This window comes from Brassica napus, chromosome A10 (assembly GCF_020379485.1).
Source record: "Brassica napus cultivar Da-Ae chromosome A10, Da-Ae, whole genome shotgun sequence".
Lineage (NCBI taxonomy): Eukaryota > Viridiplantae > Streptophyta > Magnoliopsida > Brassicales > Brassicaceae > Brassica > Brassica napus.
The window spans coordinates 5,083,027-5,143,974 of record NC_063443.1 but is presented as its reverse complement, the minus strand read 5'-3'; the positions used below and the strand labels follow the sequence as shown (position 1 = coordinate 5,143,974).

The following is a 60,948-nucleotide window of genomic DNA, read 5'->3' as shown; positions in this document are numbered from 1 at the left end:
CACGAATGGAGGTCCAACAGGTTTTGGGTATCACCACAATAGGAGGAATGTGAACTTACCTAGGAATCCCTGAAAGTTTGGGTGGATCAAAGACTCAAATTTTTGGTTTTCTGCATGAAAGAGTAAATAATAAAGTTAATAATTGGACAATTCGGTTTATTACAAAGGGGGGAAAGGAAGTTTTAATTAAATCGGTGGCATCACCTATGCCAACTCATGTGATGTCTTGTTTTCGTTTACCCAAAACGGTTACCAAGAAACTAACGAGTGTGGTTTCTCATTTTTGGTGGAGTGGCAGTGGAAATAAGAAAGGGCTACACTGGTTTTCGTGGGACAAAATGTGCATAGATAAGAAGGAGGGTGGCATTGGCTTTAGAGATATTCAAAACTTCAATACAGCTTTATTAGCTAAACAGTTATGGAGGCTAATTGACAAACCTGAATCTCTCTTTGCAAAGGTTTTTAAAGGACGTTATTATAGGAAATCAGATCCAATGGATCCTATACGTTCATATTCTCCCTCTTATGGGTGGAGAAGTATTACTTCAGCTAGATCTCTGGTTAAAAAAAGGCTAATCAAAAGAGTGGGAACAGGTTCAAGCATCTCAGTATGGAATGATCCCTGGATCCCCGCTCAACGCCCGAGGTCAGCAATTCAAAAACTTCAGAATCAATATTTGAATCCATTACTTAAAGCGGAGGATTTAATTAATCCAGTAGATCTCTCTTGGAATCTAGAATTACTCAATGCATATGTTCACAAGGATGATGTAAGTATTATACGGAGTTTAGCTATTAGCCGAAATCCAAAACCGGACTCATATGGATGGTTGTTTACGGATCATGGCAGATATACTGTTAAATCGGGATACCGGACGGAAATTCTATATCCTGATTTAGGATCTCGACACAGTGATATGGGCCCCAATGTTAAACCTTTGTTAGCTCATGCGTGGAAACTTCAATGCTCGCCAAAATTACAACATTTTGTGTGGCAAATAATCTCTGGTAGTCTACCAGTTACAAAGAACCTTCGTTTCCGAGGGATCAAATGTGATTTACAATGTCATATATGTGGTGTAGAAGAAGAATCGATTAATCATGTGCTTTTTGAATGTCCCATTGCGCGCCAAACATGGGCTTTATCTAATATTCCTTCACGTCCGGGAGTTTTCCCTACCCAATCTCTTTTTACCAATATGGATTATTTATTTTGGCGGTTACCAAAGGAACCAGATTTAACATATTTCCCATGGATATTGTGGTATATTTGGAAAAACCGTAATGCTAAGATTTTTAATAATAAAATTGGAAGTCCTCCTCAATTTCTTCGGACTGCGGAGATAGAAGGCACTTTATGGGCTGAGGCACAGATTAAAGAGGGTATAAACAGGGGGTCTTCTTTTGGTGGGAGTCCTAATTTACAAGGGGTAAACCGATGTTATGTTGATGGTGCATGGAAGGAACAAGATCCTTTTACAGGGCAAGGATGGTTCTACAGAAACGAAAGATCCACTGATACTATGATGGGTGCAATGTCTATTCGCAGGAGTCTATCACCTTTACACGCAGAATGTGAAGCTTTGATATGGGCGATGGAGTGCATGAAGACCCTATATATCTCAGAGGTGGTGTTTGCAACAGACTGCTCACAGTTGGTGAAGATGGTGTCTACTCCAACAGAATGGCCGGCGTTCACTACTCACATGGAAGAGTTTCTACGATGTAAGGAATACTTCTCTACTTTCACTATCCAGCATATTCCAAGGGCACAAAACACGATGGCGGATAAGCTAGCACGAGGTGCTAGGACTCAGCCTTCTGCTATGGTTTATGTTGACTCCGTTCCTCCGAGATGGTTCTCGGCTCAGGAATCTACTTAGTTTAGCTTTGCTTCTTTGTTGAAAAAAAAAAAAGACTATTTATTTCCCTACAAAACTGTTAAGCTAATCACACATCTTTATTATCCAATTATTCAATTCCAATTTTAAAATTTGGTTTATTCATTTTAATAGCTCATTTTTTATCTGTTTAAGGGGGTGTTAGTGGGACTTAAATTTCTATAGAGTTTGTTGATTTTAAAAGTTGAGAGATTTGTTAAATTTGGAAAGAGATGTAGAGAATTTTGTATATTGTGAAAATCTATGAAAATAAAGTAATGTAATGATTCTAAGAATTCAAGGTAAACATGTAGTATTCTCAAAATCTTAATTTGTGAGTTAAAATGATAAGAATTCAACTCCCAATAACATTTACTTTAATAGATTTGTAGAATCATTAAAATCTAAACTTTTTGAATAACAAATGATTTTGTATAGAGTTATAGAATCATCAAACCAATAACAATAGATTTCAATGAGAATATGAGAATCTATAAACCAATAACACTAGACTTAGAAATTCTAAGATTCATTATAAATCTCATCCCCACTAACACCCCCTAAATATATATACAAGTTGATTGATTTTTGATTCTAGTAGTTTTACATGTGAAAGAAGGAGTTTATTTATATGAATGATATCCTGGACATAACCGAAAACCAAAAACTGGACCAAAACAAAACTGAAAACACATATCTGAAACTGAATTTAAGTTCACAAATAACCGAACCGAGCAGTTTCTATATTTCTAAAACAAAACAAAGAACAAAACTGATTGAAAATTAAATGAATACCAGAATATCTAAAATACAGTATATATATCTAAAAATATTAATAATTAATATTTTTAAAATCCTCTATATATTATTTGAGAAGCATTATCACTTCTTTTTGTAGCCACGCATCACTAGGATGATTCTTACAATCATTAGAGAAATATGTCGGTCCATATTTATATAATAAGCTATATTTTAAACTAACAATAAATTCGTCATTAATGTATTTTATTATTTCTATATATAAAATTTACAGAATTGCCTAATGTGGCTAAAATATATATGACAATTAATGATTTTGAATAATAAAGATTTGATAAAGTTTAGTGTATCTTCTATCATATTTGTTTAATATTAAACTATTAAATAAATTAAACAACCACAATAACCATATAATAAAAATTTAGATTTTTCTGTATATGTTATAAATTACTAAAACTGTTAAAAGTCTCACATTCAAATTTTGTGATCCATGGTTTAAAACTTTATTCATGTCAAAATACAAATGATTACAAAATTATATAAATAAAAATTCTAATTTAATTAATTATTAAAATTAATATATATATATATATATATATATTATTTTAAATTAAACAATAAACCATATAAAATACATAAATATTTTAGTTTCAAAATTTACTTTGAACAATTTTTTTTGATAAAAGTTTTGAATGAACATTGAAGAATTATTTTTAAAAAAATTATAAGTTACTAAAACTATTAATCCCACAATGAAAATTTTGTTATCAGTAATTTAATTTTTTTTCTATAAAAGATACAAATGGTCAAAAAAACTATATGAGTATAAATCAACATTTAATAGACATTAATATTAAACATATACTAATAAAATTGATTACATATCCTATCAAATATTCATATCCTATCAAAACTATATGAGTAGAAATCATCATTTAATATGTATGTTAGTATCATTTAAATTTAATTACATATCCTATCAAATATAAGAAAAAATATTTTTTGGATTAATAAAATTGATTTATATGTTCGCACCAATTTAATTATATATTTAATAGTTACTGATTTTTAATTATTTAATATATATTTACTATTTCATAATATGTAAATATATTTAATACATAAACTATATTTTATATATAATATTCATTCCGCGCAAGGCACAGATCTTAACCTAATACTACTTATAAACTGAAACACCCAAACCACCCCCCCCCCCCCCCCCCCCCCCCCCCCCCCCCCCAAATACACTAATATTTTTATCCAAATTATTTAAAATTATTTGAACTACCTGAAATAACCAAATAACTCAAATGGTTTTTATTCAAAATATTTAAACTTATCATAATTAAAATTTAATCTAAAAACTGGAAAAAAACTGATTGTTTTTATTTAAACTATTCAAAATTAACCGAAAAAACTTAAACTGAGTTAGAACTAAATTGGAACTGAAATTTTATGAGATATTAGCTAGTTCTTAACATTATTATCAGAACCGAATCAAAAACCAAAATAATGAATTAGAACCGAACTGAATTTCATAAATAACCAAATAATTCTTATATCTAAATCACCCAAAGAATCAAACTGAAGTGAAAACCGTGTAAAGGCTAGTACGTTTATTAAAAGTTAACTTGTTGTTATATCTTGGATAGTCGGTATTAGGATAATTATGACGACATCAACGAGTCATAATGAAAAAGAAAGAACGAATCATCTTCTAATCAGATACGCGTTTCTATAGTAATTTAGTTAATTATTAGTAATTTAGCTAATCAGATACGCGTTTCTTATCTCTGTTTTTCGTACCTGTTTCCGTCGAAGTCAAAATAATTTTTTTTTGTTTTAGAAAGGAAATTCTGGAAAAAGACAGTTACACAAAGAATATTTACACACTGTCTATCGCCAACAAATAAAACAAAACGTCTATTTCTCTCTCCTCTCTTTCGCTGAGAATGGCAACACAAGGGGTCGGTCAGCCTTCGACCAAGAAACGAAGCTTCCTCCTTCGTGATATCTTCAAAATTTGCCGATCAATCTCAAGCGTTTTGCCTCGTGAGAAGCCTAATCATAAACACGAACAAAAGCTCCACACCGAATCCAAACGCCACGAAGATCACAAATCCAACGTCACTAACCAGCCAAACGCCTTCAATTTCCAGGTAATGATATTACAAGACAAAACTTGTTCGAAGTTTATGGAGTTCAATGGTTCGAGGAAATTACTATTATTAACATATGGTAAATATTTTCTCAGGAAGCCAAGGCTACTAAGGTGGAAGGTGCGAGTCTTTGCAAGGTTCCTAGCTATAATAGACTCGACAGCGTGGGACACAAGAAGCCATTATCTTTATCAAGAAGTTATAGCCACAACACGGCCACAGCCGCGGTCAGAAAGAGTTCATCATGTATAGGGATGAGCAAAAGCAGCAGCAACAGAACGGATTCAGCTGGTTTTATGTCTTCACTTAGGAGATCCACGACCACATCGCCTAGGAGCTTTGCAAACCCAATATTGTACTCGACCTCATCCGAAAAAGTGGCTAAACCTCAACCAACAGAGAAGACACTAAGCTGCACGCTCGAGGAGCTATGCAACGGATGCACTAAGAAGATCAAGATCAAGAGAGATTTGACTACAACCTCAGGGTTTGTTTCTCTTTTTTTTTACCAAAAACTCAACGTTTGGAACAAGAAGAGTAACTAAGCTTTAATTTTGTTGTGAAGGCAACTGAGCGAGGAGGAAGAGACGGTGGAAATAAAGGTGAAACCAGGATGGAAAGGAGGAACCAAAGTGACATTCGAAGGAAAAGGAAACGAAGCAATGGGGAGTTGTGTACCGGCGGATTTGACATTCGTGATAGTCGAGGAAGAGCACGAGGTGTTTAAAAGAAAATGTGACGACCTAGAAATGGTGGTGGAAGTCTCTCTTCTCGAAGCTTTGACGGGGTTTGAACTCTGTGTCGCTTTACCTGATGGCGACAACATGAGTTTGAAGATTGAAGATGTTATTCACCCCGGATATGTTACAGTCATTCATGGCAAAGGGATGCCAAAACCAAAAGATAAAGGGAAGACGAGAGGAGATTTGAGAGTTCTGTTTCGGGCTAAGTTCCCGGAACAGCTTACAGATGCTCAAAGAGCAGAGATTCAGAGCATTCTTCATAATGATTCTTGATCCTGTTTCTTTCTATCTTATTTATTTTTTCTTTCTTTTCTAAGGGACCTTTTAGGACATGGTTAATTATAGATTAAGAATCCAAAGACTCTTCATTTATTTTCTTTTGTAAAAACAAAGTTGAAATGAAGAAAAACCGGATTTCCATAATCAATTCTCAAATCTCTTATTCATCAGCATACATATATATATATATACATCTTTAACAACCTAAGTTCGGGTACGAAGAAAGTAAGCTTTCCTCTAGAGTATATATCTCAAATGGTTTATTCATCAACATACATATATCTTTAACAACCAAATACATATATCTATATAACTCATTGTCGTCATCCTTTTAAGATAAACCTAAAAGGACTTTGAATGTGTCCACTAGATTGCTATTGACAAGTGCCTTTAACAGTCTAAGCATTTTTCTAGAGTATGGTGGATACCTGATGGCTGAATCACCTAAAAAGCTTTTGAAGAGAACAGATTTCTTGTGACTGAATGCATCAAATGAGTAAGAACCAATTCCACTTTCACCGACTCCTCCGAATGGCAATGTGGGAAGTGTAAACTGGACATATCAAATATATTCAGATGATGATAAAGCTTTAAATAGTAACTAGATTTTGACCCGTGCAACCGCACGGGTGTTTGTTTTCACTTTTCTATACATAAATTATTGTTTTAGAAAATAAGTGGTATATATTTTTAATGTTAATCATATACTTAAATATTTATATAACTATTTCAAATATAATAATTTTATAATTTACATGTTATAATTAATTAATTGTTTAAACCTTACGTATTTGACACTTCTTATTATATATTTATCTCATTGTATTTGTAAATTAATATATTCATGAGAAAATATATTTAAAAAATATTTTGTATTTAATTTATGCTAAATTCTGACCCGTATTTCAAAACTGGATTTCTTTTTACCAATATTTTTATGCTTATTTATTTTAGATAATTTATTATTGTATATATAAAAGTGTAAGATATGTTAATTTTTAGACATGTATTATATAGTTTGTTAATTTTAAGTCGTTCTATCATCATATTATATTTTAAATAAATAATTTATATTTATGAAAATAAAATTTATAAATTTATCAATTGAATATAATTTTATCATATTTATTTTAGTATAATAATTATATTTTAACATGATCATGACTATAAAAGTAGATAAAATAGGATATAATTTATTTATTTTTATTTCTAAACGATAACTTAAAATACATTAAGTTATTGTTTAAATATTACACAGATTTATTAGAAATTTTAAAATATAATATATAAATATATATTATATTTAAAAATATATATATTATGATTAAAGTAGTTACATATATTTTATATTATTAACTTTAAAGAAATACATGTTAATTTTTATACATGTATTATATAGTTTGATAATGTTAACCCATCTTACCAACATATTAGATTTTATTTTTGAACATAAATATTTTATAATTACGAAAATAAAATATATAAATATATAAATTTAATACAATTTTATTATATTTAGCTCAATATAATAATTTTAATTTAATATAATTGATTATGATTATATAATAACTAAAATGTTATAGATTTTTTTATTTTTCATTTTATATAACTGAATATATTAATGTATAATAATATTTTAAACTAATTTTGAAATTAGTGAAAATATTTAAATATAATTTCAAAAATGAAGATCTTATAAAAATATTTTTAAACAGATTTGTTAGAATTTTAAAATAAATATATTTATATTTAAAATGAAAAGATATCAAAAGATACTATGATTAAAATATTTTAAAAATTATATTTATTATTAATCTGAATTAAAATATAGTATGAATTCAGAATTTCTATGAATAGGTCCATTAGGTCCATTTTTAAAAAAATCTCACATAAATCAAGGTTGTGACTTCTGTTTTAATATATAAGATGATAAAACTGCTTATAAGTGAGATATATATATATGACTAGTGTATCTTACATGAACAGCTGTGTCGTTGACTACTATGCTTCCAGTAGAAACTGTCTTGGTAAAACTCTCTTTCAGGCTGTGGTTTTTTGGTAAACAAATACGCAGCAAGTGGCTTGGGTCGAGAATGAATCACGTGAAAACACTCTTCCAGGTTGTTGAGCTGAGCAGAATAAATGTGATCATTAGATATGCCTTTCAAAGCATAATCTGCCAAGGTATGTTGTTAATGTAATGAGTTACACCAACTAGAACACACAGTAACACATAGATAATTCTTTCCAAAAAATACGATTAGAATAATCTTTTTAAAAGCTCATACAAGTTTTTTTTAAAAGCAATTTTTTAAGCAAACTTAAGATAAACATTGACTTGTTGACTAGTCTCACTCATTCACAAACTTGTAACAGTCTACGAACCTCTCAAGCTCTTAGCCCCTAGACGCTTTGCTTCTCTTTATTCAGACTTGCAAATCTTACTATTGCTAAAAGCTCTCTCTGTGTGTTAAACCGGCAACACAGTGCCAAGACACCTCTTTATACTTTTAGAGGAAAACCCTAGACCTAATGATCTACCCAATGGAAACTTTCCATATTAAGCCATCCTTCCTAATCTCTAAGATGGATTGTTTCTTCTTCAATACTTCCTTTTTACTGACTTCTTAGTAAATCTTCCTTTAATACTCTTTCACCGACTCGTGCAGTCCTTGTATCCTCGTCTGATGTCGTAGTTCATGTCGCACTTTATGAACTACTAAAGCTCCGTCTTGACCATACATCTTCATATGTCACACATGAAATCCAAATTGATGAATCAGTCTGTATTGAATGGCAAGTGGTTCCTACCATGAGGATTGGCAGGAGAGGGCCAAATATTTATTCACTCATGATCAAAGAATCTAATGGCACGTCAAGCAAGATTGTTGGAGAAATATTCCTGATTGATGAGACAAAAAGATTAGCATAAGGGAGAGATGATCTGAATGATGAGAATAAGAGAGAGGAACTCACAGGTTATCTCTGTTCTTTTGACCTCCATAGATGATTTTATCAGAAACTTCCTTCTCCTCTAACATCTTAGACAGGCGATCAAACTGATTCAAGTTTACAATACGTGACATATCTTTGGACTCCCTAGATTTGTTCCCATAAAATGCCTCCAATTCTTGCTTCAGGGCATCAATCTTGAGAAGAGAAAAGAGAGAGTCTAAACACAGAGGTGCATCAAGGATGTATCTTAAGTTCTTAAGCTTACCACTTTTGGAGCATATTCTTTTGTCGTCAGGATATAGTCTGGAGAAATGCACACCTGTCCATTGTTGCAGCCCCATTTACCTGATATTATACGCCTGACAGTAATCTTTATAGATAAAAAGAACAATATGTATTTGGGAAGTTACATCCTCGAAACAAATAAAACTAATTGCGCACTGTAATGCCACTAGGAAAAGGAGAGTATTTCTTGACATCCAAATTGGTATCTGAGTCTATGACAACAAGAGATTTTCCCCCAAGCTCCAGAGAAACCGGGGTGAGATGCTTCACAGCTGCCGTCATTATGATACGCCCAATTCTCGAACTACCTAACCAAGCAAGAGTGGAACCTTTAGTGTTTTGAATACATTCCTAGAAATGTGTTTGTTAATATGAACCTGTGTAGAATATTTTGTTCCACTTCTGCTCAAGCAGCAGAGTTGTTTCAGTAACAGCCCCTTCTACAACTCTCACTGCACAAGGGTCTAGATACTGTTCCAGTAACTTTGCGAGCAGAGAAGAAGAAGCTGGAGCCAGTTCTGATGCCTTTAACACAACAGTATTCCCAGCAGAAATCGCACCAATAACAGCATCAATAGACAACACTTGCAAGAAACAAGAAGTAGTCAAATGTCGTTTGAAGGCATACAAAGCTATAGGGAAAACTTAAATCAGTCAGGGGTTGCTTAAACATACTAAAAGGATAATTTCAAGCCGAGATTACAAGGACCAGTCCGAGAGGTTCTGACACAATTTTGGCTGATGCAGGAAACGTTGTTAGTGTTGGAATAAGTCTGAAAGAAAAGGAAACTTGAGTTACAAGTTAGAGACCTAATCCTACCGAGTTATGGTTTAAAAGATTAGGAAATATTCAAATATGTTAAACCTAATGACTTTAGTAAACTTTGAGTTATATATAAGGAGATGCAAGTATGTTGCATAACTTATGAGTTTTGGTGATTGTGTGAGAGCTTTAGTTTTGAGTGATTTTCTAAAGCATTGAGAGATTAATAAGAGAGCAAATTCTTATTATGATTGTTTGAGTTCTATACGTTCAGATTCTACATGTGGTATCAGAGCTTCTAGGATTCGATCCGTTTGAAGCAAGGCAAGGAAACAATGGGAGATATAATACCGTATTCGTTAAAAGCCAAGGAGGCGAAATCATCTTCAATCAGCTGTCCTATGCTAAACTCAACCAACTATACTGTGTGGGCAATAAGGATAAAGATCATACTTAAGGTGCATAAAGTATGAGAGGTTGTCGAAGAAGAATCCACTGATGGAGAGAAGAACAATGTCGCGATTGCAATTTCTTCGAAGTCAGCCGCTCTAGGGGAAACCATTGAAGAAAAAAAGTTGGTCAAGAAGTTTCTCTCAAGTCTCCCTCGAAGAAAATATATACATATTGTGGCCTCGTTGGAGCAAGTTCTTGATCTAAAGACTACGACCTTCGAGGATATTATTGGACGTCTGAAGGCATATGAAGAACGTGTTACTTTGGATGAAGAAGAAGAAACAAAAGATACTCAGAAGCTTATGTATGCAAACTCGGATTCTCAATCTGCCTCTTCAAATCACGACTCCAATGGAAACTTTCGTGGTAGGGGACATGAACGAAGCTATTATAACAGAGGCAGAGGGAGAGGACGTTACAATGATCGATACTATAGTGAAATTGATCTGTCAAAAATCACTTGTTTCCGCTGCGACAAAAATGGTCATTACGCATCCACCTGTCCAGATCGTTTACTTAAGCTACAAGAGACCATAAAGGCTAAGGAGAAAGAGGCCGACACAACAGAGGCAGAAGAGCTCATGATGCATGAGGTTGTGTAATTAAATGAGAAGAATGTCAGACCCCGAGATTTTGAGAAAAACAATGAAAACGTTTGGTACTTAGATAATGGCGCAAGTAATCACATGACTGGGAGTCGAAGCTTTTTCAAGACCCTAAACGAGTCAATCACAGGAAGGGTACGGTTTGGAGATGACTCGTGTATCGACATAAAGGGAAAAGGCTCGATCTTGTTCTGTAGCAGAGATGGATCGAAGAAAATTCTAGCTGATGTTTACTATATACCGGACTTAAAGTCAAATGTCATCAGCCTTGGGCAGGCTACAGAAGCTGGTTGTGATGTTAGAATGAAAGATGACTATCTTACGCTCAAAGACAAAGATGGGAAGCTACTTGCCAAAGCTAAAAGGTCAAGAAATCGGTTATACAAAGTTCTTATGGACATCATTGATCCAGTTTGCCTGCAAGCTGCAACTTTAAGTGATTCGGCTAAGTGGCATTCGCGTCTTGGACACATAGGAAGAGATTCCATGAAGAAGATGATCAAGAATGAGCTAGTAATTGGGATACCAGACATAGAAGTAGATAAAGACACATGCTCCTCATGTATGCTTGGAAAGCAAGCAAGACAATCATTCACACAAGCGACCACTTATAGAGCAGAGAAGATACTTGAGTTAATACACGGCGACTTATGCGGTCCCATCACGCCCCAAACTCCATCCTCTAAGAGATATATCTTCGTGCTCATAGATGATTGCTCTCGCTATATGTGGTCAATATTTCTTAGAGAAAAAGGAGAAGCGTTTGAGAAGTTCAAAACATTTAAAGCCATGGTGGAGAAGGAAACCAGAGCTTCTATCAAGACGTTCATGACAGATCGTGGTGGAGAGTTTACCCCAAGTGAGTTTCTAGCATTTTGTGAAGCATCTGGTATTGCCAGGCACTTAACGGCTCCCTACTCCCCGCAGCAAAATGGAGTGGTGGAGAGATGCAACAAAACTCTAATGGGAATGACAAGGAGCATATCAAGAGGTATGGAGTGTCCAAACTATTTATGGGGAGAAGCTGTGCGACACTCCACATATTTGATCAATCGAGTTGCAACACGAGTCCTTGAAAACAAAACTCCGTATGAGGCACTAAAAGAAAAAAAACCCCTCTGTTGAGCACATTCGAGTATTTGGCTGCATCAGTTATGCGAAGGTAGTCACACCAAATCTCAAGAAACTTGATAATCGATCTCGTATGCTTGTGCACCTCGGCACAGAACGAGGATCAAAGGCCTACAGGCTGTATGATCCAACAACTCGCAAGATTGTTGTAAGCAGGGATGTTATTTTTGATGAGAACAAAATGTGGAACTGGAGAAACAACTCTAAAGATAGTGGAGGAACATTCAATGTCGCCTATGGAACGTTTGGAAACAGAGGAATCAATGATGATGATGTCAGAAGATCAGAAACAAGCGGAGGAAGCAACAAAGCAATAGTTACACATGATGATACTGCAGAGACTCGAGACAGTGAAGAAGAACATGATGAAGTTGAAGAAGATAACGAGGAAGACACGCTACGAAGATCCACACGGGAGAGAAAGAAACCGGCTTACTTAGATGATTACATTCTCTTGGCTGAACTTGATGGTGAGCGTCTTCTTCTAAGCTTGAATGATGAACCTTGGGATTATGAAGAAGCAAAGGATCAAGAGGTATGGTGTGATGCTTGTGATGATGAAATCGCTTCGATAATCAAGAACAAAACGTGGGAGCTGGTTGATCTTCCTATAGGAGCAAAAGCCATTGGTTTAAAGTGGGTCTTTAAGGTCAAAAGGAACTCTGATGGGAGCATAAATAAGTTCAAAGCTAAGCTGGTGGCAAAAGGTTATATACAGAGGCATGGGATTGATTTCGATGAGGTCTTTGCTCCGGTAGCTCGATATTGAGACAGTAAGGTTCCTTGTTGCGTTAGCAGCCTCAAAGGGATGAGAAATACACCATCTAGATGTAAAAACAGCCTTCTTACATGGAGATTTGAAAGAGGAAGTGTTCGTTTGCCAACCAGAATGGTATGTGATCAAAGGGCAAGAAAATAAAGTATACAAACTAAAGAAAGCTCTGTATGGTCTACGACAGGCTCCACGGGCTTGGAATGACAAACTTAATAAGGTACTTGGAAGCTTGGGTTTTGTTAAATGCTCAAAGGAGCCAGCTGTGTATCGCAAGATAGAGAAAGTGGATGATCTCTTAGTGGCTGTGTATGTGGACGACCTGTTAGTCACAGGCTCAAGTCTTGAGCTTATAACTAAGTTTAAGAAAGGAATGGCAGAGAACTTTGAGATGAGTGACTTAGGAAAGCTTACTTATTATCTTGGGATTGAAGTGGTTCAACATCAAGGAGGAATCACACTGAGACAAGAGAAATATGCTATGAGAATCTTATCTGAATCGGGGCTGAAGGATTGCAATGCAGTTCATATCCCAATGGACCCGAGATTGAAGTTATCTAAGGCGCAGGAAGAAGCAAGTGTGAATGAAAAGGAATATAGAAGGAACATAGGTTGTCTCAGATACTTGTTGCACACTCGACCTGACCTTTCTTTTGTGGTAGGCGTCCTCAGCAGATACATGCAATCTCCGAAGGTATCTCATGAAGCAGCGTTGAAGGTTGTGTTGCGGTACTTGCAGGGAACGTTATCATATGGTCTTAGTTTCAGTCGAGCAAGTAATGCGAAAGTGGAAGGATACAGCGACAGTTCTCATAATGTGGATGAGGATGATGGTAGAAGCACATCAGGGAACGTTTTCTACTTTGCAAACAGTCCAATCACTTGGAGTTCACATAAACAAGAGACAGTGGCGCTATCCTCTTGCGAGGCCAAGTTCACGGCGGCGACTGATGCAGCTAAGCAAGCTATTTGGCTTCAAGACCTTTTGGAGGAGATCACAGGGACTGAGAGCAAGAAGGTGTCAATCATGATTGACAATAAATCAGCCATAGCCTTGACAAAGAATCCTGTATTTCACGGCCGCAGCAAACACATTCATCGTCGTTATCACTTTATTCGAGAATGTATTGACAAAGGGATGATTGAAGTGCATCATGTAGCCGGAGTCTTGCAAAGAGCTGATATACTAACCAAACCTCTGGGAAGAACAAAGTTTAAGGAAATGAGAGATCTCATAGGAGTGAAAGATGTGTTGAAACCCGACTTCAAGCTTAAGGGGGAGAATGTTAGAATAAGCTTCAAAGAAAAGAAAACTTGAATTACAAGTTAGAGACCTAATCCTACCGAGTTATGGTTTAAAGGATTAGGAAATATTCAAATATGTTAAACCTAATGAGTTTAGGAAACTTTGAGTTATATATAAGGAGATGCAAGTATGTTGCATAACTTATGAGTTTTGGTGATTGTGTGAGAGCTTTAGTTTTGAGTGATTTTCTAAAGCATTGAGAGATTAATAAGAGAGCAAATTCTTATTAAGATTGTTTGAGTTCTATACGTTCAGATTCTACAGTTAGAGACGTCTTTGCCTGAGATTTAAATAAAAACAGAATAATGGTTACTAAATTTGACAACAAACTCTGCATTAGGTTGTATCTAAAAGCACACCTTATCTGGTGCCATCCAGACTTTTAGCTGCTTAAGAGCTAACTTGATCGAGTATCTCAATAGAGCTACCTGCATAATTACGTAACCATCATAATCAAATAACTACTGGGTTGAATGGTTTTTGTACTCATTATTAGTAATCAGAATATAATCAAACTCACAGCTTGTACACCAAAAGAGCTTAATGACCAGATTACATATTGTTCATACCAAACCTTAAACACAATGCCTAAGAAATAAACGAATAAAAAAGCTACCAAACTAAGTGGCAACTTATGTTGGTAACACTAAATGTGAAAGGTCCATTTTCGAAAGCTCAGTTTTGTTGTTCATTGGGATGTAACGAGGGCACACGGAACAAACGTCCAAAGATACGTGGAATCCCAATAAAATACAGGTTGGTTGGCAAATTAAATGTCTACGGTTCATTGAACATAAAAATTACAAAAATTAATGAGAAAATTACTAGAATGTTATAGAAAAGTTAGTTTATTACTAGAATGTTATATCTCTTTTGAAAATTACTAGAATGTTATATATCTTTTAAAAATTATTAGAGTGTTTTGTTACCCCTAGTAAATGACAATAAGGGCCTTTGGTTAGTTTTTTTTAATTGAAATTATTTTTAAACATTAAATCCACATTACTAATTAAGTATCCACATAATCAATAGAGAACAATCAACCATCTCTTTAATTACATAACGTTGAAAAAAAAACACAATAACACATCACAACTTCGTCGAAGAACTAATAACCACATCTTCCCTGAAATCGTCATCGACATTGTGTTTACTACCTCTTCCTCGAACTAACTCTCTGTCTTGTCTTCTCCGATATCGTCTTCCCTGAAATCGTTGTGTCCAATCGTTTTTACGAAATATTTTTTGCTGCAATCATCCGAAATCCTCTTCTCTGCTGCGTTTTTCGAGTTTGTGGCTGAGTTTTAATTTATTTTGTGGCTGAGTTACTTTTCTTTTAGGGCTGGTTTATATATGCAGTTGTGGCTGAGTTACTTCTCGCCAATTTCCGAAAACCTTGTTATAAGAAGTGTGCATTCCGAGGAGAAAAGACAAATACATTCCAAAAACACCCAGATCGGCAATTGTGGGATGTATTTAATTAAGTTTGTTTGTGATTTCATACCCATATATGGATAATCTATTTTTTTTTTCAGATCTGAGTGAAAGAGAAATTTGAACAAAAAAAAAATAAAGGAGACAAAAAAAAGTGACAGATTCAGCAGAGACGACACATAGGAGTTCATTGAAGCTTGGATACATGGATGAATACCAGAATGGTGCAGAAAACATGTATTTTTGGTTGTCTATGTAAAAAACATAACTCACCCATGTATTGTGTGTTTGATTTATGCTATGTTTACACTATTCAGCCGTGTCGTTTATATATCACAGCCGTATCATTTACATAACTCAGCCATACCTCAAACATACCTTAAAATCAGAAAATGTTTAGATAACTCAGCCGTATCGTTTATAAAAATCAGCAATACCTCAAACATACCCTCGAATCGGAAAACTGAATTCAAGTACTTTAAGAAGTTATATTGAAGATCATCTTATCAATATCAAGTGAATATAAATCAACTGAATGTGTATAGTTTCTTGAATTTCAAGTTGAGACTTTAACTTAATCTTGAGATATATGTTCTCTTACAATCACTTATACAATTCTTACTTACAAGACTCTAACTTTAATCTTTTCTTAAATATAAACCTCAAACCATAAACTATAGAATTATAAAGTTATAAAAATTTAAAGTTTATCTTTGAACATTAAATCCAATATTTTTATTATTATTTAAAGTTTAATATTTAGGTTTTAAGTTTAGATTTATAGCTTAAAGTTAAACTCAAATTTTAATCATTTAAAAAAATAATCTTTAATTTAAAGTTCCATTTTAAATTTTGATTTAAACCCGTAACAACATTTTATAAATTTAACCAATTTTTAAAAAAAAATTTGAAAAGAACTAAAATTACAAATTATATTGCTTTTTTCATGACCATTGATTGATTTTAGTCTAAGGGCTCAATATTTTCGATATAAAATTATAATATTTTATAACGTTTTAAAATTTAAACTACAAATATTAAATATAAAATTATAAAGTTAAATATTTCAAAACATGATCTCAAACCATATCTATTTCGAACCTTTAACCCTAAACCCTGAACCACATACTTTGACATGTACCATAAAACATTAAAGGGCTTTTTGCAGAATTGACCTACAACTTAAAGTCAAACACAAAACTAACCTTCCTTTTTTTTAAAAATTGGTTTTGCCCTATTCACCCCACAAGTTCATATAATTTACGAAAATGCCATCAATTTTTTTTTTCTTTTCGAAAATGACATTTTTACTCTCTCACCCTCATCATCTTCAAGTAATTACAAGATTGCCATTGTCATCAATACCACAACAACCATGAACAACCAATTTGAAGCTCTTAATGCTCCCAAAATCGATTTACCCTTCTTATTTTTCCATTCTTGTGAACTAAACACAACATATCTCTCACTTTCTCTCCACAATGAGCTAAAAAAACCCAAGATTTTGATTCTAAAATTTTTATGGTTCATAGAGTCATAGAAGCTAACGATTATGGGTAGGTTACTTTCGTTTGTGATTCTGTGTGCTTGGAGAAGTCTTATGTATGCAAAGGAACTTATCTCACCAATTTAAGTTATGACATCAAGTTTTTTTCCAGATCTGTTCGTCAGACGACTTAGTGTGTGAATGGGAAGGCAGGATAAAAGCAGATCATATGCATCTGCCTTTTCTCTGTAATTTATTGCCAATCACCTTTTTTATAACAATGTAAATAGCAGGACAGGAGAACTACACATATCCAATTTTTTTTGTCCTTTTCTGCTAAAAAGCAGTTGTCCTGCAGTTTACTCCACTTTTGTAGCTGTTCAACTATTTTTATTTTTCTTACCATTACGTGATTTTTTCTAAATTAACTTAATTGAAACTCTTTAATTAAATAACACCAACTATTAAAAATATATTCACTCTCGCACACTCCACGTTGAAGCTGTTTGTCACATCCTCTCTTATAATATGTGTCAATCAAAATGATAAAAGGGATCTTTTTTTTTTAAAGGGATCCATTTCTCATCTTTATATGTTCGTATTTAATATATGTATGTATTAAATTAGAATAAAAAGTATATATATATGAGAATACTTATTTAAGAAAAAATATACAATAAATATTAATAAAATATATTTCATTAATTAAAAATTAATATGATTTTGTATTAGTCAACTAAAGTAATAAATCTAATTTTTATAGATGTAGTTTTACCTTATATATAATAATTATTCTAATAAATATATTCATAAACTATACATATATAGATTTGGTTTCTTTCACTTTATTCATATAAATATAGTTCACAAAGTTTGACATTAAAAATTGTAAATACATAATATGATAAAATTGTTATAACATACTTAATAATATAATTTTCTCTAATTTGTTAATGGTTATCTCACACTAATATTATTTGTGTCGTTTTTAATTTATAGATATTATGTCTAATAACCGACAAACACCCAATATTTTCCGATATTGTTTATATTTGTTTATACATTATGTATTTTAGTGTAATTTTATTATTTAAATATATATTATATATTTTTGAATTGTTTTGTCATTCATAACTATAATAAATTACTTCATATGCTTTGATATTTACTTGATCTACTTTGATATGTATCTCTCACGCATCATTCGCTTAATATAAATCTCTCCTGCATGATCTGCATCTCTCCTGCATGATCCGCTTGATTTGCACTTGTTCTGCTTGATCTGCACTGCTTGAACTGTTTTTACCATTCGAAGCCTTACTTGGGAAGTCGTCTGGCTGTAGACGACTTATCTGGAAGTCGTCTGGTCAACGCAGAGGTTATTTTTGCAATTGACTTTGAAATCTGTAACCTGAGACGATTGAAAGTTAAGTCGTCTGTTTTTGTTTGGTTTCAAAAAAATTTCCAAAGAACCTAGACGACTTACATTTCAGTCGTCATAGGTTAGTTTTGCATTTGACTGGATAATTTCAGAACTTTGACTTCCCCAGACGACTTACATTTCAGTCGTCTGGCGAAAATTAAAATAATAATATTTTTTTAAAAGTAAACGACTTACAATTAAGTAGTCATATGTTAGTTTTGCAATTGAAAAAAAAAACTTCAAGATTTAATTATACACAGACGACTTATAATTCAGTCGTCCACGAGACGACTTACTTGTAAGTCGTCCAGGATTTTTTTCCAAGATTCTGGTCAAACCTCGTAAATCCTGGACGACTTACATTTCAGTCGTCTCGTGGACGACTGAATTATAAGTCGTCTGTTCTTGAAGTTTTTTTTTCAATTGCAAAACTAACCTATGACGACTTAACTGTAAGTCGTCTATTTTTTAAAAATATTATTATTTTAATTTTCACTAGACGACTGAAATGTAAGTCGTCCAGAAAAGTAAAACTTCTGAAATAATCCAGTCAAATGCAAACCTAACCTATGACGACTGAAATGTAAGTCGTCTAGCTTTTTTGGAGTTTTTATTTAACCAAACAATAGTAGACGACTTATTTTTCAGTCATCCGAAATAACATATTTCAAAGTCAATTGCAAAAATAACCTCTGCGTTGACCAGACGACGTATAGTTTAGTCGTCTGGACAACTTAGATTGAAGTCGTCCGCGTCTTCTCCGCTAGTTTTTAAGTCTTCTACGTTAGTTTTTGAATAACTTGTATTTTTAAGAGTGATAAGTAACTTCAAGATATGTAAAACTCATATTTACAAAATATGTTCTCTCCCTTAGTTTTACTAAATTTGACTAAGTTTTTCAACGCAAACTTATAAAAAATATGATATGCTTTGACTAGTTACTATTGTTTGTTTCCATCTCTTAAGTATTATTGTTATAGACAATAATGATGACTATTGTTATGAGTTGGAAAAAGGGTTAAAATGCTTCTTAAAATGTTGTATCAATATGAAGCTACCAACATTCTTGTTTATTAAGATGAGAAAAAGGCCATTGGAGTTTATTATTGCATATGAGAGATCCAAAGATAAGAAAAAGGCTACTGAAGTCTATTATTTCATTGATTTGTAAATGTATAAACACATTGTTAGCATATTTAATACATCTTGGAAAACATTATTACTGATTTTACAAAAAATTCACAACTAAAAGAGTAGACATGCAATTCACAAAACAGACTACAAACAAAACTATTATAGATCATTCCTCTATAAAGACAAGCTTGGACTCCACTTGATATGGAAGAAAACTTTGTCAGAAGACTTCCAGGAAGTCCAGACGACTTTTAAGAAGTCCAGACGACTTCCAGGAAGTTCAGACGACTTTGTCAGAAGACTTTTAGGAAGTTCAGACGACTTCCAGACGACTTTACAGGAAGTCCAGACGACTTTTAGGAAGTCCAGACGACTTCCAGGAAGTCCAGACAACTTTGTCAGAATACTTCCAAGAAGTCCAGACGACTTCCAGACGACTAACAGGTAAGTCGTCCCAGAAGTCTTCCAGATCTGAAAAACCTGCATATTAAATCCAGATCTGAAAACCTGCATATCCAAAAACGTTCAAATGGCTTAAAAACAGAAAAAAATGAGTGGAAGATTAGATAAATTTACCTTTATAGAACACACAAAAATACATATCTAAAAATAATAGATTTACCTTTAAATTAGTGGAAGATGAGTACCATCTAATTAAAAACCTGCAAAAAAGATAGATTAGTAAGAAAGACATGAGACAAAACTGAAAAATTCATATAAAATTTGGTGTTTTCATGTCAAAGAGATTAAAGTGGGTTTGGAGGGTTTTAGTTTGGGAAAAAAGTAAGAACTTTATACAATAAGAAGTTACCAAATGAAGAAAAATCAGACATAAGAACTTACCAAAACGCTCAGATCTATTATGAAAGGGAGACTTCGTCAGAAGACTTCCTGGAAGTCCAGATGACTTCCTGGAAGTCCAGATGACTTCCTGGAAGTCCAGACGACTTCCTGGAAGTCCAGACGACTTCCTGGAAGTCCAGACGACTTCCTGGAAGTCCAGACGACTTCCTGGAAGTCCAGACGACTTCCTGGAAGTCCAGACGACTTCCAAGAAGTCCAGACGACTTCCAGACGACTAACAGGTAAGTCGTCTCAGAAGTCTTCCAGATCTGAAAAACATGCATATCAAATCCAGATCTGAAAAACCTGCATATCCAAAAACGTTCAAATGACTTAAAAATAGAAAAAAATAGTAGAAGATTAGATAAATCTACATTTATAGAACACACAAAAATACATATCTAAAATTAATAGATCTACCTTTAAATTAGTGGAAGGTGAGTACCATTTGATTAAAAACCTGCAAAAGAGATAGATTAGTAAGAAATACATGAGATAAAACTGAAAAATTCATATAAAGTTTGGTGTTTTCAAATCAAAGAGATTAGAGGGAGGTTGGAGAGTTTTAGAATGATGAACATTACTTTTTTGTTGCAGCCATTTGAGAGGAGGAGAGAGAATGTGTAATTTTTTTCTTTATATAGGGAGACAAAAAATCCAATTAGGTTAAATATTTTTGACTCAGACGACTTCGTGGACGACTTACATTTCAGTCGTCTGGTGAAGAAATTAAAACAGACGACTTACATGTAAGTCGTCCAGAAGAGTTTAATATTTTAGCGGGAAATTAAATATTTTTAGCGGGAAACTAAAATAGAAGACTTTCCAGACGACTTACAAGTAAGTCGTCTGGTTTAAATTATTTAAGCGGGAAAATAATTTTTTTAAAAAATTTTAGGCGGGAATATTTGGACGACTTACATGTAAGTCGTCTGTTTTAATTTCTTCACCAGACGACTGAAATGTAAGTCGTCTAGACCCTAAACATAACCCCTAAACTAGCTTTTATATGTCCGGTAAATGATCTGGTTAGGTTAAAACGTACATTGGTAAAATTAAAGGTTCGGTACGATGTGGACGACTGAAATATACGTCGTCCGAGTAAATTATTCAACAGACGACTGAAATATAAGTCATCCACACCCTAAACATAACCCCTAAACTTAATTATCTAATTAAACACTTCATAAAATCAAATCAAACTTGGAAAGTGTTTACTATACACAGAAATAAACACATATAGGTGAAAACTAATTTTTGAAAAAAACATTTTAATTTTCCAAAATCTAACCCTAACAATACATACAATACTACAACATATGTTTGCCAAATTCCTAAACCAAAGAATATCATGATTCACTACTTTCACTCATCTATCTTCAAAACAAATCAATTTTATCATATCTTAATTTATATCACTTAAAACTGTTTATAATTACTTGATTTTTATTTTTCACGCATCAAAATATTTTTTTACAAGATTTATAAATTATTTTTAAAATAAACTGGTACCAGACGACTTACACTTCAGTCGTCCAGACGACTTGCAACATCTCAGACGACTCAGACGATTTACTGGGGCTATATTCGTAAAAATGGCTTCTGTTTTTTTGTTTGGTCACAAGGGGCTGAGCTGTAATTTCACTAGGCTTTTAAGTTAGTTTTGCATTTGATTCAAGTTTGGGTATAGGTTTGGGGTTAAAATCAAGTTGTGGGTTAGTTTTGGCAAAAACCCCAACATTAAACTTCAAACTTTTTTAAAAAATTAATTAATCATCTACCCTAAATTCTAACTACAAATGTTAAAACTCTAATATTTTTGTTATTTAAAAATATAATCTTAAATCTTAAATCGAACCCAAAACACTATATACCAAACCCTAAACTCACTCGGTTATATACCTAAACTTTAAACTTCATATTTAAACCACACATAAAAAAAATCAACATATAATCATAAAATCCAAGTTTTAAAATTTAAAGCTTTATAAAAAATACACTTTAATATAAAATATAATTTTAACCATCAAAATTAAAACATTAACCATTGATTGTTTTAATCTAAGGGCTACAAATCCATCTAGTGGTTATCTTCTAACTTCTTTCTCATTGGTTAGATTTTTTAGTACAAAGATTACAATTCTTGACCATTGATTAGTTTTGATCTAATGGTTTAAAATACATTTTTTCGTCACTCTCTCTCTTCTATTTGACGTCTCCTTCTCCTCTTCTATTTCTTTCGGGAGTTCTTTACAGTTCCAGATCTTCTTCATCTCACTCACTTTCTGTCTTCTAAACAAGAGAGATTCATACATTATCATTCATTTCTTATGCCTTAGTATATTTGGTTTGTAAATCTTAGAAGTGAGAAAAGAAGAAACGTCAAAGAAGAAAAGAAGATTGTCGGCAAAGAAGAGAAAGTGTCGAAGAAGACTGGTCTTCGCCATCATCACGGATATTGAGCTTGTCTCCATCTATACTTGCCGACGTCGTCCTTGTTTCAGTTTCTCAGATCCATTTTTGCCGGTCTCCATCTTCACCGTAGTCGCCACTACCACCCCTTCTCACCACACTGGTCACCTCTCTCTCTCTTTCAATCTCTCTCGCTCTTTCTCTGTGTTTTGAATTTGTTCTTGTTACTAGAAGGTAGATAAGGTAGAGGAGCTTGATGGTGGAGGAGATAACAAAACTGTTGTGTGGCTTGAAGACGTCGGAGCTCTCATGGTAACGGGACTGCGGTGGCAAAGGAAGAAGACAATAATGACCTCCCGGCTCTCGTGATATGGAAGAAACACATGGCGGTTTACTTAGGTTTAGATTTTGTCGACACGGCTGCAAGCTTTTTTGTTTTTAGGTTTTAGATTAGGGTTGGTTTATAATTAAACTCAGCCGTAACGTATGCATAACTCAGCTGTAAGTGTACATAATTCAGCCGTAACGTATCTGAATGGTATAAGCCAGTCGTAACGTTCCTATAACTCAGCAGTTAAGTGAAATATGTTTCACGACGTTTCGTATTTTTGGCGGAAAAAAATATTTTGGACGGGAAAAAATCATTCCTTCAACTCTGAACATAATATTTAAACTTTAATATTTTCTTAAATTTGAACCTCAAACCCTAAACTATAGAACTATAAAGTTATAAAAATTATAAAGTTTATCTTTTGAACACAATATTAAAATTTTAATCTTTTCTTAAATTTGAACCTCAAACCCAAAACTATAGAACTATGAAGTTATAAGAATTATAAACTCAGTCGTAACCTATGCATAACTCAGCTGTAAAGTATGCATAACTCAGCCGTAAAATATCTGAATGGTATAAGTCAGTCGTAACGTATCTGAATAGTATAAGTCAGCTGTTAAGAGTAATATGTTTCGCGACGTTTCATATTTTGGGCAAGAAAAAAGTATTTTGGGCGGGAAAAATCATTCCTTCAACTCTGAACACAATATTTAAACTTTAATATTTTTTTAAGTTTGAACCTCAAACCCTAAACTATAGAACTATAAAGTTATAAGATTATAAAATTTATCTTTTGAACACAATATTAAAACTTTAATCTTTTCTTAAATTTGAACCTCAAACCCAAAACTATAGAACTATAAAGTTATAAAAATTATAAACTTAGTCCTAACGTATGCATAACTCAGCCGTAATTTGATTATAACTTAGCCATAACGTATGCATAACTCAGCTGTAAAGTATGCATAACTCAGCCGTAACATATCTGAATGGTAAAAGCCAGCTGTAACATCCCTAAAACTCAGCCGTCAAGTGTAATTTGTTTCGCGACGTTTCGTATTTTGGGCGGGAACAAAATATTTTGGGCGGGAACAAACTCATTCCTTCAACTCTGAACACAATATTTAAACTTTAATATTTTCTTAAATTTGAACCTCAAACCCTAAACTATAGAACTATAAAGTTATAAAAATTATAAAGTTTTTCTTTTTAACACAATATTAAAATTTTAATCTTTTCTTAAATTTGAACCTCAAACCCAAAACTATAGAACTATAAAGTTATAAAAATTATAAACTCAGCCGTAACCGCATAACTCTGCTGTAAAGTATGCATAACTCAGCCGTAACGTATCTGAATGGTATAAGTCAGCCGTAACGTATCTCAATGGTATAAGTCAGCCGTAACGTTCCTATAACTCAGCTGTTAAGAGTAATATGTTTCGCGACGTTTCGTATTTTGGGCGGGAAAAAAATATTTTGGGCGGGAAAAAATCATTCCTTCAACTCTGAACGCAATATTTAAACTTTAATATTTTCTTAAGTTTGAACCTCAAACCCTAAACTATAGAACTATAAAGTTATAAAAATTATAAAAATTATCTTTTGAACACAATATTAAAACTTTAATCTTTTCTTAAATTTGAACCTCAAACCCAAAACTATAGAACTATAAAGTTATAAAAATTATAAACTCAGTCGTAACGTATGCATAACTCAGCCGTAATTTGATTATAACTTAGCCGTAACGTATGCATAACTCAGCTGTAAAGTATGCATAACTCAGCTGTAAGGTATCTGAATGGTAAAAACCAGCTGTAACATTCCTAAAACTCAGCCGTCAAGTGTAATTGTTTCGCGACGTTTCGTATTTTGGACGGGAACAAAATATTTTGGGTGGGAACAAACTCATTCCTTCTACTCTGAACACAATATTAAAACTTTAATCTTTTCTAAAATTTGAACCTCAAACCCTAAACTATAGAATTATAAAGTTATAAAAATTATAAAGTTAATCATTTGAAAACAATATTAAAACTTTAATATTTTCTTAAATTTGAACTTCAAGCCCTAAAACTATAAAGTGATAAAAATTATAAACTCAGCTGTAATGTATGAACCGTAACGTAAGGATAATTCAGCCCTAACGTATATATTGGAGACTTAATGTATGAACTAAAGTTATCATATTCAGATAACGCACCATCTGAGTCATCAAACATATAAACTTAGCTTTCAAATTCATCATCTTCTTCATCTTCTCTCATTTTCTTATTTTTTTTGTTCAACTCTCCTCTTTTCTTACAATTTACGGGACTTAACTTCTTCATCTCTCTCTTTGAATCTTTTTCTTCTGCAAGACGACGAATCCAATGAGAGAGGGAGCAGAAGGATATAGGACCGTCATATATGAAACTGGAGGAGGGAGCAGCAGGATATAGGACCGTCATATAATCAAAAAAAAAATCTATGTTTTTAGATCCAGTTGCAGAAACAAAAATTACCGGAACAATAAGATCTCAGAGAAAGATAAAGAATAAGTTCAAGAAGATAGATAAAGAAGATGAAAAATAACATAGACCCTTATTTTATTGTTGTAACATTAGTGATGACATGGCAAATCCGAATTGATGACATGGCGGATAACATGGAAAATCGGTTAGTCAGCCGCCAAACAAATATATAACTCAACCTAAATAAATTAGCCCTCATGTATAATATAAGTCAGCCGAAACGTGGATACTATTTCAGTAATTAATCTTTTGCTAATAAATCAGCTGTAATTAGGATGAAAAATCTTAAGTCAGTCGTATCGTCAAATAAATCAGCCGTCAAACAAATGATATTCTAGTAATTAATCTTTCGCTAATAAGTCAGCCGTAAATAAGTTGAGTTTTCTATTAATCCATCCAATGACGGCTGATTAAATATAACTCAGCCGTAACAAAATCTCATAAGTCGGCCGTAAATTCAATAACTCAGCCAATCGATGTTCATTAACTCAGCCGTAGAAACATAACTCAGCCGTGTCTTAACTACAACTCAGCCAAATTTTCCAGAAATCAAACCGTCGATGTATAAGTCAGCCGTAACTTGTGTACGTAAGTCAGTCGTTATCCCATAAATCAGCCAGATTTCTGTAAATCAGCTGTAACTAACGGCTAATTTATGTTCTTAAGTCAGCCATTTTCTCTTAAGTCAGCCGCATTGTTTAATTCAGCCGCAACGTAGCAATAACTCAGCCGTAACGACGTATATAGCTCTTTACCGCTGACTTAATGAAAACACGGAACCGAATTCCTACGTGGCGCCGGATTTTTGATTACGTGGCATAAAAAAGTAATGGCATTTTTGTAAATACGTTTTTTCTCATAACGTAAAAAAAGGGCACGCTTGGTATTTAAAAAATGTCAGTAATAAAAAAAAGATTTGTATGGTTCTAATCAATTGTCCTAAAATATTGTATATTTTAGTAAACTTCCCAAAATTAATTGCATATTGGTTTAATCGGACCCTTTTTATATTTATATTTTTAGGACTGGTTCCCACAAAGTTTACTTGCGGTCGTCAGATACTATGAAGAAAAAGTTGTCATTAAAGTCTCTACTTACGCAGTGGTTGGACAAGTGTCGAACCAGAACATCATGGTCACACAACTAGGTGATAAAACATAAATGACACCGCCCAAAAATAGAAGACTAGGCTTATCGAACTTACAGAGCCATGAAGACTCGTAAAAACTAGATTCAAATGATTGATGAAGACTTGAATAATCGATTTGAAAACTAACTAAGTAGGAGCATAAAAGAGGATATTATAAAGGGGACAAAAGGGTTTCACCACATCATAAAGGGGACAAAAGGGTTTCACCTCATAGACAGAATACTCGGGTTCAGGTTTGCCTAGATCGTCGTGGACAGCGGAGACGATCTCAGGCTCGTGTTTGTCGCAAATTACAAGAAATTTTTTAAGCTGAGTGACTCTCCACTCGTAACCACAGTTACTCCGGCATCAAAGTGTAACACCAGTATTTTCCGAAATAATTTAAATAAATAATAAGTTTGAAATCTTCATTTATTATTTCTCAAAAGTCAACTCCAAAGTCATAAATCCAAATAATATAATAAATCCCGAAAATATCAATAAAATCATAAAAACCGCAAGTCTGAAATGAAAGAAATAAAACTCCCAAAGCACCAATCCGATAGCAATCGCTTATGCTCGTTACTCTCACCTGAAAGGGGAAAGAAAAAGGGGGTGAGTAACATGGGAGTTACTTCGTGAGGTATGAAATGCTAAACCACAAACCACTGACTCAGTACATAGCACTACGACTATGTAAGCCTAGCTCTAGAATGAAACAAACACGGTGTCTAATACACCACATAAAACATCAAATGCGCTGATAGTGCATAACTAGATCACACGCCCCGCATTCTCCTTATATGAATATAAAGATATAACTCTATGTGCCGCTAGTACAAGAGTTCATCCTTGTATCCCGCAATCACCTATGCGCCCCTGGTACAAACGTCTTTGTACCCCGCAATCCCCATACAATGCGCCGCTAGCATAGACGTCTATATGTCCGGCAATTTCCATACAATGCGACACTAACACAAACGTCTCTATGTCCCGCAATCTCCACACAATGCGCCGTTAGCACAACATCTTTGTGCCACGCAATCTCATAACAGACTTATGTATACATATATAAATAACAGTTCTTAATTCATTCAGTTCAGTCAACCGTTGAATCCTCTATTATCCTATTTCCGATTTAACAATCAATAGTAATAATAAACAAACAAAACTCTCAAACAGACTCAATTCACAGAGACGGATCATGTTTCGAAACTAAACTTTCCATAATAGTAGTACTAAACTAGCTCGGGATATAATGGGATAGCCTTCACCTTAGCAATAAGGGAGAACCAGTAACTAATCCAACAATAAACAAGATGACTTGATCAGCAAAGAAGCTAGGATTTCACCATGGATCTCGAACTCACAACAATGGCACACCAGATCGGAAAATAACACACGTGAAAGGAGACATAAATATCATATAATAGATCTAAGGTTTAATTATGAAACTTGCAGTACAAGAAATTAATATAATCTCTTTTAACCTTCACGGCTTGAAATCGTAGTGGCGGATCTCGGCCCCAAAAGTGCATGCCCCTCTCCGGTGACTCACGGTTGAGGATCACTGCTTGTCAGACTGAAACGGCTCCGGTCGTGGTGCTTGGTGGTGTTGATGCGTGCCGGTGGCGTCAAGATGCGATAGCTCCAGCTCGTACATCTCTTCTCCACGGTGACAACGGATCTCTAGTAACACGAGCCACTCCTCCGGTGAAGGCGCTGGCTCCAGTGGCATGGCTCACGGTGGTTGATGGTGAAGGACATGGCTCCAATGGTGACGATGGTGGATGCGTCACGTCTTCTCGGTCATCAAACACACAGACACATGAATAACATGGGGGAGAAGAAGAGAATGGCACAAGAGATGAGCAACAAAGATGGGGGGAAGATGAAGGAACGGATGGGTCATGGCATGGCTTCGAAGAGCACGCCCATCTTCTACATACGGCGCATGACTTTTAGGTTTAGAAGAAGAAATACGCTTTAATTATATGGATACACGGTTTGGTTCACAAGGTTGAAATAATTAATTAGACCAAAAATAAATCAAGTTGATTTAGAGAAATTTAATTAATGGACATAAAGAAACCAAAACCCGAATTTAAGAATTCGGATCGTTACACGAAGTTTCGACGAAGCTCTGTCACCAAATTTTTACCATCCGTTAAGACTTTTACCATTGCAGAACAATGTAGACGCTTACGTAAGCAAACACCAAGATGGAGAAAGAGACAGAGAAAGAGAGAGAAAGAGAAGAAGAACAAATATTGAGTTTGGATCCGGAAAAGAGCTGACTTGATAATGTGAATAAACCGGTGCGGGATGGCCCAATGGTGACCCAGTGGTGATTACTTGACGCACTGACCACCGGGACATTCACATTTTCTCTCTTGGAAAAGGGGCAACCTACTACTTTTTTTTTGATAATGTGAATAAACCGGTGCGGGATGGCCCAGTGGTGATTACTTGACGCACTGGTCACCGGGACATTCACATTCTCTCTCCTGGAAAAGGGGTGATACGCCTTAAAAGGATCACTCGACCGGATTTGGAAAAGATATGAACTCCAAGAGGAGATATGATGGAATGAGGGGTCGCACAAAGGTTGCAGAGTGGCCTTTGATATTCCCGAACCAGATTGTTGCCGGATGTGACTCACCGGTCCAACAAAGAGGCGATCTTGAACCGTTGCTTGATATGACTCACAAGACCAACGGACAAAGGCGTTTGCTTGGAGCTAACCACACCAAGAAAACTAGAAAAGTTCTAAACAAAGAACAAAGAGTAAAGACTCAAAAAGTTGAAAGAAAATGGAATGATTTTATTGATAGAAGTGTTTGCATATTTATTGTAGAAAAAACACATGAAAAGTATTAATGATAGATCTAGATCTAGATCTGGATATGAAAATTAAAGACAAAGTAGAAAATATCTTGAGATCCAGATCTGGCCATAAATGTCTAACGTCCAGGTTCGTCTGAACCAAGTGGTTCCTTCGCGGTAAGGAGCAGGACGGACAGCGCGTTCTGGACAGTCGGGGTGATCGGATGGGTCAGGACGGACGGTCTGATCAGCACAATCCAAAGGTAAATTATGATCAGCATGGACGGAATGATCAGATGGAATGACACTGGCTGTAGGACTGGCATGTTCCAACATGAGAACCTCGGTTTCGTCGAGCTGGTAAACAAGAACGCCACCTTGGGACGTGTCCATGAACCAAACAGGACGGTGCTCGATCCAGGGCGTATCATACTCTCCCTCTTCAAAAGGATTTGTCCTCAAATCCATTTTACCTGAATCAAAAGAAAATGAATCAGACACAAAGAATTTTAAAAACAAGTAAAATTCATTAAAGGATAAATTTGGAGAGAAACTTCCTTGGAGTTTTGAAGTTGTTTTCATCAAATAATTCCAAGTCCTTTGGCGTCCATCATTTCTTGCTCTCCTTGGGAAATGATCATGCTTATCCTGTTCATTCAAAACAAAGTGCTTTTGGTTTGGACAGGAAATTGACTGAGGAAACACCTTTGGTTTGTTGAGGATCGGTTTTGGCTCAGGCCGCTTCTTTCTTAGGCCTGAATCTCCTTTACAAGTCTGGTACTCGCTGATAGATGGGCTGGAGAACCTCCAGTTCGGAAAATTCATAACTCCTTCTTCCGTGAAGCTTTTCAAGTGATTCCAAGCCTCAGTGAATCCTTTGTGAGTTGGATTTCCAGGTAAATTGGATTCATGACAAAACACCTTCTGAATGTTGATATATTCGTTTTGTACTGAACCCCTGTCGCTGGCATCTCCAAGGTAGCCGGTTTGGACAACAAAGCTTCTCCAAATCTCAGGCTGTTGGGCACGGTCAATGCTTTCATTTCTCAGAGGCTGAACCTGTCTTTCCTGGATACTCAAAACAAACACTAAAAGACCAGGATCAAATGTGCAAGACAAATACTTGTTCAAATCAAAAATCAAGATAGCTCTTACAAGAACAAGTAGCACACATTTCAGCTTGTCAAGATGCACATCAAAGTAGACATTACAGACCAGAATATTATCAAGATATGCAACAATAGTATTCATTTTCAAGTCGTGCATATCTTGCTCAACATCTGAACACACAAGCTTAAGTTCAGATTGAGAATCAACTATCAAAGACTCAAGATGTTTTTCAAAGAAAGTGTTGTAAACCACAATATCATCAAGGCTCAAAACAACACAATTATCAAGGATTGATCTCAGAAAATGCCATGTTTTATTAGTTTCAGAACTCAAGAGATCAGGATGCAAAACAGAATCACAAAAATCAGTTTCAGTTTCAAGTGATTTCTGTTCCAGCATCTTTTTAATCAAGAAATCGTCCGAGGCACAAGAGGATGCAATCAAATTATCAGTGATCATTGCATGCATAGAAGAACTCAGATCAAAGCCATTCTCTTTGAAAACAAACGAATCAAAAGATTTTCTAGCACAAAAATCAGTTTGTTTCAAATCAAGCTCAAGAGATTTTTCAAAACGATCAAAGCCTTTGCTATGCTTTAAGAATTGATCAAAAATCAAAATAAATTCAGACTTGATGCCATTGCCTTTTTGAAAACATTTTTGATAAAAAAGTTTCTCAGATTTAAACAATTTAAAAGAATTAATCATGTTTTCAAAAATAGATTTTGAAACACAAAAATCTTTCATCTTGTCAAGACCAAAACAAATCAAATCATGAGAGTCGATCTTTACAAACATATTAGGCAGAGAATTAATCAAATTAGGTTTCTCACAGTGCTCTTGAAGATCAGGAGTCAAAGGGGCAGGAGTTGTGCCGGGATCAAAACATAGATGGCTCTCCTTAACGATGGAGGTGATGCTTGTTGCTTCTTCATCAAAGACTGAGCCAGGTTCGTCCTCCTCATCAAAGATAGGACCTAAATCCTCGTCCATGGGGTTTCTAGTGTCAAGACGTGGTCCTTGATGTGGATAGTTTAGTGGCGCTTCCTCAAAAACCTGTTGAGACAAAACAAGACTACTCGGATGCTCCGGTTGCAAAACGGTTAGTTCTACAATAGTCTGTTCATTATCATTCATAAACTCAGATTCAAGTGAAGGAAAATCACAGTTTTTCTCACAAATCATCAAGCTTTCAATTGGTTCTTCATCATATTCATCAAAGGTAGGTAAAGAATCTGAAAAATCTTTCAACTCCTCAACATGGGTTTCAGGTTTACCTTTGGATTTCTTACTGATGAAAAAGGATGGCTCAGCTACAAGTGAACTTGTGGATGTGCTCTTCTTATGGCTCTTGCTGATGTCTTTTAGGGCTTTCATCATTCCCTTCTCAAAGTTGTCACAGATTTCTTGGACATCAAACTGAAGTAATCGCCTTTTTGGATCAGCCACATCTCTGGTCGTTTTGATAGGATCCTTGCACCTTATGTCTAGCCGTTCCTGCACACTAACAAACTCATCAAAATTCTTCAAAGAATATTTAAATGGAGATTGAGAGACAGTTTGTCGTGGGGATTTCTCCTTGCTACTTTTCCTTTGAAGACCAAACATCAAAACCTGAAAATCTCAACACAAAAGTTAGGAAATAAAACCTCACACTCTCAAGTGTTTAATCTCACACACTCAAGTGTTTCTCTCAGATTTTATGGTAATCACACAAGCTTCTTCTCAATGTTCTAAGAGATCTAATCAAGGAATTCCAAGGGACAAACTTCAAGCAAACAAGGGATTTTTTTTTTTTTTTGTAAAGAGAGAAAGATAAGAGATTTAGCTTTTGGAATCCGTTTTAACCACCTCAAAGGCTGGATTTCTCCTCAGCCAGCAGGCTTTTTCTTCCACCACCAATCCACAAATCAAACTTGAAACTCTTTTTCTTTTTTTCTTTAAATCGTAGATCTTTTTTTTTTTAATGGATGGTAATGAGGGGCCCGGAATCAAGATAGATAGAAGAAGATTTTGTTTTTCTTTTTTTATGAAGAAAATGGTAGATGAGAAAGATGAAATGGAAAGAGATACCGGAAGAGTGGCTCTGATACCACTTTGATACGCCTTAAAAGGATCACTCGACCGGATTTGGAAAAGATATGAACTCCAAGAGGAGATATGATGGAATGAGGGGTCGCACAAAGGTTGCAGAGTGGCCTTTGATATTCCCGAACCAGATTGTTGCCGGATGTGACTCACCGGTCCAACAAAGAGGCGATCTTGAACCGTTGCTTGATATGACTCACAAGACCAACGGACAAGGGCGTTTGCTTGGAGCTAACCACACCAAGAAAACTAGAAAAGTTCTAAACAAAGAACAAAGAGTAAAGACTCAAAAAGTTGAAAGAAAATGGAATGATTTTATTGATAGAAGTGTTTGCATATTTATTGTAGAAAAAACACATGAAAAGTATTAATGATAGATCTAGATGTAGATCTGGATCTTGATCTGAAAATTAAAGACAAAGTAGAAAATATCTTGAGATCCAGATCTGGCCAAAAATGTCTAACGTCCAGGTTCGTCTGAACCAAGTGGTTCCTTCGCGGTAAGGAGCAGGACGGACGAGGCGCGTTCTGGACAGTCGGGGTGATCGGATGGGTCAGGACGGACAGTCTGATCAGCACAATCCAAAGGGAAATTATGATCAGCATGGACGGAATGATCAGATGGAATGACACGGGCTGTAGGACTGGCATGTTCCAACATGAGAACCTCGGTTTCGTCGAGCTGGTAAACAAGAACGCCACCTTGGGACGTGTCCATGAACCAAACAGGACGGTGCTCGATCCAGGGCGTATCAAGGGGCAACCCACTACCTTTTTCACGTTTGCTCATGTTAAAGAAGAGACAAGTCTCTTACTTTTGTCTTTATGTGAGTGTTCTTAAAACTGGACCGACCCGATAGTTGGACAAGGTTCAACCATGAACCACACATTCTAGATTCCATATTGGATTTAATAACCAGTTTGATCATAAACCAATCTCATAACCAAATTAAATTTCAAAGTTATTGATTTGGATAAAAACTATTAAAACTATCAAAAATTCCATAAACCTACCATTTGACAAATATATTAATTTATATTTATAATTTTATGTTTGATATTTTATTTATATTTTAATTATATACCATATTTATTAACATTAATACTTAATTTTTATATTAAAGTTATATTGAATCAGGTTACTAAACAAAGTGTGACCTGGTCGATTCATATTGAATCGTGACCTATAGGGTTCAGTTTCTGGTCTGGTTTCAAAAACATTACTTTAAGTCCGACTGTTTCTCTTTTTTTTTTCTTTAATAAAACATGCCTTTCAGTATTTATTTTATGCCATATTAAGAACATTTATACATAATTTTTTAAAATTTGATAAAAGAAGAAAGGTATACATTTTTTTTTACATCAATTTTGTCAGTCAAACAAGATAAGGTCTAGAAAGTCACACCAGAATAGAAACCAACATAAAAAGATCCATATGAAGATTGAACAGATTTAGTTAATTAATCAGCAAATGTGTTTTTCGCCCGAGGTATGTAAGTAATCTTGAATGATTGCAATCTTCTTTGTCGCTTTTTAAACTCCTTCAGCTCAAACAAGAATCTTGGCCACGCTTGCGGTTCTTCGATCACTGAGATCATTGTAACGCCCTCGGTCATGCATAGGACCAGACGGATATATTATGGACAAACATAGTCAAGATTCAGGACGAACCATTGATCTGGGTACTCCATAGGCGTAATCATTAGGTCGAATGACAAGCTTGGGTAGTTTATTTTGACCTAAACAAAGTTCCCGTTTAACTCAGTGTAGTGTAGTCAGCTTGTACCAGCTAGCTGACCAGCTCGATCAGCTTGACGACCATCTCGGCCAGCTCGATCAGCTGCGGTGATTGGGTTAGGTAATGACAGTAGTGGGTTGATAAAATTGGTTATATCTGATATGAAAGAAACACGAGATAAAATGTATTATTAGATGAGAAGAAATGGTATATTACAATTGATCAAATTGATCATTTATACGGAGTTAAAAAGAGAAACTTACTGTGCACGCATAATGAAGGTGGGATTAACATAATTTTCGTTCACACGATTTTTGTTAAATTTTAATACATACATTTGGATGGAGCAGATATTATAGACTTTCATAACAATCTTCCTCGGAGACTAGTGTTACTATCATTTCTTGTTTAACGCGTTTGTTGCCTCATAAACATTATTTCCAAGAAAACTCAGTGGAAAAAACCCATAGTAGGTAAAAAGAGTACAACCATGTATCATTCCCCTGGAATGAACATTATGTCATCTCATAGATTATTTTGATGACACATTCCAAGGTATAAGTGATTTTACGAATAGGTCGACTGCATTATTACATGATCAAACAGACTTTACTTCAGTTGATTTATTCTTCTCGAGATTTTGAATATATGAGAAGAACTTTCGAAATATATGTTTGGTTTCGTTTGAGCAATGCATGCTACATTATCTTTATATAAAATTGTTGGGATGTATCTTCATTGATCTCATTGTTTTATTGGATATGTCAATTTATTGACCTCAACCATAAAACATTTTCTGCTGGCTTCATTGAGTGTCTACTTCTGAAAACGCCAAGATATGGTGGTACCTCCAATTGTGAAAACATATCATGTTTATGACCGAGCCTTTAGTTGATCTGATAAGTATCTTGCATCTGGGAAATCTATCATTTGACATTTTAAATTTTATATACTAAAACCCGCTCGTCACGCGAACGACAACCAAATAAAATATAAAAACCTGATTAATCTTAAAAACACTGAAATAATAAATATATGATGCATCAATATGGGTATTGGATATAACCAAGAAATAGCTGCCATATTATACTAAATATCCATTGTAGGGGCTCGCTTAGTTTTTGGTAGGCTTAATGTGACATGAGTTTTGAAGAGGAACGAAGAAGCGGCTCTTGAACAACAAACAGACGTAGTTATTGCACTTCTTGTTCATCTTCATAACGATCTCACAACATTCCTTGTCCACTTCAAAATCCTTCTCTGTCTGGCTCGTGGATATCTGCTGAAAACATTTTTGTGTTGTCTTTGATTCATCTATTGTAAAACACGTTTTCATTTCAACTGATTGGAATAAAACTACTGACTCGAACGGCAGTAGAGGAGACATGCCAGGGATGTTAGGGATCCTCGGGAGTTGTAGGAATATTAGGTATCCTTGGAATGTTAGGGATCAATGGAAGGAACAGAATGTTAGGAATCCTAGGAATGTTAGGGATCTTTGGAAGGACCGAAATGTTAGGAATCCTTGGAATATTTGGAATCTTCGGAATGTTAGGAATATCTGAAATACTTAGAAGGCTTGGAATGTTAGGAATCCTCAGGATGTTTGGTATTTCTGAGATGCCATGTAATCCTGGGATGTTAGGAAGCCCATAAACAATATTGGGGTCAATGAGGATCTCTCGGGGTTTGAGACAGAAGAGGGAGCCCGATTAACCTTTTTGATGTTTCCGCCGAAGGCAGAGCCTTTTTGATGGATTTGGGCTGCTACTAGTTGCGAGGGGATAGGCGATGATTTTTCAGATAATGCTACGGTTGAAATAGAGAGAGATCTGACACTTGGCAGAGCAACAAGAAGTATTGTGACTAAAATTAAGCTCCTCGTGAATGATTAGGGATATGTGAAATGTTACTCGAGTGTAAATGAATTAATTTGTGAGGAGCTATTTTTTATAGATGGCCTTTACAAATTATAAAGCACCATGACCATTATCTATTTAAACAAATTTTGGCAATTATAGTAATGGCTTTTACATTTGGCTAAATATCTGGTCATGAAAATTATATGATATGTGAATTCCCAAGTATATGTATGCATTTTTTTAAGAATAACAATGCAGTCTCTACCCCCACCAAACGTCAACAACATTCATTTTGTCTTTAATTCCTTTGTCTCCATCTTCATTATCAGACCCTCTTGCAGTTGTTTCTCAAGCATCACCTGATGAAATTGGTTACAACGTTGTGTCTACAAACTCTGATAGTTTTGATATGGCACAAAGATCTCGTGGAGGCAGGGGTGAAGCCAGATATTTTTTTTGACCGGGAGCAAAACAAATAATATAGATTAAATGTTAAATAGAAATATTGAATAAAATAGCATAGGAGGACATTGAACTCTGATTCTTAGAAATATTGAAGGGTGCACCATAATCAAATTAACTACTTCCAACTTACATGTTCAATGTAAAAAATTGGATATCTAAAATATAGTGGGTGCATGTGCACTTTTAGTCAGTGGCGAATCCACTATAGACAATGGGCTGTCATATGACATTCCTTAAATCCCTATAAATAAGTTGTTACGTGTAAATTTTACGAAAAGTCTTTAGCATTTATGGTAAAGCCCATATCTTGACCTCCCATAAATTTGAGTTCAATCTCACCTTGACACCTAATTTTTTGTAATAAAAATTTTGACACCCCATACAATAATTCTTGGATTCGCCACTGCTCTTACTCCTCCACCTAGCTTTGCCCCTGCGTAGAGGTCGTTGCCTAAAACCATCTCAGAAGCTAAAGGATATGTGGTGGTTCAAATTAGAGGGAATGGAGGGTGTGGAAGATGTACCGCTTTACAGGATGGTCGATCCCACTAGGACTTCAAATTCTAAGAGTCCTTCTGATTTTTTTTTTCTATTTTATGTTTTGCTTTTAAATAAATGTGGCACTTTGCTCTGGAATTTTTTTAACTTCTTGTTGTGAACATTCTGGCATAATTTTACAAAAAAAAAACATTATGGCATAGCCATTATCTTGTAACTTTTCTAGTATTTAATAACAAACCTTTTGTCAAAAAAAAAAAAACAAAAAACAGGGCATGATTTCTTGTTTATGACTAGTTTTTTTTTGGCAGAAAACTCTATGGGGATGTAAATATTTGTTCTAAAATTGCAAAATAGCAATATATTTTTCTTCGGATTTCAAATAACTACTGGACTGATAATAAAGTTTAAAATGTAATAATGATAAAAATTTAAAATGTAACTAACAATACTGTTTGTTAATTTATAGTACAATTAGGGTTTGGCCCGCCCTACAGCCGAGTTAATATCCAAAAAGAATATTACATAATATATATAATCAATTTTAATGAATATTTTAAAATGTTTATCTTAATTTAATTTAAATTGTTCTCACTTTTCACTGTGTATATTTTATTATTTTTATCATAATATTAAAAGGAATATTATATGATAACTATTTTCTAGTGAGAAAATAGTATATATATAACTACTGCCGTTCAAATATTTCAAATTACAATTATAATACAAAAATTACAATAATTTATATAATTCAAATACCTAAAGTTCTAATTATATATATTGCTAATAAATATTTGATACGTTTTTCTTTTCATTTATAAAAAGAAATATGCATTGTAAACATGTGTTGATATTTTGCATAATGGTATATGATTAAGGGACAATGGGTGTAATATACCCAACGAAGACCTTAATTGGCCAAATGCCTATAGTCGTACATAACCCAAAAAAGTAACTTTTTGACATTGTGCGGATGAAAATACCCTCATTTTATCGAGAACAGATTGGTGGTAGTACGAGGCATGTGTCAGACTGCAGAGATGGACGGCGGGGCAGGCGATGGACTGTTGGAAAAACAAGTGAAGATCAAATCGAGATTACGTTACTGATAAGATATTCAGTAGCAGCTAATATGTTGTGTTACATATCCAATATTTATTAACGGTTAACTTTGTTGTTGCCAAACGTTACCTAACTTACAAAGCGTGTAACTATAGAATTTATCGGGTACACAATATGTTAGCTGAAACTAATTTGTGGTCAAATTATAATTAGTGCAATGCGTAACCTCTAAGGCATAGTAGGTTATATCATCTAACATGTATGGGATAACATATCAAAAGATGTATAAATAAAAATTGTACTAGACGCTAACGACAAAAAATACACCATGTACTTTGATAGTTTGCATAAAGTGATGTAAATATATTTATGTCTACTTCAGTTTTTAGATGTCTAAATATATGTGTATTTCGTTGGAGTATTGAAAGTTACTATACAATGTTAATTGTTATATAAAATGTTAGCATATAAATGTTTCGGTAAATGATAACAATAACAAGTATCGTTAAATATAGAGTTTAAACATATGAGTCATACGTAGTTGAAAGTAGAATGCTAACTGTTAATATTAGAAGTTATAAATTATATTAACGTCTAAAATTACTAATTAATTACTCCCTCTGTTCTTGAAAGAAGGATTTTCTAGAGTATTCACGTATCTTAAGAATATAATAAATGTTTACAATTGAATTTATTATTTATTTTACTATAAATTTTTCAATAAATATCAACCAATAGTATTTAACCAATTTAAATATTTTCAATTAATGTTTCTTAAAAGTATACGACTTTTCAACATTAACTACTAAAAGTACCTTCAAATTTTAGAAAATCAATCATTTTGGAACAAAAAATAAATCTAGAAAATCCTACTTTCGGGAACGGAGGGAGTATAACATTAGTATGTAAATGGTATTGTAATCAGTACATCTGTTCAAATTTACTGATAAAAAAGTATTAGAGACAAAATTTTATAGTTAATGATTATCTATATTATCAAAAAATACAAAAAAGGTTAGAGGCAAAATTTTATAAATAAAAATTTCGCTTAAACAAATACATAAACTGCAAAAAAAAATTCTGAATAACAACCAATCCGATAAAACTTGGTTCCTCTACATAAAGACTTCATTGTCAATCTTCTTTCACAATCTTTCAGACGTCACCAATTACGGTTCCGGAAAATTATGAAACACCTAAAAAAACGTGTACCAGATAACAAAAATGTATAAGATAGCAACTTATTAATCCATACCATGTATCAACTCATTTGTCAGCTAACAAACTAAGTATCAAAATGACGGCTCATCACCGGCGTCGAACATCTGAGGCGGTTGTTGGAGTTCGTCCATCAGAAATGATAGAACCAAAATGACATTTTGTTAGATTGGGGAATTAGGGTTCCTACAAGAGGTATAATCGATCGAAAAATGAAATTTTAAAATTAAAGAGGAATTGGAATATAAAAGGAGTTGTAGTGGTTGATGAAGTGAGAATAAATGAGACTCTTCAGAATCATTTCACGCTCTTATGTTTGGAAATCTGAAAAGGTACAAGCCACCATATTGTCCAATGGGTGAAAGGAGCCTCCTGACACACAACTACACGCGACACCAGGTCTACTAGTCGTAGGAGTGAGAAGCTGTGAGGGGTAAAATTGTCCAAGATAAATGAGTAACAAGAATCAGGGTATATGGCAAGATATGATGGTGTTTGGGTGCAGTAGCGCCAATCTCTGTATGATTAATTCTATCGTCACTTCCCATACCCCAACGGTCTCAATTGGTGTGTAAGGACTACAATATGGTGCTGGACTCTTTTGCTGTCTCAGTGATTGATATAAAGAACACAATTAGCTTGATTACAACAAAATGTTTGTCTACTTTATTGATATGATTTTGAATCTTAACCTGCGTCGATCCAATCCACAGAGAGCTTGAAACTTGACGGAGAAACTTCTAGCCAGCTTACTTGATTTGCTTGCTTCTTTCCAAATGAACACTGAATCCAGCACCAGAGCTCCTCAGCTGAAGCTGATACACCATTTTGTATTGTTTTCTAAATAATATATAATGATCATATTCAATTTTTTTGCTTAGTTATTAATATCTATTTAATGTGATTTTATAATTATAAGACCAATTGTTTAGGTAGTATCTTAAAAAATTTTGTATCAAAAATATGAAGATATATTAATTTAACTATCTTTTTGCATCATTGATTTAAAAAGTATGAAAAGTAAAGTTTATATATGCATGAATAATATATTAATCTACTGCGATTCAAATAAGAGTAATTGGCGTAGATACACCCAGAAACCCATGTAATTTATCATATAACCTTGTTTCTTTTTAATATTTTTAATGACTATAATACCCTTATCTATATCTCTCTCTCTTCTCCCTTTTATGTGTTCTAAGCTCTTTATCTCTCGTACAAATTCTTCAAATCATCTTCTAATTCAACACAAATCTTTATTTTTTTATTCTGATTCTTTTGACACTCATAATGCTAATCTTATTATCTCACCCCAATTCCAATGTTTTCAATTTTGAATCACAATCAACTTTTAGATAATATATACGTTAGTAGGTATTTTATTACTTACCTGCTATTATTTAGATTTTAATGGATTATTAATCGATAGATGAAGTGTTAGCTGTTACAAATAGATTTGGAGCTATTTAATAGATAAATAATTAATTGTTAATAGTTTCATTAACTGATATATGATTTGTTAGTCGACACATTTGTTTGATACATAGATTGTTAGATGATACTGAAATTATTAGCGGATATGTTAGTTGGTATGTAGATTGTTACCTGCTATGTAAATATTTAGCTGATAATTTTAGAGTTACTTGTTTTCGACAAAGCATAAGGGTATTTTCGTCCGCACAGTGTCAAAAGGTTACTTCTTTTTGGGTTATCCATAATTATGGGCATTCAGCAAATTTAAACCTTAATTGGAGATATTCCACACATTGTCTCTTCAAATAAAGTCACTTTAGAAAAGAAGAAATGAGAAACAATTTAATTATGAAAATAAAAGATGCAAATGAGTGGTTGAGTTGAAATGCCCAGCGCGTACTCGTCAACGCAACGCGTGTGTTGTGTTTTCGCTTTCTTCTTTATTGTGATATGGGTGTTGGGAAAAGAGATCGCTGTCAGAGTATTACGATGTGCTAGGCGTTAGCCCACCGCTACGGAGGCTCAGATTAAGAAAGGTTCTACATCAAGGTATTTTATTCTTTCATATCGGATCTGTGATTCTATGATTATAGAGTTTTGTTTTGAGAGCAATGAGTTGATGAATTTTACGGGGTAAAACTCACATATTTATAGTTAAATATTTGAAACAATGGAAGAAATGAGAACATGCATTGGTGTAAACTTGAGGTTTAATGACAATGTTTGAATGCAGTCGTTTTCTGTAACGGTGCTAATTTATAAGGAAAGAACTCTAATCGATTAGCAAGAGATGACAGCTTCAAACTGAGATTTTTCGGACTTAATCTTCGTCCGTGATATCGTCGGATCTTCCTAGGCAGTTGGCTGAAGAGGAGCTGTTATGCAGCGGTGATTCTCTACATTGTATTCTAATAGAAAGCCAAAAAAAATATCCCTAAGTCATGCTTAAATCAACAAAGCCCAAAACACATATACTACACAATCGACAAAGCCCAAAACATACATACCATGAATAATGTGTTTAATGGCAGGAGAGAATATGTTGACGTGGCAAAATCTCTTTCATCTGAAAACGCTGACGTGGCGTGTCTCGTGAAGAGAAATTGCTCCTTTGTATATAGATAGATTAATATACGAACTTACTGCGTTGTGTACTATTATATTTTATACTTAAAACTTTATATTCTTGTAAAAATGTTAAATAAATATTATAAAACTGAAAAAGATAACTGATTTTATGAAAGAGATAGATAAAATAATTAATGGATAAGGTAAAAAAAGCATTAGTATTTAGATATTAGTGTTAATTCTGAAAGAAAATTTTAACAAAAGCTCCAACTTACTATAGCTAAATTTCGTCATTAATTTTCATCGTGAAGCCCATATTTTTCTCGTAGTGTATATAAATGAGCAAGATAATCATTGAGATTTTATTTGAACAATACTTGGGTTCACCCCTATGGTGAATGGTCAAATTCACCTCAGCTTTTATAACCAACCAAATTGCCATATAAGATTAGTTAAAAAAAGCAATAAAATTAAAAAAAAAAACGGCTGAAAAAAAACACCGAAGTTAACGCCGTCTACAAAACCCGAAATTCTAAAAATCTAAAATCTAAACCCTAAACCTCAAATCCTAAACTCTAAATCCTAAATTCTAAACCCTAATTTCTAAACCTAAAACCAAAAACTCTAAACCATAAACCCTAAATCCTAAACTCTAAACCTAAAATTCTAAATTCTAAACCCAAAATCCAAGACCATAAACCTAAACCATCAACCCTAAACTCTAAACCTTAAATCATAAACCCTAAACCCAAAACTCTAAACCATAAACCCAAACTTTGATCAAGTAATGAGTTTAGGGATTAATTTAGGGTTGTGTTTTGGAGGTTTAGGATTTAGAATTTAGGGTTAGAGTTTTGGGTTTAGGGTTTAGGATTTTGGGTTTAGAGTTTAGAGTTTAGGATTTTGAGTTTAGAGTTTAGGGTTTCGGTTTAAGGTTTAGGATTTGGGGTTTAGGGTTTGTTGGGGTCAAAATCGGTCACGACGGAATCAATGTCTGAAAATCCGTAAAAATCAGCATAAACGTTTTTGCGTAAAGTAATCTTCGTAAAGATATCTTTACGAAGAGCCTTGCAGTAAAAATCTCGTCCAAATCTCAATCGAACCACTAAATACCGATTGTCCGAAGGCAACGGACATGTATCCAAATCGGCCGCGGACAAGCTCGAGTATGGAAATCAGACCGCGGACAAGCCAAGCTCGATCGATATGCGGCGACCAAGCATGCACACAGCTCGGTCGCTACATAGCGATCGAGCTCGAGCCAAGCTCGGTCGCTACGTAGCGACCGAGCCCGAGCCAAGCTCGGTCGCTACGTAGCGATCGAGCCCGAGCCAAGCTCGGTCGCTACGTAGTGACCGGGCCCGAGCCAAGCTCGGTCGCTACGTATCGACCGAGCGTCCGTCTCGCTCGGTCGCTACGTAGCGACCAAGCATCCGTCTCGCTTGGTCGCTACGTAGCGACCGAGCCCGAGCCAAGCTCGGTCGTTACGTAGCGACCGAGCGTCCGTCTCGCTCGGTCGCTACGTAGCGACCGAGCCCGAGCCAAGCTCGGTCGCTACGTAGCGACCGGGCCTGAGCCAAGCTCGGTCGCTACGTAGCGACCGAGCGTCCGTCTCGCTCGGTCGCTACGTAGCGATCGGGCTCGAGCCAAAGTTCGGTCGCTGCGTAGCGACCGAGCTCTTTCGAACATCGGTATGACACCAGTCCATGCATTCTCGTCAAACCTTCAAATACTATCTCCCGAAGACCGTAGCAAGCTCAGTCTATCCTTTCCGCTATTCTAAATCATCGATCAAACTTCGCGGATTAGAAACCGCGGAAAGTTCTTTCTTTGTCGAAAGAAATCGTAGTAAACTCTTCGAGTCGGAAGACGGCCCAAAGGGACCTAAAACACGACTCGAGGCCCATCCTGCGATTTCTTAACCAAAGGCCCGTAAACCACAGCCCGGTTTACGCTTGGTCCACAAGGAAGGATAAATGTCAAGTTTCCGCGGATAAATACGGAAGTTTTGAAGATAATTGTGAAAATCGGGAAAAATGGAATATCTCCATTTTTACGCTATGACGGCTTAAGGGCAGAAGAGTAAAAGCGTAAACCGACCTTGGAGCTAGTATATAAGGAGTCCTAGGCGAGGAGCATGGGGGGATTTTGGAGATTCGGAATTCTTTGCACTTAGAAACTTTAGGCTTATTCTCGACAAGTTCGGTTTCTATGACTGGCACTCGATTACTAGACGAACTCGCCTAGGCAGTTCGATCTCTTGTCCAGCTCTATCAATTGAACTACGTTTGGCTTGATTCTCGAAAGGGGTACGTAGGCAGCCTTTAACAAGGTTCAGTCCGAAATCAATCAAAAACCTTTTTTTTATCTATTTCGTCTTTCGTTATCGAGCTGCGACTCAACTAGGTTTGAGCTATTTGGCCGCTAGAACTAAGTAACTCGCTGACAGCCTTTGCGGCCAAAGCTTTCATGATCTCTTGTAATGATCGCAACGCTCTTACGCGGAATCGAAATAAGATCAATTGTTTTCTCTAAACTCGTTTGTTATCTTTTCATAATTTTCGCATATATTTGGTCACTTGTCGTTGGCTCCCGCAGAGATCCGGGACCTCTGGGAAATTAGGGTTTTCCTAGTTTCCTTATTTAAACGGAAATCGACAGTGCGAATTTCGGTTCCCACAGTTTGGCGCTAGAAGGAGGGGGGGTAACGGATTACTCTTACTCATGGCCACAAAACGCTTGATCGAAACGATGTCTGGATATATGAAAGACAAACTCGCAGCACTGACTGCTCCTATGGCCAACGCTTACGCAAACGCCGTAGTTTTCAACAAAATCGAAAACTTAGTCGCGACCTTCCGCCACAGGAAGAGCACTAAAACAAGCTCGCGATTTCTCCCTGTAAACACGAAGGGAAACGATAAATCTTATCAAAACCCTGTAAGTTTGGCTCATTACCGAACAAAAGAAATCTCGATGCGTAAGGGTTTTACCAAAACACGTTTTCCGAAAACATTTCGGAAGGATAAAACTTGTTCTCCCAAAAACCGCTGAAAAACCCCTAGGTTAATCGCGGAAAAAGGAAACACAACAAAACGATTACCTAGCTCGGTCGCTACGTAGCGACCGAGCACGCACACCGCTCGGTCGCTACGTAGCGACGAGCACGCACATCGCTCGGTCGCTACGTAGCGACCAAGCACACACTGCTCGGTCGCTACGCAGCGACCGAGCACGCACACCGCTCGGTCGCTACGTAGCGACCGAGCACGCACACTGCTCGGTCGCTACGTAGCGACCGAGCTCAAGCCAACTCTCCACTCGCTACGTAGCGACCTGTCAGGCCGTCAGTCGCTACGTAGCGACTGGTAAGGCCTCAGAAAGGTCCTCCTTTGGGTTCTCTTGTGAATCCTCATCGCTATGCTTTTCGTTTCGTCTCAATAGGAGTTTCCGTTGAGATTTTACGACGAAAACAAGTAGGACTCTTCTTGGCTTGCTTCCACTCGCTACGTAGCGACCTGTCAGGCCGTCAGTCGCTACATAGCGACCGGTAAGGCCTCAGAAAGGTCCTCCTTTGGTTTCTCTTGTGAATCCTCGTCGCTACAGTTTTCGTTTCGTCTCAATCGGAGTTTCCGTTGAGATTTTACGACGAAAACAAGTAGGACTCTTCTTGGCTTGCTTCCACTCGCTACGTAGCGACCTGTCAGGCCGTCAGTCGCTACGTAGCGACCGGTAAGGCCTCAGAAAGGTCCTCCTTTGGGTTCTCTTATGAATCCTCATCGCTACGCTTTTCGTTTCGTCTCAATCGGAGTTTCCGTTGAGATTTTACGACGAAAACAAGTAGGACTCTTCTTGGCTTGCTTCCACTCGCTACGTAGCGACCTGTTAGGCCATCAGTCGCTACGTAGCGACCGGTAAGGCCTCAGAAAGGTCCTCCTTTGGGTTCTCTTGTGAATCCTCATCGCCACGCTTTTCGTTTCGTCTCAATCGGAGTTTCCGTTGAGATTTTAAGACGAAAACAAGTAGGACTCTTCTTGGCTTGCTTCCACTCGCTACGTAGCGACCTGTCAGACCGTCAGTCGCTACGTAGCGACCTGTAAGGCCTCAGGAAGGTCCTCCTTTGGGTTCTCTTTTGAATCCTCATTGAAACGCTTTTCGTTTCGTCTCAAGCGGAGTTTCCGTTGAGATTTTACGACGAAAACAAGTTGGACTCGTCTCGGCTCCCTTCCACTCACTCTAGCGACCGAGATGACATCCTCACTCGTTATAGCGACCTGTCAGGCCTCAAAGGGGTCCTCCTTTGCGTTCGCCTTTGAATTCTCATCGAAACGCTTTTCGTTTCGTCTCAATCGGAGTTTCCGTTGAGATTTTACGACAAAAACAAGTAAAACTCATCTTAAACTCCTTGGCTTGTTTCTGCTCACCCTACCTCCATCTTTGCGTTCACTTTCGAATCTCGATCGAAACGTCTCTTGTTTCGCCTCGATTGAAGTTACCACTGAGACTTTATGATATAAAAAAAAAACGCAAAGACCTATTTTCTCGCATGGATTCAGATTAATCGTATAAAACGGCAACGGTTAACTTAACACTTTAGCCGCCTTAACTATACGATTATGTTAAACCTTTTTACAAAAATCGACGTCTTATCTAAGGAGAAGATAACAGTCAAGTTCGGAAGATAAATGTCAAGTTTCAAAGGATAAACACCAATATCGGAAATGGCGAACATACACGAGAATAGGAAACGGAAATGAGCACGCAAAACTGAGAAGGGACAAAACTGCATCTTCGAGAGAACTAAGGTATTTCCGACTTGAAATTTTTGAAATCAGACTTGGAATTTTCGTAGGAAATTACTTTGAGGCTGCCATAGAACTTTAGGGAATGTAAAACCTAGGCGGATAGTCTAGCGAACTAAGTTTTAAGCGATTTTTCCTGTCTCGATATATTGTTCCATAATTGTTCATCCAGATCTTGCAAACCGATCTAACTCTCCGAAAGTCGAGAAACGATCGCCACGCATATCAAGCTCGCTTCCTAAAGAGAGAAAAAGTTAGAGACATGAACGTCGTCTTAAAACCGATTCGTTTCTGGCAATTTTCTCGGAACCGACATATCCCAAGTCGTCAACGTGGAAAACAACCAAATCACAGTCCAAGCGTCGTCATTCCAAACATCAGAAGAGGAAACGTACACAACCCTTCAAAGTATCGGTTCAACCGTTTTCTTTCGTAAAAAAAAAAGGGGGAGAGTAGGTACGTATACTATACTCGTATACTCCCAAACTTCAAAAAACTTCTGCAAATCGTCAAGAATAGGCAAACGACAATCTTAATATTCGTCTAAACGCTAGCAACATATCCAGACGATCATGAACATAATCTCAAAAACTATACATCATTTCTTGTCGCAATCATGCGTACAGAAAACTTGTACCAATATCAAACTGAAACTCGACGATTAGCCAAAGTATTGAAGCCTTTTCCGGCTTCAGAAAGCCAGTTTCGTTTTAAAATTTTCTACGAGAAATCTTCAATCACCAAAGCATTTCTTTCAATTTCCGTTGTACCAAGTAAGTCACGGAAAAACATCGAAAACATTTGCGACGAAGAAAACTCGAGAATATGTGTAGCATCGTGCACATTAAAAGGAGCACTTTCCTCCCGATGGTTAGCTAGATCCACTTCTAGTTGACCAATTCGTTCAAGAAACGAATGTGTCATGAGAATCCTCTCGAAAAACCTATGAAAAACGTTCTGCGACTAGATCGTATTGAAATAAACTTCGGTAATACTCCATGGGTAACTCCAAGCAACTTTCACCTAAGATCAAAATCACAGCGGGAACGTTTCTCGTAGAACCCGCAGAAACATTGCTACTTTGACATATGTATACATATCACTGATTTACGACCTTCGTAAAATCGGTTATATGATATGATAAATTATCGTATAGCCCACAGTCGGAAATCATATGATAAATTCTTCGAAACGAAACTAAGTCCTAACAACCAAACGGTTAACAGAAAATCTAAACTTTTCGAAAATTGACCAAGTTCAATACGCTCCACAATTCACTTTAAGCCCGCAGCGTTTTAACCATAATACGCGGCATGTAAGGAAAAATTCGTATCAAAGCTTCTAGAGCTATACGAAACATCCTAAAAAATGCACGAAATACATCTCGGAAGGCCAACACTTCACAAAGCACTATGAAGGAAAACGCTTGTTCCCATGGACAAATTTACACGACACCTCAGTCATAATTCCTCGATCGCAAATAAAACTATTAGCATCCAAACATGAACAACAATTTTGGCTGCGAACATTCGTAGTCAAACTAGAATGTTTTTCACACGCATGGCTAAGACTAAACCCTTGCAACATCGCGAAATATCTTCAAGCCCGCGAACATTTCAAGCACGAAACGTGGCATACGAAAGAATAATAAATCTTCAGCATCGCGAGACGTCGCAGACGCCTGAAGATTAGTTCTTCGACGAAATTTCCTTCCTCGATAAAAACACCTTCATGGAAGACCAAACAGTCATACGCACTAACATCTTCTCAAAAAATATTCTTCGCGAAGACTCGAAACGGTATTTTTTACCATTAAGTTTGTTGCTGATCATAACAAACTCTCAACGTCCTAAACAGACATAGCCATCTCACGAAGATGACTCTCTTACATCCTACACAAGGATAATAGCGCTATAAAAGAAATCCGAAATTTTGGTCCAGCACTTCCGGTCTCCGGAGAGATGCTCGATTCATATCAAACAAGTCGTATAAGCCGAGAACCTATCGCGGACTTTAAATCGATACGAATCAGGAAGAAATCGCAACAGAAAAAACGATAGCCGGCCAGTCACCGCACAATCCTTAAACCGAAAGTAAACCTAGGTCTTGCCCTAAACCCAGCGCACTGGTCTCTAACATCTCTAGGCATAGTATCAAACACCCTGATACGAGATCCCAAAATTTGTCTCTTTGCCAATATTCGAACGTCTTCAGAAAATCCCGCAAGTTTACACACTGCGGAAAACTCTCGAAACAGATTATGGATATGGCAATTCACACAGAGTTAGATTACGAGACGACAACTCGTAGTCTTCCCTCTACACCCATACAAAATGCCATCGGCAGCAACACGCCTTATAACCGCTACATAAAAACTAGACCATAAAGGTCCTACTGGAAAACTAGTCATAAGAACCTTAACTCCAAGACGAACTACGAAAGGCTTGATCCCTTCAACAAGGGTACGTAGGCAGCCGTCATAAGGCGCAGCCCCAATCTTATCGCGTTTTCTACTTTTAGGAGAGCGAGAAGATCACTTACCACAGACCTTTTCAACCATTAATTCCGCCTACCTCACCTAACTTGCCTAACTTGCCAAGCCACTCGTTAGAACCTCACGCTAGAAACTCATGGTTCTAATGAGCTGGGGGGCTAACTGTTGGGGTCAAAATCGGTCACGACGGAATCAATGTCTGAAAATCCGTAAAAATCAGCATAAACGTTTTTTGCGAAAAGTAATCTTCGTAAAGATATCTTTACGAAGAGCCTTGCAGTAAAAATCTCGTCCAAATCTCAATCGAACCACTAAATACCAATTGTCCGAAGGCAACGGACATGTATCCAAATCGGCCGCGGACAAGCTCGAGTATGGAAATCAGACCGCGGACAAGCCAAGATCGATCGATATGCGGCGACCAAGAATGCACACAGCTCGGTCGCTACATAGCGATCGAGCTCGAGCCAAGCTCGGTCGCTACGTAGCGACCGAGCCCGAGCCAAGCTCGGTCGCTACGTAGCGACCGAGCGTCCGTCTCGCTCGGTCGCTATGTAGCGACCGGGCCCGAGTCAAGCTCGGTCGCTACGTAGCGACCGAGCCCGAGCCAAGCTCGGTCGCTACGTAGCGACCGAGCGTCCGTCTCGCTCGGTCGCTACATAGCGATCGGGCTCGAGCCAAAGTTCGGTCGCTGCGTAGCGACCGAGCTCTTTCGAACATCGGTATGACACCAGTCCATGCATTCTCGTCAAACCTTCAAATGCTATCTCCCGAAGACCGTAGCGAGCTCAGTCTATCTTTTCCGCTATTCTAAATCATCGATCAAACTTTGCGGATTAGAAACCGCGGAAAGTTCTTTCTTTGTCGAAAGAAATCGTAGTAAACTCTTCGAGTCGGAAGACGGCCCAAAGGGACCTAAAACACGACTCGAGGCCCATCCTGCGATTTTTTAACCAAAGGCCCGTAAACCACAGCCCGGTTTACGCTTGGTCCACAAGGAAGGATAAATGTCAAGTTTCCGTGGATAAATACGGAAGTTTTGAAGATAATTGTGAAAATCGGGAAAAATGGAATATCTCCATTTTTACGCTATGACGGCTTAAGGGCAGAAGAGTAAAAGCGTAAACCGACCTTGGAGCTAGTATATAAGGAGTCCTAGGCGAGGAGCATGGGGGGATTTTGGAGATTCGGAATTCTTTGCACTTAGAAACTTTAGGCTTATTCTCGACAAGTTCGGTTTCTATGACTGGCACTCGATTACTAGACGAACTCGCCCAGGCAGTTCGATCTCTTGTCCAGCTCTATCAATTGAACTACGTTCGGCTTGATCCTCGAAAGGGGTACGTAGGCAGCCTTTAACAAGGTTCAGTCCGAAATCAATCAAAAACCTTTTTTTTATCTATTTCGTCTTTCGTTATCAAGCTGCGACTCAACTAGGTTTGAGCTATTTGGCCGCTAGAACTAAGTAACTCGCTGACAGCCATTGCGGCCAAAGCTTTCATGATCTCTTGTAATGATCGCAACGCTCTTACGCGGAATCGAAATAAGATCAATTGTTTTCTCTAAACTCGTTTGTTATCTTTTCATAATTTCCGCATATATTTGGTCACTTGTCGTTGGCTCCCGCAGAGATCCGGGACCTCTGGGAAATTAGGGTTTTTCTAGTTTCCTTATTTAAACGGAAATCGACAGTGCGAATTTCGGTTCCCACAGGGTTTATGATTTGGGGTTTAAAGTTTAGGGTTTAGATTTTTGATTTTTAGAGTTTTGGGTTTTACAGACGGTTTTAATATTGGTGTTGTTTTTCTGAGTCATTTATTTTTTAATTTTATTACCTTTTTTAATTAATCCTACAAGGTATTTTGGTTGTATATAAATGGTGAGGTGAATTTAACCATTCACCATAGGGGTGAACCTAAGTATTGTTCATTTTATTAAGATATGTTATCGTCGGAACAATACTTAGGTTCACCCCTATGGTGAATGGTTAAATTCACCTCACCATTTATATACAACCAAAATACCTTGTAGGATTAATTAAAAAAGGTAATAAAATTAAAAAATAAATGACTCAGAAAAACAACACCGATACTAAAACCGTCCGTAAAACCCAAAACTCTAAAAATCAAAAATCTAACCCTAAACTTTAAACCCCAAATCATAAACCCTAAACCCCAAATCCTAAACCTTAAACCCAAAACCCAAATCCTAAACTTTAAACTCAAAATCCTAAAGCCTAAACTCTAAGCCCAAAATCCTAAACCCTAAACCCAAAACCTAACCCTAAATCCTAAATCCTGAACCTCCAAAACACAACCCTAAATTAATCCCTAAACTCATTACTTGATCAGAGTTCGGGTTTATGGTTTAGAGTTTTGGGTTTAGGGTTTATGATTTAAGGTTTAGAGTTTAGGGTTGATGGTTTAGGTTTATGGTCTTGGATTTTGGGTTTAGAATTTAGAATTTTAGGTTTATAGTTTAGGATTTAGGGTTTATGGTTTAGAGTTTTGGGTTTTAGGTTTAGAAATTAGGGTTTAGAATTTAGGATTTAGAGTTTAGGATTTGAAGTTTAGGGTTTAGATTTTAGATTTTTAGAATTTCGGGTTTTGTAGACGGCGTTAACGTTGGTGTTTTTTTTCAGCCGTTTTTTTTAAGTTTTATTGTTTTTTTACACTAATTTTACATGGCAATTTGGTTAGTTATAAAAGCTGAGGTGAATTTAACCATTCACCATAGGGGTGAACCCAAGTATTGTTCTTATCGTCGTATAAGAAAAATCCGCTCAGGCCGAAGATAGAATCAGCTCTCAAAAAATCAAAACATTCAGATATTCCACCATAACGGTAAAAACCGCAATCCACTAGCCAAGAATCACCTGCCGAAAAATTAACATGCTAAGAAAGGCGACATGCAAAATTTATCTACGAGATCATCATCAACGTTACTAAAATGCATGCTTATATAGCACATCTACATTCTACACGTCTATCTACGAGATCATCATCAACCTTACTAAAAGGCATGCTTATGTAGCACACCTACAAGTCTACCTACACTAACTCAGGCCAGGACACCATGTTTATGAAGCATATCGACAATCTATCTATAGTCAAGACCATGCACCCCTAAACCAGATGATAACAATCAACCTTAATGTCCTTACCCGTAGTATCATACCTATGAGTCTCTCTATTGGCTCAAGCTACGACATCTTGCTCACGAACCAAGGCAACTTCTTGCTCGCAAAGCAATAAGAAGCTTGGCGGTACAATAAACCTCAAAAAAATGTACAACATGAAATGTTCATGCCTTCAAACATGAAACTGGAAAATAAGGATCAATTGGCACAAATTAACTCATGAACAACACACTCAGGGCCGGCTTAGATGGGGGGCGAGCGGTGCGACTGCTCCGGGCCCAATCCGCTATCCACCTATTTCTTAATAGATAAGAGTCCGATTTTTTTAAAAAAATACATGTATTTTTATATTAAAAATAATAAAAAGCGTCCAAATTTCTTTTATATGAAAGTATTTTTTATTTCTATAGATTTATTTTTACAATACTTCTGGTGTTTATAAAAAACATATATCTATCATATTTTCTTTAAAAAAAATAATAATTTGAAAATTATTTTTTTTTTATCCCAGAGTCCATGACACCAATGAACCGGTCCTGAACTTGTTAAGAAGCGGACGTTGTTTGTGGGCTTCCAGGCCATGAAGAATCAGTAACGCTTACTGGGAAGGAACCTCCTGCCTAAAGTTTAAACGAAAAATTTTCTAGATAAATAATTTTTTTATGATATCTAAGAGATATACACAAAAAATTATAATGCTTAGAAGTACGGCGACTGAGACTAAGACATTCGACCTACTTTTAATACAATTATGCGGATACAAGTGTGGTTCATAACTCTAATACGTTGTATTTCTTTTATATTTCTTGTCCTCGTAATAACACAAAACAGTGACCGAATGAAACAAATATTTGCCTCATCTCTAAGACAACAAAGTCTAACGAAATGGCGCAGTTTAGCCTCATCGGTTTGTGTTAACGTCAGTTACAAGATAATCTCTAAGGTCTTATGCCAAAGATTAAAGAAAGTGTCACAAGGTCTGATATCGAAAACCCAGTCAGCCTTTGTTGTTTGGAAGACATATTTCAGACAATATCATGATTGCTCAAGAAATTTTTCATGCTCTTAGAACCAAGCCAAGTGGATGCAGTAAAAGAATGGCCATTAAGACGGACATGAGCAAAACATATGATAGGATGGAATGGTCGTTTATTGAAGCTGTCATGCGCAAGATGGGCTTTTGAAAAATCTGGATTACCTGGATAATGAGATGTATCACGTAAGTACAATATAAAGTACTCATGAATGGGCAGCCAAGAGGAAATATTATTCCAGGTAAAGGTCTACGTCAAGGAGATCCTTTGTCTCCTTTCATTTTTATTCTATTCACGGAAACGTTCGTTTGTCTTCTCAATCATGCAAAGAACCAAGGGAAGATAACGGGGATGCGTGTCACACGAACGTGTCCATCGGTATCCCACCTTCTCTTTGCTGATGATAGCCTTTTCTTCTGTAAGGCGGAGCCCCGTGAATGTGAAAAAGTAATGAAAGTAGTCAGGAAATATGGTAAAGCATCAGGCCAATGCATTAACTTTGATAAATCCTCCTTACTCTTTGGTAAGCGGATTAATGCAATTACTAGACAAGAAATTAAAGATGCACTTGGATTGGGACTCATTTGGGTATCCCAGAAGATATCACTGGCTCAAAATGCAAATTGTTTCCTTTCCTCAAGGATAAGCTGATGCATAGAGTGAATGGATGGACAGGTAGATGGCTCTCGAAAGGAGGAAATGAAATGTTGATCAAATCCATTCTAATTGCTCTCCCGACATATGTTATGTCCACTTTTCTGCTCCCATTGGAGATATGTGAAAATGTTGCCAGCGCCATTGCATAATTTTCGTGGAGTTCGAATCCACCAAAAAGAGGAATTCACTGGGCAAAATGGGAAAAAATTTGTTTACCAAGAGAGGAGGGTGAGATTGGATTTCGTATGATCTATGAGTTCAATCTGGCATTATTGGCAAAACAATTTTGGAGGCTAGTACAATATCCATGTTCGCTGGTTGCCTGAGTCTTGAGGGGAAGATACTATAGATTATGCTCGCCCTTGAGAGTAAACACTGTAAGCAGTCCATCCTACGTGTGGACTAGCATCTCTGCTGCAAGGAAGCTTTTGTTACTGGGGATAAGACAGAAGATAAATTCTGGTTATGAAAACAAAGTGTGAGAGGATCCATGGATTCCAATGACACCTGCTAGGTCAGCTACACCTGTAGCACCAATTATGCATCCAAATATGAGTGTCAGTGATCTCATTAATCAGGAATCGAAGGAATGGGATGTTGAGTTGCTGGAATATTATGTCAATCCTGCTGATATACCCTTTATAAGGAGTTTGGCCATAAGCACAACTCATCGACGAGACACATTCTGCTGGAGCTACACAAGGAATGGCCAATACACGGTTAAATCTAGATATTGGGTGGCTCAGAATCTATTAAAGACAGAGGAAGAAAAAGAAGTGTTGGAGCCAAGTATCACGAAGCTCCAAGCCTTTGTTTGGAAATTAAAGGCGCCAAAGAAAATATGTCATCTTATATGGCAATTGTTAATCGGTCATGTGACAGTAACGAGGAACTTAGTAAGGTGTAATATGAGATGTGATGACTATTGCCCAAGGTGTGGTGACCAAGAGGAATATGTAACTCATGCCATTTTTGAATACCCGCCAGCTATACAAGTTTGGTCACTATCATCAACTCCAACAAGTCTTGATGTTTTTTCAGTACCAAGCGTCTACACAAATATTTTTTACCTGTTATGGAGGAAGAACAAATTAATCGAACCAGAACAAGACAGGGACCCTTATCCCTGGATAATCTGGTATATTTGAAAGGCTCAAAATGATAAACTCTTTAGGGGGATAGACAGAGACCATTTGGAGCTTGTGTGGTATGCTGAAAGTGAATGTCAGGCATGATTCAATGCGAATGAGATGGTACCACCAATCGTACAAGAAAACAATAGGGAGGAACCGCAAGCCAGAAGCATGGGTAACATTTGCTTGCTAGATGGATGTTGGACATCATCTGCTCAATTCAGTGGATTTGGATGGGTCTAGATGGACAGTGGTGGGAACATTCAACTTATGGGGACACGGAATTTTTCTCGATGGGAATCAGCTTGGCATTCGGAAATAGAAGCAATGCGATGGGCGATGGAGAATATGCTTCAACATTCGTCATGCCAGGAGCTGATTGCAATGATTAATGAACCTTATGCATGTCCAAGCTTTGCAACGAAATTGGAGAGGACATAGATGCTACATATATGCTTCACGGATTTCAATATCTCTTATGTTCCACGAGCGCATAATCAAATTTCACACTTTTTAGGTAAAACAGCTAGATCCTTCCATAGGAAGTTACATTTTATTGGTTGTTCTGTTCCGGTCTGGCTACCCAGACCACCTCAAGTTTGAGTAATAGAATAGCCGTTCGATGAAAAAAAAACACAAAACAGTTTTCTTTTATATTTCTTGTCCTTCACAAAACAATTTTATTTTACCCAACATATTGTATTCTTATTAATTTTAAATTACAATTTTTAAAATTTGTACAGAAAAATATTCAAATTCTTGAAAATTTCTTATTTTTATTTCCTCTTTGGTTCAGTTTCACGATATTTTAATTAAGATAGTCAGTAATTATCAAAATAATTAACGAGAAAATTGCCAAAAATGACTCAAAAATTGATTTTGAATACAAAAGTATACCACAAATTCAATCAAATGCAAAATTAACTCCAAAAGGCTAGTAAAATTACAGCAACCTCATTATGACCAAACAAAAAATATGTTTGAGTTTTACCATTATAACCCTCCGCGTGAGAAGACTTATAAAGAAGTCTTCTCAGAGAAGACTTCTTTGCCAGTCTTCTCGTTCAGTAGATCTTTAAAATAATTTAAAATTTTTATAAAATATATTTGATGGGAAAAAATTGAAATCATGTAATAATAAACATTTCTAAATGATGTAAATTTAGTTTTACTAAAATTGAATTATTTTCGACATAGATGAGTGAAAGTAGATTAACTCAGATAGTCCTTGGTTTAGGGTTTGGTAACATATGTTATAATATTGTTAGTATATTAAGGGTTAAAATTTTGAAATCTTATCTTTTGTACTTTTTAAAAAAAAGATTGACAGATATGTGTTTAGTGACTATATAATAACTTGATTTAAACACTTTCTAAGTATCTTAAAAGTTTAAGGAAGTGTTTTTTTAGTTATTTGATTATAGGGTCTTGAACTCACAAAAGAATTCTTGGGACTTTCCAAAAAATCTTCTGACAAATTCCACCTAAATTTTAGTAGAATTTAGGGTTTCGCCTAAATTTTAGAAGAATTTAGGTTTCTCACCTAAATCGAAGTCTTCCAGAAGTCTTCTAGGGAAAGTCCTCTCATCTATCAGATCTTAAAAGTAATTACTAAATTTTATAAAAAAATATTTTGAAAGCAAAAAAATTAAAATCATGTATTAATAAACATTTCTAAATGATGGAAATTTAGGTTTACTAAAATTGAATTATTTTTAACATAGATGAGTGAATATAGATTGAGTCTTGATAGCCTTCGGTTTAGGGTTTGGTAACATATGTTATAGTATTGTTAAATTTTTAGGGTTATATTTTGAAATCTTATCTTTTTTTTAGTTTGACATATATGTGTTTAATGACTATCTAATTACTTGATTAAAACACTTCATAAGTTTCTTTTAACTTTAAGGAAGTGTTTTTGCTTAGTTATTTGATTATAGGGTCTGAAAGACTCCAATAAGACTTTGGTTTAGGGTTTATTAAAATATGTTATAGTATTGTTTGTATTTAGGGTTAAATTTTAGAATCTTAACTTTAAAAGAAAAAAATTGACCTACATGTGTTTAGTTTTGTGTATGTTAAATATTTTATAAGTTGATTTTAAGTTTAATGAATTTTTTTTTGCTATTTAGTTAGTTATTTGATTAGGTTATAGTTTAGAAAACTTCTAGAAGACTTCCAAGAACTCTTTTGACATATTCCCGTCTAAATTTTAGTAAAATTTAGGTTTTCCGCCTAAAACAAAGTCTTAGGTTTCCCGCCTCAAGCAAAGTCTTCTAGAAGTCTTCTCATGTGTTTTATTTTAGGGTCTAGAAGTCTTCTGTATCGAAAATATTTAACCAAATTGAATTTGTGTCTTTATATATAAAGAAAATTTATACATTTTCTTTATTCCTCTCAATTGGCTGCAACAAAAATATAATGTTTCTCACTCTATAACTCTCCAACCTCTTTCTAATCTCTTTGAACATCAAAACACCAAATTTTAACTCAATTTCTCTTATTTTTCTTTTGTCTTCTCACTAATATATCCCTTTTATGTACGTTCTTTATTACATGGTTTTCATTTTTCACTACTTCAAAGGTAGATCTATAAATTTTGGATATGTATTGTTGTGTGTTTTATATATTAGATTCTAAAATGCTATAGATTCAACCTAATGTGACTGTTTTTTTTATTATTAGAGCATAAAATTATATTTTTGAAGTTTTTCTCTATTTCGAAGCCTTTTGAATGTTTTTCGAATTTGCAGGTTTTTCACATGTGAGACAGACTTTGAAAGACTTCCCAGAAAACTCACTGAAGACTTCTTGAAAGACTTTAGGCAAGTCTTCTAATGCATTTTATGATAGAAGACTTCCCACAAAGTATTCTAGAAGTCTTTAGAAGTCTTCTGCCCAAAGTGGTACAAATTTTAGATATGTATTTTGTGTGTTTTATATATTAGATTCTAAAAAGTTATAGATCCAACCTAATTTTATCGTTTTGTTTATTAGTTAAGCATAAAGAATTTATATTTGAAGTTTTCTCTGTTTTGAAGTTATTTGAATGCTTTTGTATATGCAGATCTTTTCAGATCTGAGTTAGACTTTGGAAAACTTCTCAGAAGACTCTTGGAAAAATTTCAGAAGACTCTTGAAAGATTCTCGGAAGACTCTTGGAAGACTTTGCCATAATATTTCCCATGAAGTCTTTGGGAAGTCTTCCGAAGTCTTATGCCCAAAGTGGTAACAAAGGAATGATGTCAAGTGAAGTCCAAGATTATCTATGTGGAGGAACAATATCTAGCTCCATGTGTAATAGTTTTGTTTATGGTCTGCTCTATGATTTGTATGTGTACTATTTTAGTTGTAATTTTTTTTGTAAACTTGAAGAGATGTTAAACAAAAAAAATGTGGTATATATGCTCATGTTTTTTTCTAAAAGTACTTGACATTATTGAAGTTATTGATACAACATTCAAAGAAAGTTTTTTAACAATTCCACTCATTCATAACAAAACACAACAACACAAAAACTTTGTCAAATTTACTAAAACTAAGAGAGAAGACTTCACAAGAAAACTTAGTCAAATTCACAAAAGATCAAACTTGAATTTTAAGTGAAAATTGAAATTTTAAATCTCATGTAAGTTAAAAATGATATCTTACGATCTAAAAAGATACATTAAACCACATGACTTGATATTCTTGAAGTTACTTAACACTTTTGAAAGTTAAAAACATACCTTTAAGTTACTTAACACTCTTGAAAATCTAAGTCTTCTAGAGAAGACTTCTTAAGAAGTCTTTTTGGATTAGCTAAAAACATTAGTAAACATAAATATTTAAAATCTCATAATTATCACCAAATAAGTTATGAATTTCATCCATGAGCCCAAATATTAACTAATACACATGAATTAATAAGAAAATACTAAAAATTCATTTTAATTGTAGAGAGAATAAAAATTTATTAAACATTAACGTAAAATACTTCCGTAGAAGTCTTCATAAAAAGAAAGAAAGAAAATATAATGACATTTTCGCAAATAACTCGAATTTTTAGAGTGAATAAAGAAAAAAGGTTTTAAAAAGTATAGATTATTTTGTGTTTGATTTGAAATTTTAGGTCATATATAAAAAAACTCATAATTAACCGTGTAGATCGTGTATATAATCCAGTAATTAATAAAACAATAAACAGTGTGGGTCGTGTATATATATGTGTGAATAGATACATCACATGTGGATAGGTACATCACATATGGATAGGTACAACACATGTGGATAGGTACATCACATAGGAAAATACGATCACTCCTCTCTCTAATAAAGCTCGGATCAAAACGACTAATCTCAGTTAACACGATTAATATTAATTGTACTTATTGTTTTTAATATTATTTTTTTATGTCGATAAAGCCCAGATTAAAAAGACTAATATCAAAATTCATATAATTTTTTGTCAACTACAAGATCTGTCCACACCAAAATATATCGTAGATTACCTAAGATAAGATATATGCTTAGAACATGATTAGTGGAAGTTCTTATGGTGAAGTTTTTAGCTGAATATAAGAAATTGTCATTTAATTTTTAACTAAAAAAAAGTTAAGAACCGGTTTTTAAATATCTAAGTCAAATTCACAATGAACTTTGAATAGGATTATTTTACTTTTGTCATGTTACATGTATATTAGCTGCACGTTAGTATCATTGATATTCGCGGCCTAAAATAAAATAATATAACCTCAAAGATTTCTTTTTTTTTTTCTTTTTTGAACTAATTTTTAACCTCAAAGATTTCACTCTTCAGAGCAAACCAAAAAAAGACTATAAATCAGACGTATTACTCCCCGAGTATTACATCTTGCTTCATACAAGAGTTTATTTTTTCACATTTTTCAGCATATATACATGACGTCGTCTATGTTTAGATCTCCTTGCAAAATTCCGACAATGAAAGCGTTTGAACAGAAGAGCTACTTGAGCCTGAACGCAGCATCGTATAACGTGAGAATCAATCCTTTCCGACGAACAGAAGTTTCTTGTCAACTGCAAGAGATCGACTCCTCCATGAAATGGCCCGTAATTGCTCACGAGGAGGTTCTGGTAAAGAGTAAACCAGCCGAGCCTGTGATTCATCAGCCTCTTGTACGTAAACATTCTTCTCTTCAATTTATTTTGTTCTTCACAATTTAATGCGGGTTTAATTGTTATTTAGCACCTAAGCAGACGTGCACGTCGTAACCGAAAGTCCCCTACTCAGAGAGCTGCCTTTCAAGAAACTAATATATCTCCTGATAATTTCATATACCCGGTCTTCATTCATCAAGGTGAGCTTGAGTTTTCGTTGAAAGCTAATACGGTTGTAAAAAAAAACACTAATAGTTTTGTGCATTAACATCTCTTTTTTTTTGTCGCAGGTGAGGTAGACATTCCGATAAAAACGATGCCCGGACGTTACATGCTTGGCTGGAGACACGGCCTCATTGAAGA

At 35.4% G+C, this 60,948-nt stretch overlaps 3 protein-coding genes and 1 pseudogene across 3 annotated transcripts in view; 3 read left to right on the top strand and 1 right to left on the bottom strand.

Annotated features, from left to right (window-relative positions):
- The first annotated feature begins 1,526 nt into the window (after positions 1 to 1,526).
- On the top strand, positions 1,527 to 1,883 carry LOC125578948. The gene has a single exon (XM_048742101.1). The coding sequence runs from the start codon at positions 1,527 to 1,529 to the stop codon at positions 1,881 to 1,883; it is 357 nt and encodes a 118-aa protein (XP_048598058.1).
- Positions 1,884 to 4,503: 2,620 nt separating this feature from the next.
- Positions 4,504 to 5,916, top strand: LOC106412878 (protein psi1-like). Its single transcript, XM_013853755.3, has 3 exons — positions 4,504 to 4,801; positions 4,897 to 5,288; positions 5,367 to 5,916. The coding sequence occupies exons 1-3, from the start codon at positions 4,595 to 4,597 to the stop codon at positions 5,815 to 5,817; spliced, it is 1,050 nt and encodes a 349-aa protein (XP_013709209.2). The 5' UTR covers positions 4,504 to 4,594; the 3' UTR covers positions 5,818 to 5,916.
- A 210-nt stretch (positions 5,917 to 6,126) lies between these two features.
- LOC106412877 lies at positions 6,127 to 29,625 on the bottom strand (annotated as a pseudogene).
- Positions 29,626 to 57,170: 27,545 nt separating this feature from the next.
- The window catches only part of LOC106414323 (probable delta-aminolevulinic acid dehydratase 2, chloroplastic), a 5,581-nt gene continuing 1,803 nt past the window's right edge, over positions 57,171 to 60,948 (top strand). Inside the window, exons 1-3 of the mRNA XM_022693066.2 lie at positions 57,171 to 60,603; positions 60,674 to 60,785; positions 60,876 to 60,948. The exon at positions 60,876 to 60,948 is cut by the window's right edge and continues 1 nt beyond it. Of these exons, the coding sequence (XP_022548787.2) occupies positions 60,367 to 60,603; positions 60,674 to 60,785; positions 60,876 to 60,948 (422 nt within the window). The 5' untranslated portion in view covers positions 57,171 to 60,366. The remainder of the gene's footprint in view (positions 60,604 to 60,673; positions 60,786 to 60,875) is intronic.

Bases quoted from the DNA above. Each gene is read 5' to 3' on its own strand.
- LOC125578948 (XM_048742101.1), top strand. From the start codon at position 1,527: ATGGGTGCAATGTCTATTCGCAGGAGTCTATCACCTTTACACGCAGAA.
- LOC106412878 (XM_013853755.3), top strand. From the start codon at position 4,595: ATGGCAACACAAGGGGTCGGTCAGCCTTCGACCAAGAAACGAAGCTTC. The intron at 4,802-4,896 runs GTAATGATATTA...ATATTTTCTCAG, and splicing joins CAAACGCCTTCAATTTCCAG to GAAGCCAAGGCTACTAAGGT. The intron at 5,289-5,366 runs GTTTGTTTCTCT...TTTGTTGTGAAG, and splicing joins GATTTGACTACAACCTCAGG to GCAACTGAGCGAGGAGGAAG.